Source organism: Lagenorhynchus albirostris, chromosome 5 (assembly GCF_949774975.1).
Source record: "Lagenorhynchus albirostris chromosome 5, mLagAlb1.1, whole genome shotgun sequence".
Taxonomy (NCBI): Eukaryota; Metazoa; Chordata; class Mammalia; order Artiodactyla; family Delphinidae; genus Lagenorhynchus; species Lagenorhynchus albirostris.
The window spans coordinates 99,233,852-99,305,940 of record NC_083099.1 but is presented as its reverse complement, the minus strand read 5'-3'; positions in this window follow the sequence as shown (position 1 = coordinate 99,305,940).

The window sequence follows — 72,089 nt, the reverse complement described above, 5'->3', positions numbered from 1 at the left end:
TCAGCCCCACGTCAGGCTTCCCAACCTGGGGGTCTGGCAATGGGAGGAGGAATTCCTAGAGGATCAGACTTTGAAGGCTAGTGGGATTTGACTGCAGGACTTTGACAAGACTGGGGGAAACAGAGACTCCACTCTTGGAGGGCACACACAAAATAGTGTATGCATTGGGACCCAGGGGGAGGAACAGTGACCCCATAGGAGACTGAACCAGACCTACCTGCTAGTGTTGGAGGGTCGCCTGCAGAGGCAGGGGGTGGCTGTGGCTCACCATGAGGACAAGGACACTGGCAGCAGAAGTTCTGGGAAGTACTCCCTGGCGTGAGCCTTTCCAGAGTCCACCATTAGCCCCACCAAAGAGCGGGGTAGGCTCCAGTGTTGGGTAGCTTCAAGCCAAACAAACAACAGGGAGGAAACTCAGACCCACCCATCAGCAGACAAGTGGACTAAAGTTTCACTGACCTCTGCCCACCAGAGCAACAGCCAGCTTTACCCACCACCAGTCCCTCCCATGAGGAAATTTGCACAAGCCTCATAGATAGCCTCATCCAACAGAGGGCAGACAGCAGAAGCAGGAAGAACTACAATCCTGCAGCCTGTGGAACAAAAACCACATTCACAGAAAGATAGACAAGATGAAAAGGCAGAGGGCTATGTACCAGATGAAGGAACAAGATAAAACCCCAGAAAAACAACTATATGAAGTGGAGACAGGGAACCTTCCAGAAAAAGAATTCAGAATAATGATAGTGAAAATGATCCAGGACCTCGGAAAAAGAATGGAGGCAAAGATAGAGAAGATGCAAGAAATGTGTAACAAAGACCTAGAAGAATTAAAGAAAAACACCTACAAGAACTAAAGAACAAACAGAGATGAACAATACAGTAACTGAGATGAAAAATACACTAGAAGGAATCAACAGCAGAATAACTGAGGCAGAAGAACGGATAAGTGACCTGGAAGACAGAAAGGTGGAATTCACTGCCACGGAACAGAATAAAGAAAAAAGAATGAAAACAAATGAAGACAGCCTAAGAGAACTCTGGGACAACATTAAAAACAACAACATTCGCATTATAGGGGTCCCAGAAGGAGAAGAGAGAAAGAACGTATCCAAGAAAATATTTGAAGAGATTATAGTCAAAAACTTCCCTATTAGTCAAAAACTATTCCCTGGGAAAGGAAATAGTCACCCAAGTCCAGGAAGTGCAGAGAATCCCAGGCAGGATAAACCCGAGGAGAAACACGCCAAGACACATAGTAATCAAATTGACAAAAATTAAAGACAAAGAAAAATTATTGAAAGCAACAAGGAAAAACACCAAATAACATACAAGGCAACTTGCATAAGGTTAACATCTGATTTCTCAGCAGAAACTCTATAAGCCAGAAGGGAGTGGCATGATATATTTAAAGTGATGAAAGGGAAGAACGTACAACAAAGATTACTCTACCCGGCAAGGATCTCATTCAGATTTTATGGAGAAATCAAAAGCTTTATAGACAAGCAAGAGCTAAGAGTATTCAGCACCACCAAACCAGCTCTACAACAAATGCTAAAGAAACTTCTCTAAGTGGGAACACAAGAGAAGAAAAGAACCTACAAAAACAAACCCATAACAATTAAGAAAATGGTAATAGGAACATTACATATCGATAATTACCTTAAACATGAATGGATTAAATGCTCCAACCAAAAGACACAGGCTTGCTGAATGGATACAAAAACATGACCCATATATATACTGCCTACAAGAGACCACCTCAGACCTAGAGACACGTACAGACTGAAAGTGAGGAGATGGGAAAAGATATGCCATGCAAATGGAAATCAAAGTAAAGCTGGAGTAGCAATACTCATATCAGATAAAATAGACTTTAAAATAAAGAAAGTTACAAGAGACAAGGAAGGACACTACATAATGATCAAGGGATCAATCCAAGAATAAGATATAACAATTATAAATATATATGCAGCCAACATAGGAGCACCTCAATACATAATACAACTGCTAACAGCTATAAAGAGGAAATTGACAGTAACACAAAAATAGTGGGGGAGTTTAACACTTCACTTACACCAATGGACAGATCATCCAAACAGAAAATTAGTAAAGAACAACAGGCTTTAAATGACACAATAGACCAGATAGATTTAATTGATATTTATAGAACATTTCATCCCAAAATAGCAGATTTTACTTTCTTTTCAGGTGCACGTGGAATATTCTCCAGGATAGATCACATCTTGGTCACAAATCAAGCCTCAGTAAATTTAAGAAAACTGAAATCATATCCAGCATCTTTTCTGACCAAAAGGCTATGAGATTAGAAATCAATTACAGGGAAAAAAACTTAAAAAACACAAACACATGGAGGCTGTGTGGAACAATACGTTACTAAATAACCAAGAGATCACTGAAGAAACCAAAGGGGAAATCAAAAAATACCTAGAGACAAATGACGATGAAAACACGACAGTCCAAAACTGATGGGATTTAGCAAAAGTAGTTCTAAGAGGGAAGTTTATAGCTATACAAGCCTACCTCAAGAAACAAGAAAAATCTCAAATAAACAATCTAATCTTACACGTAAAGGAACTAGAGAAAGAAGAACAAACAAAACCCAAAGTTAGTAGAGGGAAAGAAATCATAAAGATAAAAGCAGAAATAAATGAAATAGAAACTAAGAAAACAATAGCAAAGAGCAATAAAACTAAAAGCTGGTTCTTTGAGAAGATAAACAAGATTAATAAACCATTAACCAGATTCATCAAGAAAAAGAGGGAGAGGACTAAAATCAATAAAATTAGAAATGAAAAAGGAGAAGTTACAACAGACACTGCAGAAATACAAAGCATACTAACAGACTAGTACAAGCAACTCTATGCCAATAAAATGGACAACCTGGGAGAAATGGACAAATTCTTAGAAAGGTATAACCTTCCAAGACTGAACCAGGAAGAAATAGAAAATATGAACAGGCCAATCACAAGTAATGAAATTGAAACTGTGATTTAAAAACTTCCAACAAACAAAAGTCCAGGACCAGATAGCTTCACAGGTATTCTATCAAATATTTAGAGAAGAGCTAACACCCTCCTTCTCAACTTCGTCCAAAAAATTGCAGAGGAAGGAACACTCCCAAACTCATTCTATGAGGCCACCATCACCGTGATACCAAAACCAGACAAAGATACTACAAAAGAAGAAAATTACAGACCAATATCACTGATGAATATAGATGCAAAAATCCTCAACAAAATAATAGCAAACAGAATCTAACAACACACTAAAGGGATGATACACCATGATCAAGTGGGATTTATCCCAGGGATGCAAGGATTCTTTAATATATGCAAATCAATCAATGTGATACACCATATTAACAAATTGAAGAAGAAAAACCATATGATCATCTCAATAGATGCAGAAAAAGCTTTTAACAAAATTCAACACCCATTTATGATAAAAACTTTCCAGAAAGTGGGCATAGAGGAAACCTCAACATAATAAAGGCCATATATGACAAACCCACAGCAAACATCATTCTCAATGATGAAAAACTGAAAGCATTTCCTCTAAGATCAGGAACAAGACAAGGATGCCCACTCTCACCACTATTATTCAACATAGTTTTGGAAGTCCTAGCCATGGCATTCAGAGAAGAAAAAGAAATAAAAGGAATCCAAATTGGAAAAGAAGATGTAAAGCTGTCACTGTTTGCAGATGACATGATACTATACATAGACAATTCTAAAGATGCCACCAGAAAACTACTAGAGCTAATCAATGAATTTGGTAAAGTTGCAGGATACAAAATTAATGCACAGAAATCTCTTGCATTCCTATACACTAATGATGAAAAATCTGAAAGAGAATTTAAGGAAACACTCCTATTTACGACTGCAACAAAAAGAATAAAATACCTAGGTGACAAAAGACCTGTATGCAGAAAACTATAAGACACTGATGAAAGAAATTAAAGATGATACCAACAGATGGAGAGATATACCATGTTCTTGGATTGGAAGAATCAATATTTTGAAAGTCACCATACTGCCTAAAGCAGTCTACAGATTCCATACAATCCCTATCAAATTACCAATGGAATTTTTTACAGAACTAGAACAAAAAATCGTAAAGTTTGTACGGAGACACAAAAGACCCCAAATAGCCAAAGCAGTCTTGATGGGAAAAAACAGAGCTGAAGGAATCAGACGCCCTGACTTCAGACTATACTTCAAAGCTACAGTAATCATGACAGTATGGTACTGGCACAAAACAGAAATATACATGAATGGAACAGGATAAAAAGCCCAGAGATAAACCCATGCACATATGGTCAACTAATCTGTGACAAAGGAGGCAAGGATATACAAAGGAGAAAAGACAGACTCTTCAATAAGTGGTGCTGGGGGACTTCCCTGGGGGCGCAGTGGTTAAGAATCTGCCTACCAAAGCAGGTGACACGGGTTCGAGCCCTGGTCTGGGAAGATCCCACATGCCATGGAGCAACTAAGCCTGTGGGTCACAGCTACTGAGCCTGCGCACCTAGAGCCTGTGCTCTGCAGCAAGAGAAGCCACAGCAATGAGAGGCCCACACACCTCAACGAAGAGTAGCCCCCACTCGCTGCAGCTAGAGAAAGCCTGCACGCAGCAAATAAGACCCAATGCAGCCAAAAATAAATAAATTAATTAAAAATAAATAAATAAATAAGTGGTGCTGGGAAAATTGGACAGCTACATGTAAAAGAATGAAATTAGAACACTCCCTAATGCCATACACAAAAATAAACTCAAAATAGATTAGAGACCTCAATGTAAGACTGGACACTATAAAACTCTTAGAGGAAAACATAGGAAGAACACCCTTTGACATAAATCACAGCAAGACCTTTTTTGATCCACCTTCTAGAGAAATGGAAATAAAAACAAAAATAAACAAATGGGACCTAATGAAACATCAAAGCTTTTGCAAAGCAAAGGAAACTGCAAACAAGACGAAAAGACAGCCCTCAGAATGGGAGAAAATATTTGCAAATGAATCAATGGACAAAGGATTACTCTCCAAAATATATAAACAGCTCATGCAGCTCAATATTAAAAAAACAAACAACCCAATCCAAAAATGGGCAGAAGACCTAAATAGACATTTCTGCAAAGAAGACATACAGATGGCCAAGAAGCACATGAAAAGCTGCTCAACATCACTAATTATTAGAGAAATGAAAATCAAACCTACAATGAGGTATCACCTCACACCAGTCAGAATGGGCATCATGAGAAAATCTACAGACAACAAATTCTGGAGAGGGTGTGGAGAAAAGGGAACTGTCTTGCACTGTTGGTGGGAATGTAAATTGATACAGCCTCTATGGAGGACAGTATGGAGGTTCCTTACTGGGTCATATGGTAATTCTAAAAATAGAATTACCATGTGACCCAGCAATCCCACTACTGGGCATATCCCCAGAGAAAACCATAATTCAAAAAGATACATGCATCCCAATGTTCCTTGCAGCACTATTTACAATAGCCAGGTCATGGAAGCAACATAAATGCCCATCGACAGATGAATGGATAAAGAAGGTGTGGTACATATATACAATGGAATATTACTCAGCCAGAAAAGGAATGAAATTGGGTCATTTTAGACATGTGGATGGTTCTAGAGACTGTCATACAGAGTGAAGTAAGTCAGAAAGAGAAAAACAAATATCGTATATTAACGCATATATGTGGAACCTAGAAAAATGGTACAGATGAACCAGTTTGCAGGGCAGAAATAGAGACACAGATGTAGAGAACAAATGTATGGACACCAAGGGAGGAAAGTGGCAGGGTGGTGGTGGTGTGATGAATTGGGAGATTGGGATTGACATTTGTACACTAATATGTATAAAATGGAAAAGTAGTAGACCCTGCTGTATGAAATAATAAATAAAATAAAATTCAAAAACAGGACATGAATAAATGAACTTGAATACAGAAAAAGAGAAAAAATCAGTGAAACAAAGAACTGATTCTTTGAAAAGATTAATAAAATTAATAAACCTCTAATAAGATTAACAACAATAAAAAATAAAAAGAAGACACAAGTTACATAAACCAGGAATGAATCAGGAGATATCACTACAGACCCTGCAGACATCAAAAGGATAACAAGGGAATACTGCAAAGAACTCTACACACATAAATTAGATAGCTTAGTTGAAATGGACCAATTCTTCAAAAAGCACAAACTACCACAACTCACCCAATATGAAATAGATCAATTGAATAATCCTATAACTATTAAAGATATCAAATTCATAATTTAGACTATCCTCCCAGCCCCAGGCCCAAATGTTTTCATTGATGAATCCTTCCAAACATTTAAGGAAGAAAGATGATCAGTTCTACACGATCTTTTCCAGAAAATAGAAGGGGAGCATTTTCCAGTTCACTTTATGTGGTCAGCACTAACCTAATAGTAAAACATGGCAAAGGCATTACAAGATTAACAAGAACAATGATAATAACAATACTAGTACCATATGACTTCTATGCTTAGATCAGCTTCAGCTTCCTATGAGAATGCTTTTCATAAGTCGAGGTCATAAGTAGAGGCTTATTTTATGCAATTCTTTGTGAGTCTTTGTTATTGTTGTAGCAATGTATTTTCCCATCAATAAGTAGTAAGAGCAAAAACTGTGCTCTTAAAATCATTATGGTAAAAAAAAATCAGTATGGTATGTGTCCATGTTCATAGCAGCATTATTCACAATAGCCAAAAGGGAGACATAACTCAAGTGCCCACTGATGGATAAAAGGATAAACAAAATGTAGCATATATATACAGTGGAGTATTATTTAGCCTTAAAAAGTAAAGGAAATTCTGATACATGCTACAACATGCATGAACCATGAGTACCTTATGCTGAGTGAAATAAACAGATACAAAAGGACAAATATTGTATCTTTCCACTTACATGAGATACCTAGAGTAGTCAAATTCACAGAGACAGAAAGTAGAATGGTCTGGGAGCAGTAAAGGGACTGGGAGCAGAGTAGAGGGAAAGGGGAAGGAGGGAATGAGTAGTTGTTTAATGGGTATTGAGTTTTAGTTTTGCAAAATGAAAAGCATTCTGGAGATTGGTTGCACAACAGTGTGAAATTAGTTAACCCTAATGAACTGTACACTTAAGAATGATTAAGATAGTAAATTTTATGTCTATTTTACCACAACTAGGAAAAAACACTATTTTAAGTATTATAGTAACATATCCTTTTTAAAATAAATTTAGGATAACTTCTTTAAAGTATTGGGGTCATGTTTGAAAGTGTTTGATGCATATTTCCAAAGTGTTCATAGAAACATGGCACCAATTTATACTCTTATCAGCAATATTTTTTTTAAAAGCCTATTTCCCCACACTTTTGCCAGCACTGGATATTACCACTGGTGACAAGAGTCTCAATAGCCATCTTCCTCAGTTTTTTTTTTCCTTTTAGCTGGACACAAGACGGCTTAGAATAAAGATTTCTTCTTCCAGCATCTCTTGCAGCTAGATGTGGCAATATAACTAAGGTCTAATGATGGGAGCTAAAAATAATGGTATGTATAAATAAAAATAATGGGACCTAAAAGTAATGGTATGTGCAGTTTCTGGAATGTTTTCTTTAAGTAAAGGGCATGTCTTCTTTCCCCTTTGTACCTGCTGCTCAGAATGTAGATATGGCTGATGGATCAGCCACCATTTTGGACACTGATTTCCACATGAAAGCCACACGTGGCACAGCAACATATAGAAAGGGTCTGAGTCTCTGACACCTGGGACTGCACCGTGGGCTCTGGATTACCTGCCTCCAGACTGTTACATTGGAGACAAATACATTTCTAAATTGTTTAATCTATTTGCAGCTGAATTTATCCTTCAGTTTTAGTCTTCTTTATCATATAAGAAAAATGAAAAAATAAGATCTTAGTTTTGTTATACATAGCTCTTTGTCCACTAAGAGATAAAATTCCTGGAGTTATTGCCACTTTTAGCTAAGCAAAGGAGAGAACACAAGGAGAGATTTTTCTTCCTTTCATATCTGTGATGGCATATTGCTAGGGTTCTTCTCAATATTAAAGAGTAAATTCATTATCATCACCTTTCTCTTTAATTCAGAGATTGTCTGGAAGATAAAGTTGGTAAGATCGACAGATGTTTATTGAAATACTCTATTCATTTGATACTTGGAAAGAATGCTTAGGTTTTAATAGTGATGCTTTAGAGGATTTTAATAAGGATAAAAAACCAAGGTGTCAGATCTTTCTGATTCTTTTAGTAAAACTGAACTGAAATTAGAAACTGGATCTAATATCTCTAGTCATTTTAAGCCTTGTTACTCTTATGGGGTGGGTATGGGGAGGAAGCATGGTGAAACTATGAAATCTGTGTTGATGTTTTCAAACTTGAGTGTGTATTACAATCACATGGGGAGCTTTTTTAAAACACAGATTGCTAGGCCCCATGCCTCCAGGATTGGCTGGCCACATTCATTTTGTACAGGAAGAACAGCAAAATGAACAATTCTGGTGTACAGCTGCCTCATTCCAGGCATTTTGCCACCATTTTATGGTACCTCTGCCAACTCAAGGGGCCAGGCAAAATATTTAGAAGGAAACAGGAATGGCAAGAAGCATAGTGCATTGTACTTATTCAAGGTCACTGCTTAGTTTTCTTCAGGACTTTGGACTGATTTTCATCAGACTGATTTCTGTCAGATTTAAACTTCTGCTTATTCCCACAGTAAAAGCATCATGTAAAACCCAATCTCTGCTTCAGTGCATCCAGAGAATGCTCTCCTTCTGGTATTAGAGAGTGGAGCCACATGTCCTCATCTAATCTCTTTATAGATTAAATGATGCAACTGAATTTACGTCACAGTGTCCTGGAGAACATTCAACCACTATAGCAGATATTCTTAGCTACATTTCAGCAACATGAAAATTGCTTTAACTACTATTCCTGACTCCACCAATCTCTTCCTCTTTACCGTCTTTAGCATTAACTCTGAATTAGGATGTATGTTGTTGAAAATAAATTTCCAGCCACAGGATGAATTTATAGATGAGGTCTCTTAACAGTTGTTTCCTTTAAAGAGGGCATTGCACATTATCAATATATAACTTGGTGCTTACACACTCTGAGTATTTTATTTACAATTATCAAGTTATTATACTGGTTGTCATTTCTATCATAAATTTTTATCAAATAAAATACCTCCAAGTGGAAAGTTTTCATTCTCTCACCTCAAACTCTGTAGCCAGAGCAACAGCAGAAGGATAGATGAGACATAACTGAAATTTACTGTTGTGATTTATTTTCTTATATGGGTTGGAGATCTTATCCCATGAAAAAAATAGGGAAATAAATTTAGAAGGCAGTTTAAAAATTGTTCGATTTAGCGATTTTGTTGTACAGATTTAAAAAAAATCTGAGATTCAAAGAGTTTAGGTAATTTCCTCAAGATCAGATGACTAGACTGGTACTGACTCAGTACTAGAAATGGGCCTCCTAGTGCTTTGTAAAATCAATATTACATGAAGTGAACTGAATCCCAACATTTCAAAGGATGTACAAATCATTATAATTCTCTTAGGTCTATTTGATGAGAACTTTTTTTAAAAAACTGATAATTCAGATACACTTTGGAAAAATGCAGTAGAGGATTTAGATACTGATGTCCTTCCAAACAGTTCACTAAAATGTTTGATTTAACACAAGTAAAACCTATCATTAATGATGTATTCCTGCTGACTTATGAGAAACCATAAGTAAGTGATAGAGGGAGAACCTTGGATAAGTAAGTGATAGAGGGAGAACCTTGGAGAAGCGATGAAGATGAAGAGAAGCCATAGGGGAGATAAATGGCCCAGTTGGAATGGTTTGGAGTAAACCTTTTCCTTAATAACTTTCTCAACATTCAACATTCTTATATTTCAGTAACTACATTTATTGTTCAGACTTATTTTCTGTTCACTCCATATTGTTTCTGTGGTTACTTAAGACACATATGGATAAATGTTAGCACTGATGACAATAATACATTTTCATGGCAAATTAGTGTTTGTTTAACTGAATATAGTTAATAAAAATGATTGTGATTTCAAAAACACTTTAAATATTAAATTTTTATTAGTTAAGGAGTTATAAAGAATAATTGGGTTGCTAAGACAAGGGAAATTTTGAATGAAATTTGGCTTTAAATGACCAATTTTCATCTTGACAAGTTCTGTGGGCATACAACGATATGGCTGAATGAACTTAGGACAAAAGCAACCAATCAATCGTGCCAAATTCATTAACTTCAGCTAACCCACATGCCAGTTTAGTTAGATAAAACACAATCAGGTCAGATGACTGGAGTGAGAAATACTGATGTTTTTTTTACTCAAGGCTTTAAGTGTAGGCTTGAACACATCACCGAAAGGGGAGCCTCCAAAAGAATGTCAGAAAACCATTTCTCTGCTTTCACCTTGTCTTTTTGGCCTTGCCCCCTTTTCTCTGCACTCTGAAACCATGTGGATGACGTGAATTCACTTCCTTCCCTTTCTGTGACTGAGGGAAGAATCAGGTTCATTATCATTAGTCTGCTTCAAAGTTGTGAATTAGGTCAGACTATGGAAAATATTGGTAGCAGCTGACTGTTCTAGAAAAAGAATTACATCAAAATCTATATGTTGTCTCCATGTTTGGCTCTTAGCCTACAGAGAAATGATTGATAAAAATAAGATCTAACATGTATTTTGTGTTTACTATAATTATAATATATATAATTACTGCTTAATGCATATGTTATTTAGTCCTTAACACCACCTAATAAGGTAGATCCACTTATTATTAATATTTACATTTTACAGATGAAGAAATAAAGGCAAAATAAGTTTAAGCTACTTGCTTAAGATATGCAACTCATCGTTGGTAGAGTTAGAATTTAAAGCCAGAGATTTAAACCCAAATCTTAATCATTCTACTCTTCTTCTTCTTGATCAGAGCTCAGGTTAGAAGTATTTGAAAGGAAGACAATTTGTGTGAATCAAATTACTCATGGAAATTAAAAACCCATGCAAAATAAGAAATATAGCAGATGCATTGAGATAATAGTCCATCTGGTTATTTGGAAACATGAATTGTAATTATAACTTCCATAAATAAAACCCTGAAAGTCTAGTATCTGAGAAATACAGGGATAGAAAATATTTTATGAGATATTCTAACCCATTATTTGTCTTAACCCAAGGATGACTAGACAAAAATCTTGAAAGTCATTTGAATTTCTGGGTTCTTTTTTCAACAAGTATTTACTTGTTAGTATTATGAACAGTTTAAAGAATTTTAAGATACAGTTCTTATCTTCCTGGAACCTACTGTTAGAAAAACTGGTCATTCACATTACACATTAGATGACCGAATGTAACAACATAGGGCAATTCTATTTAGTTAAGTATCACAATGAATACTACAGACAACATACCCTTGCAATCCCTTTGCTATATGTATTCAAATAGGGGTAGAGGAATGTGGACCAGTTATGAGAAGTTTGTGAAGGAAGTGAGCTTGAGCTAGGACCTGAATGTTGGGTAAGATTAAGAGAGTGGCAAAGTGGGCATACTAAGTGGGAGGTAGGATCAGCTTGGTATGTTCTGGAGAGAGTGAGGAGACAGCTGTGGCTGGAACAAAGGAATATAGAAGGTACTCTTAGGCTTAGGAGTTTGGAGTAGACCTTAAAACAGCATGGAATCATGGAAGGCTTTAAGGAGATATTGAAGTGTTTTAGGATGATAATAGCAAAGATATGGAGAAAAGACTGGAAAGGGACAACCTCAAGTTAGGAGAATGGTTAAGGGGCTAGAGCACGAATTCTGGTATGGTGCAGGAGATGTGAAATAGGATGAATTGTTTCTGCCTCCTAAATGTTTGTCAGTCAAGCCGACTGATGTCAGGGCTATTTCCTGGGAAGAAAAGGTGGAGCCACAACAAACTGGGTCAGGAAAGATAAGATCCATAACTCAAAATTCAAGAGGGCAGATCTATTCTTCAGGTTATAGGGGCAAGCATGGGGCTGAGAACTAGAGATGAATCCAAAAGGAGTTGGGTAAAGGCAAGATCTGACCAGGAGGTGAGGAGATAGTATGGGGCAAAGTGAGAAGGTTGTGAGAAGGTGAGAGTTTTCATGTAGGAAGTTGTCTAAAGCTCTTTGAAGGGGGTGCCAGTACCATGATCGCTAACAGTCATTCTAAGCAGAGAATGAACAGACAACCATTACCATAGCTTATGAAACATTAGTGTATTGCAGTTGACAATAGTCTTGTTGGACATCGATGAGTCACAGTTTTAGGACCTTGTGAAACCTAAATCAGCTCTAGGAGCTTTCTCAGAGTTTTGTTTTTCTCTGAAATGACAGAATATTTTGGATGACCACAGGTTTTGCATGATCCAAGTTCCCAACCTTAGAGAAGGTTGCAAGATGGGAATGAATTCAAGAAACTTGCAAAGCTGACTCAAAAATTTAAAAAATGGACTAAAATCTAAAATTACAATTATATAATTTTAGATCAGAAAGAGACTTTAGAAATTTTTTATTGTTTCCCACCTAAGCTGGAGTCTCAAAAATAACATTCACTATTGTCCTTTAAAAGTGTTTTTATATCATCAAGAATATTTCTGTATACTTTACAGTATTTAAATTTCTGCCTTTTATAACAATAGATTCGATTCACAGACAAATGTTAACATTTGCACTATCAAGCACTTTATTATAAATCCTACTGCTGTGATCACATTCATTGAGATAAATTAAATAGGGAGATTTAGATGTAGATGATGCTTTTTTTAAAAAAAAAATCTAAAATCTATTGCCTAAAAATACAAAAACTTGTTTTAAATGATGTCTTGGAGAATTCCAATGAGAAATTTCTAGCCTAGCTAGTAATACCATCTATAATTGTACTTTACATATAAGTAGGTGTGAAATATTTAAAGTGTAAAATCTCATCTGTTACTGCCAAGGAGAATAGCTGACAGGGCTACATGAAGTCATAAAGAGCCAATGATGTCAGCCCCAGTTGGGAGACATTTTCAGGAGGCTCTGAAAAGAAATTTTTTACTTAGAATCTGAATACTGACCATGCGCATAGAAGGACAGGGATATTCTGCTATTATATTTTCTGTCTAGCATGAGAAAATGAACAACTATAAAAATTAGGATGATGAAAAAGAGTGATCCATGAAGGATCAGGATATATTTTCTACAGCAAAACCCGGCTAAGCTTTTTGTCGGATCTCTAGAGACAAAGTGACAATAACACCAGGTTCAAAGGAACCAACTGAATGAGTTCATATACATGTATTTATGTTTATAAATTAATAGAATTATAATCTTATTATTTTACTGTCACTTTAATTGAGAGAGGTAGCATTTTTTGCAGGTCTTTTTTCTCTGCTTTCTTCTTCTTTTGTTCTCCTCTCGTGATCTGCTGAGTATCTTTAGAGTTATGTGAGAGAGGTTTTATTATAAGCCAAAGACATTGGATTTGTCTTTGTGACAGGTTTTTCTTCACCAAGTTGAGTACCTCCTGGCTCATTTGCCTCATTATTTTTTCTTAGTAGTTTGGGCATGAGGAATATTCTTAAAACCATATTAGAGAAGCAATCATAGAGATATATTCTGAAATAAAATCATATTTTTCTCTTCATAGAAAAAGACCACAGCAATTATCAACACATCCTAAACAATCTGTTTTCTCTGGAGAATAAATTTTCTGCTCACAAAATAGCTGTACATCCCATCTTGTTCTAATTATAGTTTAAGTCATATAATGAACTGTGAAAAGAATGTTCCATGCCAGTGTACCCTGTCCCCATACTAAACAGCTTTGCAGTAAAGGTTAGTTTATAATTCCTTCTTTAAAATGTGATTCCCATGGTTCCTTTGGAGGTAGCCAACTACAACCTCAATGTTACTAAATCATTCTTTGCTTCCTCTTTCAGCTACTGTGGATGTCTTCAGATGTGTGTACCACTTTCCAATATAAGTGGCATTCTTTGATTTTTTATAATAAAAATATGGAAGTAAATTTATGAATTGTCTGCTCAGTGTACAAAACAGCATGATACATTTCAATTATGCTGACATCAGTGACTTGCTAGTAAGGTGCAAAGCTGCTGTAAGAAATTTTCCAAAAAAACCCCCCAAAAAACCTAGAGACAAATGACAATGAAAACAAAACGATCAAAAACCAATAGGATGCAGCAAAAGCAGTTGTAAGAGGGAAGTTTATAGCTATACAAGCCTACCTCAAGAAACAAGAAACATCTCAAGTAAACAATCTAACCTTACACCTAAAGGAACTAGAGAAAGAAGAAGAAACAAAACCCAAAGTTAGCAGAAGGAAAGAAATCATAAAGATCAGAGCAGACATAAATGAAATAGAAACAAAGAAAACAATAGCAAAGATCAATAAAACTAAAAGCTGGTTCTTTGAGAAGATAAACAAAATTGATAAACCATTAGCCAGACTCATCAAGAAAAAGAGGGAGAATACTCAAATCAATATAATTAGAAATGAAAAAGGAGCAGTAACAACTGACACTGCAGAAATACAAAAGATCATGAGAGATTACTACAATCAACTCTATGCCAATAAAATGGACAACCTGGAAGAACAGGACAAATTCTTAGAAATGCACAACCTGCCAAGACTGAATCAGGAAGAAATAGAAAATATGAACAGACCAGGCTTCCCTGGTGGCGCAGTGGTTGAGAGTCCGCCCGCCAATGCAGGGGACACGGGTTCGTGCCCCGCTCCAGGAGGATCCCACATGCCGCAGAGCGACTGGGCCCGTGAGCCATGGCCGCTGAGCCTGCGCATCTGGAGCCTATGCTCCGCAATGGGAGAGGCCACAACAGTGAGGGGCCCACATACTGCAAAAACAAAAACAAAAAAAAATGAACAGACCAGTCACAAGCACTGAAATTGAAACTGTGATTAAAAATCTTCCAACAAACAAAAGCCCAGGACCAGATGGCTTCACAGGAGAATATTATCAAGCATTTAGAGAAGAGATAACACCAATCCTTCTCAAACTCTTCCAAAATATAGCAGAGGGAGGAACACTCCCAAACTCATTGTACGAGGCCACCATCACCTTGATACCAAAACCAGACAAGGATGTCACAAAGAAAGAAAACTATAGGCCAATATCACTGATGAATATAGATGCAAAAATCGTCAACAAAATGCTAGCAAACAGAATCCAACAGCACATTAAAAGGATCATACACCATGATCAAATGGGGTTTATTCCAGGAATGCAAGGATTCTTCAATATACACAAATCAATCAACGTGATACACCATATTAACAAATTAAAGGAGAAAAACCATATGATCATCTCAATAGATGCAGAGAAAGCTTTCGACAAAATTCAACACCCATTTATGATAAAAACCCTGCAGAAAGTAGGCATAGAGGAAACTCTCCTCAACATAATAAAGGCCATATATGACAAACCCACAGCCAACATCGTCCTCAATGGTGAAAAACTGAAAGCATTTCCACTATAATCAGGAACAAGACAAGGTTGCCCACTCTCACCACTCTTATTCAACATAGTTTTGGAAGTTTTAGCCACAGTGTAGCAATTTAGCCAAGTTTTAGCAATCAGAGAAGAAAAGGAAATAAAAGGAATCCAAATCGGAAAAGAAGTAAAGCTGTCACTGTTTGCAGATGACATGATACTATACATAGAGAATCCTAAAGTTGTTACCAGAAAACTACTAGAGTTAATCAGTGAATACACTCTGGCATTCCTATACACTAATGATGAAAAATCTGAAAGTGAAATCAAGAAAACACTCCCATTTACCATTGCAACAAAAGAATAAAATATCTAGGAATAAACCTACCTAAGGAGACAAAAGGCCTGTATGCAGAAAATTATAAGACACTGATGAAAGAAATTAAAGATGATACAAATAGATGGAGAGATATACCATGTTCTTGGATTGGAAGAGTCAAGATTGTGAAAATGACTCTACTACCCAAAGCGATCTACAGATTCAATGCAATCCCTATCAAACTACCACTGGCATTTTTCACAGAACTAGAACAAAAAATTTCACAATTTGTATGGAAACACAGAAGACCCCGAATAGCCAAAGCAATCTTGAGAACGAAAAATGGAGCTGGAGGAATCAGGCTCCCTGACTTCACACTACACTACAAAGCTACAGTAATCAAGACAGTATGGTACTGGCACAAAAACAGAAAGATAGATCAATGGAACAGGATAGAAAGCCCAGAGATAAACCCATGCACATATGGTCACCTTATCTTTGATAAAGCAGGCAGGAATGTACAGTGGAGAAGGGACAGCCTCTTCAATAATTGGTGCTGGGAAAACTGGACAGGTACATGTAAAAGTATGAGATTATATCACTCCTGAACACCATACACAAAAATAAGGTCAAAATGGATTAAAGACCTAAATATAAGGCCAGAAACTATCAAACTCTTAGAGGAAAACATAGGCAGAACACTCTATGACATAAATCACAGCAAGATCCTTTTTGACCCACCTCTTAAAGAAATGGAAATAAAAACAAAAATAAACAAATGGGACCTAAGGAAACTTCAAAGCTTTTACACAGCAAAGGAAACCATAAACAAGACAAAAAGACAACCCTCAGAATGGGAGAAAATATTTGCAAATGAAGCAACTGACAAAGGATTAATCTCCAAGATTTACAAGCAGCTTATGCAGCTCAATAACAAAAAAACAAACAACCCAATCGAAAAATGGGCAGAAGACCTAAATAGACATTTCTCCAAAGAAGATATACAGACTGCCAACAAACACATGAAAGAATGCTCAACATCATTAATCATTAGAGAAATGCAAATCAAAACTACAATGAGATATCATCTCACACCAGTCAGAATGGCCATCATCCAAAAATCTAGAAACAATAAATGCTGGAGAGGGTGTGGAGAAAAGGGAACACTCTTGCACTGCTGGTGGGAATGTGAATCGGTACAGCCACTATGGAGAACAGTATGGAGGTTCCTTAAAAAACTACAAAGAGGACTATCATGTGACCCAGCAATCCCTCTACTGGGCATACACCCTGAGAAAACTATAACCCAAAAAGAGTCATGTACCAAAATGTTCATTGCAGTTCTATTTACAATAGCCCGGAGATGGAAGCAACCTAAGTGTCCATCATCAGATGAATGGATAAAGAAGATGTGGCACATATATACAATGGAATATTACTCAGCCATAAAAAGAAACGAAATTGAGCTATTTGTAATGAGGTGGATAGACCTAGAGTCTGTCATACAGAGTGAAGCAAGTCAGAAAGAGAAAAACAAATACCGTATGCTAACACATATATATGGAATTTAAGAAAAAAAAATGTCATGAAGGACCTAGGGGTAAGACAGGAATAAAGACACAGACCTACTAGAGAATGGACTTGAGGATATGGGATGGGGGAAGGATAAGCTGTGACAAAGCGAGAGAGAGTCATGGACATATATACACTATGAAACATAAGGTAGATAGCTAGTGGGAAGCAGCTGCATAGCACAGGGAGATCAGATCGGTGCTTTGTGACCGCCTGGAGGGGTGTTATAGGGACGGTGGGAGGGAGGGAGACGCAAGAGGCAAGAGGTATGGGAACATATGTATATGTATAACTGATTCACTTTGTTATAAAGCAGAAACTAACACACCATTGTAAAGCAATTATACTCCAAAAGAGATGTTAAAAAAAAAAAGAGGGAGAACACTCAAAGCAACAAAATGAGAAATGAAAAAGAAGTTCCAACAGACACCCCAGAAATACAAAGCATCCTAAGAGACTACTACAAGCAACTCTATGCCAATAACATGGACAACCTGGGAGAAATGGACAAATTCTTAGAAAGGTATAACCTTCCAAGACTGAACCAGGAAGAAATAGAAAATATGAACAGACCAATCATAAGTAATGAAATTGAAACTGTGATTAAAAATCTTCCAACAAACAAAAGTCCAGGATCAGATGGCTTCACAGGTGAATTCTATCAAATATTTAGAGAAGAGCTAACGCCCATCCTTCTCAAACTCCTCGAAAAAATTGCAGAGGAAGGAACACTCCCAAACTCATTCTATGAGGCCACCACCACCCTGATATCAAAACCAGACAAAGGTACTACAGAAAAAGAAAAGTACAGATCAATATCACTGATGAATATAGATGCAAAAATCCTCAACAAAATAATAGCAAACAGAATTCAACAATACATTAGAAAGATCATACACCATGATCAAGGGGGATTTATCCCAGGGATGCAAGGATTCTTCAATATATGCAAATCAATCAATGTGATACACCATATTAACAAATTGAAGAAGAATAACCATATGATCATCTCAGTAGATGCAGAAAAAACTTTTGACAAAATTCAACACCCATGTATGATAAAAACTTTCCAGAAAGTGGGCATAGAGGGAACCTGCCTCAACATAAGAAGGCCACATATGACAAACCCACGGCAAACATCATTCTCAATGGTGAAAAACTGAAAGCATTTCCTCAAGATCAGGAACAAAACAAGGATGCCCACTCTCACCACTATTATTCAACATACTTTTGGAAGTCCTAGCCACGGCAATCAGAGAAGAAAAAGAAATAAAAGGAATCCAAATTGGAAAAGAAGATGTAAAGCTTTCACTGTTTGCAGATGACATGATACTATACACAGAGAAACCTAAAGATGCCACCAGAAAACTACTAGAGCTAATCAATGAATTTGGTAAAGTTGCAGGATACAAAATTAATGCACAGAAATCTCTTGCATTCCTATACACTAATGATGAAAAATCTGAAAGAGAATTTAAGGAAACACTCCTATTTACGACTGCAACAAAAAGAATAAAATACCTAGGAATAAACCTACCTAGGGAGACAAAAGAGCTGTTGCAGGAAACTATAAGACACTGATGAAAGAAATTTAAGATGATACGCACAGATGGAGAGATATACCATGTTCTTGGATTGAAAGAGCCAATATTGTGAAAATGAATATACTACCTAAAGCAATCTACAGATTCAATGCAATCCCTATTAAATTACCAATGGCATTTTTTGCAGAACTAGAACAAAAAATCTTAAAATTTGTATGGAAACACAAAAGACCCCAAATAGCCAAAGCAGTCTTGCGGGAAAAAAATGGAGCCAGAGGAATCAGACTCCCTGACTTCAGACTATACTACAAAGCTATAGTAATCAAGAGAATATGGTACTGTCACAAAAACAGAAACATAGGTCAATGGAACAAGATAGAAAGCCCAGAGATAAACCCACGCATCCATGGTCAACTAATCTATGACAAAGGAGGCAAAGATATACAATGGAGAAAAGACAGTCTTCAGTAAGTGGTGCTGGGAAATCTGTACAGCTACATGTAAAAGAGTGAAATTAGAACACTCCCTAACACCATACACAAAAATAAACTCCAAATGGATTAGAGACCTAAATGTAAGACCAGACACTATAAAACTCTTAGAGGAAAACAAAGGAAGAACACTGTTTGACATAAATCACAGCAAGATCTTTTTAGATCCACCTCCTAGAGTAATGGAAATAAAAACAAAAATAAACAAATGGGACCTAATGAAACATCAAAGCTTTTGCACAGCAAAGGAAACCATGAGCAAGACGAAAAGACAACCCTCAGAATGGGAGAAAATATTTGCAAATGAATCAACAGACAAAGGATTAATCTCCAAAATATATAAACAGCTCATGCAGCTCAATATTAAAAAAACAAACAACCCAATCCAAAAATGGGCAGAAGTGCTAAATAGACATTTCTGCAAAGAAGACATACAAATGGCCAAGAAGCACATGAAAAGCTGCTCAACATCACTAATTATTAGAGAAATGAAAATCAAACCTACAATGAGGTATTACCCACACCAGTCAGAATGGGCATCATGAGAAAATGTACAAACAACAAATTCTGGAGAGGGTGTGGAGAAAAGGGAGACGTCTTGCACTGTTGGTGGGAATGTAAATTGATACAGCCTCTATGGAGGACAGTATGGAGGTTCCTTACTGGGTCACATGGTAATTCTAAAAAATAGAATTACCATGTGACCCAGCAATCCCACTACTGGGCATATACCCAGAGAAAACCATAATTCAAAAAGATACATGCATCCCAATGTTCCTTGCAGCACTATTTACAATAGCCAGGTCATGGAAGCAACCTAAATGCCCATTGACAGAAGAATGGATAAAGAAGGTGTGGTACATATATACAATAGAATATTACTCAGCCAGAAAAAGGAACGAAATTGTGTCATTTGTTGAGACATGGATGGATCTAGAGACTGTCATACAGAGTGAAGTAAGTCAGAAAGAGAAAAACAAATATCGTATGTTAACGCATATATGTGGAACCTAGAAAAATGGTACAGATGAACCGGTTTGCAGGGCAGAAATTGAGATACTGATGTAGAGAACAAACCTATGGACTCCATGGGGGGAAAGCAGCGGGGTGGTGGTGGTGGTGGTGGCGTGATGAATTGAGCGATTGGGATTGACATGTATACACTGATGTGTATAAAACTGATGATGAATAAGAACCTGCTGTGTAAAAAAATAAAATTCAAAAATTGAAAAAAAACAAAATCCTAATCTGGATATGTTGTATTTATGAATCAGCTAATTTAGGGAAATGGCTCCAAGAAAGTCAGGTTAGTAACATGCATGCCCAAGATGACAGAAGTATGTGAATCATTTCTATAAAAGTGGAGCCTGTCCCTCTAGTCTTGCAAATATTCAAGGCTTATTTTGCATGGGATGAAAGACAACATTTGTGCTTCGCTGTTTCAAAGTAAGAGCTGCAGATTGCAATGGCGGGCTTGCTACTACAAGGTTTCCTCATTAGAAATGCTCACTTATTGAAAAATTTAGCTACACACCCAGGCTTGAATTCGACTCCTGGGGGCTGAATCAGAGGCAATAATTACTCAGGATGAACTCTTACAGGAAATGTCTATGGACCTTTCGGATTTGTAGGAATGAGAAAAGATGACCCAGGCTAAAAATTAGTTGTGAATAAGGGCTATGCAAAGGAAGGTGTCTTCTGGTGAATGAGGGGCATGCAGGGGATATTTGGTCTTCTTGCCTCTGTACTTTATTAAAATTGGTCATTCCACCAATATATGTCAAACCTCTATGAAGAAAACATATTAAGCCTGAAAATCAATCATTCCACCTCTCCAGTCTCCAGCAAGGTGGAATGAACTAATTGACATTGATGGTGCTCACACTTGTCCAGTTGTGAACCCTTGAATTTGTGTGTATACATCTATTATAATGACTGAGATGAGAAAAACTGTTGCCTGAAACACAAACACCAGCAAATGCATAGAAAAAGAGGAAAGGGGAATTTGAAATATTTCTGTACAATCAGAATGAATGACACTTTATCCTGTGATTATTTTTTTCTAAAACCTTTTTGGTTACAGATGTGAATGTTCTGAAATCCCGCACTACATTGACCATCTTTCTTTGCTGTCTAGGAATGCAAAAGTTTAGAGTTTATGAGAATTCTGTTTTTGATTTAATGTCATATGGATATTGCTCATAAGAAAATATGATTTTGTATTTTTAAAAAATAAAAAAGTTAATAAATCCTTTGAAAACCAATCAGTGACCAGCAGGTAAATGTAGAAGAGAAGAGTGAGTCATCCTTTGGTGAATCTATACAGCATCATATAAAAAAAAATTATCCTTCAGTGGAAATACCCATTAAAATCCCACATGAAGCTATGGTTCAGTAAAAAAATCCCACATGAAGCTATGGTTTCATTATTGGAATTCCACCCCCCACCTGAAGAAGATGAAGATTAGAAAGCAATGGCCTCCTGGGGAAATTCACGTGTGGTAGATAGTTTTTTATTAACTTAAGATATTTTAATAATAGACATCACTAATGGAGTGTTTTCTATGTGCCAGACACAGTGCTAAACATGCTGTGTACCAGGCTCTGTGCTAAATGCATCTCATTTAATGATCAGAGTAACACTATGGTGTCAGTGCAGTTATTATGATGTCCATTTGTAGGTGAAGAAACTGAGACCATAAATGGTAAATTAACTTGCCTAAGATCACATGGCAATGATTTGTATCTACATTTGCCTAGCTCCAAAGCATATGCATACATCAACATTATAGAAATTAGGTCAATAAAACCCCTTATTTATTAAAAGCAAACAAATTTCTTCAGTAGAATTATTTAAAGGTAGCAAAGTTTGATTCCAGTTCAATACTGCTACATCACTGAACAACATCACTATTCTTGGGAATCACATTCAACCCAGAGTATAGTTACTTATAAATAAGAATTATAAAGTTATTTGTTTTTCCCCCAATTTCTCCTCCTTTCTCTCCTCCTCACACTCATGTCATTATCCTCATCAACATTATACATTCTTGGCTTTAAGAATCATGTAGTTCAACACTTTCCAAAGTTTCAATTCTCCTTTCAACCTCCCCACCTAGTGCTTGAATACCTCCCATAAGTTTTCCTCCCATAAGGAAAACTTGTTTCTACTGGTGCTGTTGATTCTATTTGTGGACTGATCTGACAATGAAAAAGTTTCTCTTAAAGTTAAAATTATCTTTCTGTGAGTCTCACCCACTATCCCCAGTGTAACCCCATGGCATCATAGAATAAGTCATTCTCAAAATGCATTTGCTAAGTAGACCAAGGATCATTCATTTATAGAGTAAGGTGCTTGTTAAATAAATATGGTAAAAATCTCCTAATTTTATACTATTGGCAAATGGGTAGAGGATCAGAGGGGAGGAGAGGAAAGCAAAGGAGAAAGAGTTTAAAAGGTTTTGATATAGACTCTTTTGAAATGAACATAATGCTATTCTTTTATGAAGATTCAGCAAACAGGTGGCTAACAATAGAACCCACAAAATTCCTCAGACACATCAATAAGACCAAAGTCTTCAACTAGTAGTTTTTTGCAAATGATACTACTATGTGCTTGCTTACAGACAACTTTCTCAAGAGGCTGCCGCTTTTCTTGGATTTTTGTTAACATTAATTTGCTTGGCAAACCTTTTTTTTCATAGATGTTACACATAGAATATTGGTCAATTTTAGGATTGAATATTCCCAAATTCCGAGTTAATGGGATCTGATATTTCACAGAAAAGTTAAAAATATTCTCATGCTGTTATTAGTCTTTCTAAGGTATATTAATTGTCTACACAATCTAGCTTCAGTTATACTGTCTCAGTTTTTAAAACATGGTATTAATAACGCTCACATTACAGTAACAGTACCTAAGAGTTAAGTATATATTAAATATTCACTAATAATTGTTGCATGCAATTAAGTTGAATTAAATCAGCTAATAGATTAATTTTTACTTGGATTAGTTGACCTTATAGGGTTGAAGAAAAATGTTTCAAAGTCTGAATTATATTTTAATTTTAGCTAGGCACCACACAAGGATCTAAAAGGAACACAGACGATTAGAATAGTTCAGTGAATACCACCACTTCAGCAAAAAACAAGTCATGTAAAAAGGTAATATGGAAATAGCATTAACTTTTGAACACTGGAAACAATGACAGGAGTTGAGCTGCTAAAAGTCAAACAGGTATTAAGTAACTTAACTTCTCTGAGCCTCCAATATTTTCATCTATAAAATCATGATGAAAATATTTTAACCCAATGATTCATGGGCTACTTAATTATGGAAAATTACCAAACAGTATGTGTACCATCATATTATTTTGTGGAATAAATTAAAATAAAATTAAAAAAAGAACACAGAAACAGTTGTGGAAGGACCCACAAGACTCCAGAGTAGGTAACAGTGGAGGCCTTTGGTCAGGTGTGTACTTAGATTATTCCAACATTAAACAAACACTTATTGCATGTATATAATATGGCTCTTTGGACGCTAGTGTTCCAACTTTCCACTACTAAAATCAGTTTAAAGCAGGAATAATTTTCTGAAAGTCAATTCGAAATTATAAAACAAAAAAGTGAGAACCCCACTGCTTCCCACTCCCGCTGGATTCTGAAAAGCAGACAAAAATGAGTAAAGGAGGGCAAATTCACCATAATTCACAATAAACAAGATGCCAAACACAGAAGATATCCATTCATTTTTTTAAAGTCATTGCTAAGGGTAAATTATAATGTTGACCAACTTGCTTGTACTCAAAATGTTTAAGAAAAAAACCTATTTCTGGCCAAATTATCTAGGGTTCTTTTCAAAAGTTGTCTGGTGTTTATATGTGTAAGACTTCTTGGCCTAAAAGTTTAGAAATCATAAAAACTCTTGGTTAGAGTCTGGAAAAGATGGTCATTGTAATTGCAGGGAATGTAAGAGTCTCCTTTGGGTTGATAACAGACCTTTGAGTCAGAGGCAGCATCGTGCAGAAATAGGCAGAAGCATTTAACACTGCCCACAGGAGATTCTGGGAAATCTCTTTCCCCAGTAAAAATTGTGGCATGCAGAATCTTCTCTTTCCACAGGCAGAAAGATCAGTGCTTAGGTAGATGATACTGTGTAGTGCGATGTAGACCTAGTCCTTTGGGAAACGGCGTGAGGACTGTTTTATGATCTCACATAACAATGATGTCAAATGTGGGGTGTTTTGCAGTCATGTTAGCTTGCTGGTTAATTTTACTTTATTAGAAGTTTATTTTTATTCTTGCTTGAAATTTCCAATTTGATCATTTACATTAACAAGATTAACAGTGCTTATAGAGGGATGGTTTGTTAATGCAGTAGATGTAACAAAGGGGCATTTGATAAACTAGTAGGTATTATTGGGAATAGTCAGATGATATCAAGGAAAAAAAGAGAAAGATTTTGTTGAGAAAAGGCAGTATTTATCAGAAGGATTGACTGACAGCAGGACCCCACAATGAAGGGAGAGAGAGAACATGAAGATGGTAAAGAGAGCAGTGGGGTGTCAGAAATCCTGAGACTGAGGCTAGGCTGTCCCTTACTAGTGCTGTGACCTCAAATGAGTTATTTAACTTCCTTGACCTCAGGTTTTCTTATTTCTTAAATATGATAAATAATAACAGCTGTTTCTCCTACCCATAGTAGGACTGGATCTAATAAGATAGGGTTCTCTCAGGATATAAATGTCACTCATTCTGAGACAGGAAATTAGATTGGTATTGGAACACAAAAGAGGGAATTTCTCCACTTTCAGAGTTAGGTTATTGAGGTGGAGAAAGGTGGTGCTGGGCCTTTATAGTGGAGACCTCTTTGGAGTATAGATTAGCAGTAAGGAAGATATCTGTGAGTATTAGTTAAAAGAGCTTTGGGAACTAAACTGTTGAAACATTGAGAGTCACAACCTATAGTAGCATCAGTTTTTTTCCATAATACTCAAGAGAGACTTCTTTTACACCAAACATGGAGAATCTATTTCTAAATCACCTGTGTTCTGACAGCAATGGTGGAAAACAGCAAAACTCGTCAGTTATCTGATAATAATTTCTGATTTCTCTCCTTTAGATGATAGTAACCAAGTTGCTTGACTTCTTAAATGGCAAAATAATCCATCCCTTGGTGCCATCACAAGAAGGAAGACCCTGAGAAAAGGGACATTCTTGCAAGAAGTGTGATGGGAGCTCAGAATCATTTCATTTGAGTATTAAAGTGAGTGGGCTCCATTTTGAAGTTATGAATCTATATGTGTCTGAGCGTATGTGTGTATTTTGTGTGTGTGCACAGATATATTGTGCTTTGGAAACACTGAAGCACACAAAAACCCTTTACACAGTCCTTTGACTATATTATTCCAACAGGTAAACAACTTGGAAGTTGGGAGTAACATATAGAGGATATAAATGATGAAAATGGTGTTGAAGGGTAGGCCAGGAGGAGCGCCTGAAATAGAGGGATTTCATTTCTTTCAAGAAAGAATATTTGGTACAAGGAAGCTCTTATGAACTGAATTGTGTTCTTCCCCTTTCCAAATTCATATGTTGAAGCCTTAACCCCTCATATGACTATATTTGGAAATAGGGACTCTAAGGAGGTAATTAAGGAAAAATGAGATCATAAGAGTGGGGCCCTAATTCGATAAGACTGGAGCCCTAATCCTACATGAGAAAGAGATATCAGAGCTCTCTTTCTCTCTGTACCTTCACAAAAGAAAGGCCATAGCAAGAAGGCAGCCATCTACAAGCCAGAAAGAGAGCCCTCATCAGAAACCAACCCTAATGGTCCCTTGATCTTGAACTTCTAGCTTCCAGAACTGGGAGAAAATAAATTTCTGTTGTTTAAGCCACTCAGTCTGTGATATTTTGTTAGGGCAGCCCAAATGGACCAATACAGAGGCGTTCTTGTCTGGGTGGCAGTAAGACCAATTTATGATAATCATGGCCAAAGGGGAAGCAGCACACCTGAGGGGAACCAGCACACCTGAGAGTCCTTGATTAAGTACCATTGGAGTGATGTATTGACTTGAAGAAGCAGAGCGTGGTAATTCATGGATACAGTGAATTACAGAGGCAGTCATAGCAGCAGAAAAAGTATCACTAGAGTAAAGAGGCTGTCCAGCAGTGTGGGTAAATGTGTGGTGTCTGATGCTAGGTGGTCTGGTTTTCAAAGCCTACCTCTGACACTTGCTCGTTGTACGACCTTGGGCAAGTTCCCTGAAGAAACTTTGTTTCTTCGTCTATAAGATGGGATAACTATAATGTACCTACTATGAAGGTTTATTGCAAGGATTAACTGTTTTAACATATGTAAAGTGCTTAAATTAATGCCTGAGTATTATCAGCATTTTTATTAATAAGAATGAAATATTATAATGGGCAGCATTTATCACAGCTAGGTGGTTGTCTCTTCTCTTTTAGAGACCGACCATGAGAGTTAGAAAGCACTTAGTCCCTAAATCATGTAATTTTCACTTTTATATAATAAAATGGAAATGCTACAACTAGATTTTTATACACCATAAGACACTTTTCACTTTTTTTTCAAATTAAAACCATTAAAGATATATAAACTCATTGTCCTTTTCATAAGAACACAAAATAGAAGATTTTTTTCCCTACATGATCAACAAAAGAACTCCAGTGAAAAACGATGTAATGATTTTTATGTTCCCTGTAAATTAACATTCAGTCTTACTATTTGCATTCTTAAGGATGGATTATTCCCAATATTGCAATTGCTTTTGTCTTAGTGACATAAAACCTGTGTCCTATCTCCAATATTACAATTCTTTTTGTCTCAGTGACATAAAACCTTGTGGCCTTGCCAAACAATAATTTGGATAAATCAATGTCAGGGAAAGAACATTATACGACAACCCCAAACTGGGGTGGGCATAGAAAGGAAATGGTCAGGAGACATGAATCCCATACCAAGGAATTGATTCATGCCTTTTCTCTGGGACTTATTTAGTTCAGTCTCACTACAATCCTTGGTGCTATAATTCCTGAAAAGAGTAACCTAATGGGTATATGTATATGGAGAATGGTGGAATATGTACACCAATATGTACAGTGTAGGCTTCCAGAAAAATTCAAAGCCAAAGTATTATAATTAGGTTAGAAAGTAGGGCCAAGTGATGGAGAAAGGTTTGCCTCTCTTCATTCAGAAAACTTTTCACGTTAGCACTTGAATTGTTAAGCTTGGTTAGCTTGGTCCCATCTGCTAAACTGTATTCTCCTTTGGGATGGATTTCCTAGTAAAATTGTTCATGTTGATCATTACAGAGTGGAGATGGTTTTTGTACCTTCCTAATATACTTATAAAGAAACCTCTCTCTGACAGCTTGCTGTTGCCAGACTAATGGAACTGCCTAAGTTTATGGTTACAAACGACCCATGGTTAGCCCCCTTGGTTTTTTTTTGTTTTTTTTTGGCGCTACGCGGGCCTCTCACTGTTGTGGCCTCTCCCGCTGCGGAGCACAGGCTCCGGACGCGCAGGCTCAGCGGCCATGGCTCACGGGGCCAGCCGCTCCGCGGCATGTGGGATCTTCCTGGACCGGGGCACGAACCCGTGTCCCCTGCATCGGCAGGCGGACTCTCAACCACTGTGCCACCAGGGAAGCCCGTCCCCTTGGTTTTGACATGTAAAATCCTCCTGTTAAAAACCCTCTAACTGGGCTTCCCTGGTGGCGCAGTGGTTGAGAATCTGCCTGCTAATGCAGGGGACACGGGTTCGAGCCCTGGTCTGGGAAGATCCCACATGCCGCGGAGCAACTAGGCTCGTGAGCCACAACTACTGAGCCTGTGCGTCTGGAGCCTGTGCTCCGCAACAAGAGAGGCCACGACAGTGAGAGGCCTGCACACCGCGATGAAGAGTGGCCCCCGCTTGCCACAACTAGAGAAAGCCCTTGCACAGAAACGAAGACCCAACACAGTCAAAAATAAAAATATATAAATTAAAAAAAAAAAAACCCTCTTACTTTTCCTAAGTCTCACTCAGTGGGTTTGGCAAAGATTTGGTTCATGATTCTATCCTACAACACCTATCCTGTGCCTGGCACTTAGAGGTGTCCAGTGAATAATAATAATAATAATTTAAACAAATAAATAATATTTAAATAAATTATGTATTATTTAAAATATTAGTAATAAAATAAATAATAATAATTTTATTTTAAATAATTTATAGGTTATTTATAATGTAGTCTTACTGTGGGAAAGTGTGATTATTTTTTTTCTTTAGTTGGGTAAAAGACATCTTCCCCAGTTGGGCAGTATACCAGAAACATCATTTTGAATATCAGGAAAGGAAATTAACAACGATTTTCTAGAACTTCATTTACACATTAGAATAATACAAAGTGAAAACTTTGACAAACAACCATCGACTTTACATTTTTTATTTCTTAATCTTTGCTCCCTAATATATTTTCAACTACTTATTGTGTTGTTCCATCTGGTTATTCAATATGTCTAAGCAAAACTCAATGCCCCATGTGCTGAATCTGAATTCTCTGCAGTTTTCAGTGAACTGTCATCCTCCTGGTCAGTCATATTTGAAGACTTAGCAATATCTTTGACCAATTTCTCAAGTTTTGTTCAAATTTTCCAAAAATTCAGTGATATTGACTTATTCATACTTTGAATTAACATGTCTATACGTTACGTCCATTCCTGCCTTTCCTTTGCTATATCACAATCCTGGGCCAAGCTGCTCACACTTCACATCTGTCTAAGCCTCTTCTGCTCCCTGCCACCAATCCCCACTCATCTTAAACTGTCACTTTCAGATGCATTTTCCTTAACTCATTTATTATATTATTTTTTCCTCAGTCACCTTCAGTGATACATCCTCTAGACTGCAAGCAAGCCTCTTGAACTGAGGAATTACTGTATTTCCATGAGCTTAAGGGCTCATTATTTAATAATATTTGTTTAGGGAAAAAAAGATATAGCTGAAAAGTTAAAATAAATTCTAATTTCAGAAATATTAAAATTTTGGGGAAAACATGCATGTAAGGGCCAAGGAAATATGGTACTTCCTTTACCACTGTAACTATAGAAACTAGCTCAGCGCCTATTATATAGTAGATATCACTATTTGTTTCATTATAACTTTTTGATTGTTACTACTATTACAAGTACTAAGTAAATATTAATTGATGAAAAATAAAACATGATTATTTCAAATTGATATGCAAATTTGGTTCTCAGTTTTATTCTACCACATCTTTAAACCCATTATGCTCTTTAGTTTCTTTACTTTCCTGATCATGTAAATTTCCTCCTCCAAGCCTTTTTTTTCCCTCTTTTTTAGGCGATCTCTGCTTTCCAAACTGGAATAATGTCCCACCTATCCTTCTGGCCTCTCAGTTCTGAAATCTCACATTTGATTATCAGTAGTTTGGCACTTGGTTCTGCTTATGAAGATGTAACCAGATAAAAAACAATTATCCTAACAGCTGGTGCCGCAACTTCACTTAGTGAAGGTAGGTAACTGTATGTGTTTAAGAAAATATCCTAATGAATGTGAAAAGAGGGCTCCTGAGAAGAGTCTGGAAGAAAAGACAAAATAAGAAGAAGGTGGGAATGCCTTGCATTTTTTTTTTTTTTTGGCTTTGAGAAAGGAGTAAAAGTAGAGAAACGTAGAGCAAATAAGCAAGAAACTGAAGGGAAGGCAAGAGGTTGGAGACTGAAGCAAAGTTGATAGAAACAGCCAAGGGACTTTAAAAATGCTGGTGTATCTAATATTCAATTATTTTCTTTTAGCACTGCTGTCACCTTAACCCATTAATATATTTGGCAATGTGCACAAAGACATTATGTGTTGGGGTTAATTTTGTGAAAATCACATAGATACGATGTCTGGATTATCTGGTGTGGAATAGAGACAACATATGTAAAACCCCAAGATGGTCCATAAGTTGAAATAGTAGAAAAAGGAGCTTGAAGCAAATGTCACCAGGAGAGCCATCCCACCTGTATGCCCCATGCTACCACGGATATGAGTTACATCTGTCTCCTTTGTGCCCCTGTAAGAGCCTTATTAGCAGACGTCTTGACTTTGTTCATTTTGTACTTCCTGCTTTGCCCATAGAGTATGAAACTCGTAATACATATTCAAAAAAACCATTGATTTAAACAATTTGGCCATTTTCATTGCTGCAGAAAGACAATTCCAATACACAGAGTGTCTGCGGTTCAGTTTGATTTTTCATATCTGTCCTAACCTCTATCACTAGAGCTTTATTTCTCAGGTACCTGATCTCCTAATATGTAATGAAAACTTTGTTCACAATTAATATTTCCTGCCACTTTTCATGGAAATGAATAAGATAGCTGTGAGCAATTTGAATAAGAATATAGTTGAAAGAATAGAGTGAGTAATGATCTTGGTGACTTATGTGGCAGGAAAAAACATTGACCTTGAGAAAAATCCAGATGGGTGTTTTTTGCTTAACACTCATTCATGTCGTGTTTAACATAGCTCAATATCATTTGTCACTAGTTTGATACCATCTAACCTCTAGTTACTTTTTTATTTTTGAAGGGATCATGTGGTGTTGTTTCCCTGAGTTTCTCCAATGAGTGGTTTATAAGAAAAGCTATAAGATTAATGAATATGAACTTCCTCCAGTGATGTGAATAGATAGGAACTGTGGGAAACAGATATATAAAGAATGCAGTGCTGGTTAATTTATGCCCAGACTCTCCCAATGCTTACAGCGAGAATTCAAGTGACACATATAAATCTATTGGAGCAATTTAGGCTAGAGTTCCATAAATTCACTCAATAAATAATATTGATCATCTGCTATATGGAAAGCATGGTATTGAGCACTGAGTAGAAAGCAAATGTGAACAAAACGTGATCCTATATTTAAGGATTTTATAATCTAAAATTAAAATCTAGTTTATAATCTAGGCATTGAATTAACAATATTACAAGGTGGCCTAAGAGCAGCTGAAATAATGAGTTACCAGGGTGCAAAGGAGGACATGTCATTTTGTTTGGTTTGACATGGGGATATGAGTTTTGAGCTGAACCTTGAAGATAGGTTGGATTTAATAGGTGAGCACAGGGAAGAAGAGAAGTTGGAGTGAATGACATCTGTTTATCCCCCAAATTCTCTCTTCAGTTTGTCTCTAAACATCACTACCACTGTGCTCATCAATACTCTCGTTACGTCTCGCTTGCTCTATGGCAATTGCCTCCTTGATGGGTCTTCCTGTCTCTAGTCTCGCCTCTTCCAATTTATCCTTTGAGATACATTACCACATATGTTACTCTACTACTAAAAAACATTAAATGGTTCTCATTGCATACTTAGAAAATAAGTCCACATAGAAGGCCCTTTATAATCTGGCCCAATTCTACCAGTCATGATTTTGCACCCTCTATGGGACATTTAACAATGTGTGGAGACATTTTTGGTTATCACAATTCAAGGGAGGGTGCTCCTGGCATCTGCTGGGAGAGGTCAGGGCTGCTGCTAAATATCCTACAAAGCACAGAATAGTCTTCTACCACAAAGAATTATCTGGCCCCAAATGTCAGTAGTTCGAGGTTGAAAATCCCTGGTTTACATAACACTTAATTCAATTGTGTGATTATAATAACAAGTACAACAGATTTGGGAAAGGGGGCCACTGACTCTTAATAGGTGTTAAACTCAACTAGCAGCTATAGAATTCTATGGGTGAATAGGAGAGTATAATATTAACTTGTAATCATTTAGCCTGTCCTATGCATCAGCCAGTGTTTACACAGGCAAATCAGTGCATTGTTTAATCTCCAGTGTTGTTTTAGTGAACATAAATTAAGGAAGCTTCTACTAAGCTTGTATTTTCTTGAACAAGCTGCCTATCTTCCTATTTGTTAGACCCTTGCATACGTTCTTCTCTATGCCTGGAATTCTCTTTCTTATTCTTCCACCTGGCAAACTTACACTTATCTTTCAAGTCCCAGATTAAGTATCATATTCAAGGGGAAACTTTCCCTAATTCTCCATACAGTTGGTTGGACTAGCAATATCCTCATACCTATGACATGCTTCACAGAGAATTATAATAATTTATAATGTATGTTTCTTCTACAGTTAGAGTCCTTTGAAGGCAGGGTTCATGTTTCATTCATCTTTGCATCCCTGGTACTTATTGCACAGTACCTGGCACATAAGAAAGCAACCAATATATGTTGGTTTCAAAAATGAAAGAGGAAGGATGAAAAAAATTATATGTACACTAGAAACAGGGAATGTAGCCTATTTTGTATGGAAAGAAGGCATGAATAAAAAACTAGTAAAAGGTCAGACTGCAAAGATATTTAGGACTTAGATTATAGAGTGCTTTGAAGGCCTGGAATTTGTGGTTTATATGGGAAGATTTAGAGAGACTAGAATTTTTTTTTTTTTTAATGAGGGGTGACACAAAGTGGCATTGTAGAAACATTAATCTGGTGGAGGTATTAGAAAGTATTTGGTAATTAGAAAGCATTTAATCATTTAATCATAATGTATGTAAGTCTTATGTAAATATTGTGGTTTTTAGTGCTGAAGAGAGCATGTGAACTTAATCTGGGGTCACTCCCAAGCCTGGAAGAGTAATGAGAAGGAGGCAGAACGTCACTATAATCATAGAACTTGTCCCAGGAGATCTGCGTATTCTACTGAAGAGTGGGAGTGAATCACAGTGGGGAAATTGACAGGGAGACTGGGTAACTGCTAGAACTGACCAAAGTCAGACATGCTCTGGATGGAAGTGTCCATGCCTCTCTGTGTAGGTATGCTTTCTCGGTATATACCATGGTGGGCATTGCTATTGGTATCTAAGTTATCTTAGAGGAATCTGGTAGCTCTTGTTTCTGCCCACTCATCTTTTCCATTTTCCTTTTTATAGCTACAGCATTTCCTTTCTTTGGGGGAATTCCTCTCCTCTTTACACGGTCCTGGTACACCGACTGATCATGGCGCTCCTATCCTCTACCTTTGCAGGCATGATTGAGCACATGACTCAGGCTGAGCCAATCATAGTGCCACAGCCACCCGGACAGTTATTTACAAGGGTCTGTATATTATTCAAATCAGGTCAATCAGAATTCTTCACCAGAAACTTATAGTTGGAGGGGAATCACTTTCTTCCACTTAGTAAACTGTACGGATATGAACCTGGATTGTCAGTGGCTATCCTCTCCACTGTGTGGAGAGACCTTGCATGGAGTAAAAAATAAAGAAGCCAACATGCAAAGAGAAGCAGAGCACAACAGAAATAATAACTGGATGGAGACAAACTTTGTGGTGGCCCTGAGGCCCTGATCCAGTCTCTGAGGTTTCTGGGGCTTCTCTTCCAAGTTCATGACCTATCTTGTTATGCTTCCCAGAGGAGTCAACTCACTTCCTTTTCTGCTGAAGTTAATTTTTGTTGGGTTGTGGTCATACGTAATTAGGTCATACCTAATTCGTGCCTGTATGATTACTAGTAGCAGGCTGGGATCCAAAATATCTGCTCTTATGGTTCTACAAAATTTCTCTTATCCTTGATCAGAGAGACAAAATAGGGATAATCCACTTTGGTTCTCTACCATATCTAAATTCAATCTAACAAAATCTTAAAACTCAAAACACAAATGTTTTAAATTCTAGTAGTGTAAGAGCTCAAAACATTTGAAATGAGAAGAAAAACTTGTCTCTTTCTGTGTATCACCTCAGCAGTCATTGAGTGAATGTCATCACAGTGAAGTCTACCGTCAGGTCCAGATGTCGCTCCTCTGGTTTGGAGACCTAAGAACTACAAAGACTGGTTTTCTCCCTCTCTCCCTACTCTCTAATAGATAACAAGGGGAGAAAAAGGACACACTGATTTGGAGAGGGGGAAATGGAGATAGCCAGCAGTCACTGGGCCGTGGAAGTTCTGAAATCCCACTGAGTGGACACTGTGAGTATCTGGGGTGAGAGAGCTTCCTTAATTCATTGGGCTGTGATTCTGGTCTCTAGAGGAATCTCTTTGTCTACAGGTCTTCACAGGATGTGTCCTTTACTTTTTATTCTTCAGTGGCTCTGAAGTGAGCTTTGGGAGTGGATTCCCTCCTTGGGGGCTGAAAAGCTTTCTCAGCACATTCTCATCAAGGAAGTTTGGAGGTTTTAAGGTCAGATGCTTTTTTGGTCAAAGTTCTTGCTTCTTTGGCAATTTATTCCCTTCAGAGGAGGCTTCTGATCTATTTCATGTACCAGTAACCTCACTCTTTTGAAACCTCGTCCTCAGATCTGCTTTATTTCAGTGCTTCTTCATCTGCTTCTTCAGTGCTTCTTCATCCCCACACTCTCCCTCCTTGCGTCAATTTAATTGGAGGAAAATTCTTTCTTCATTATGGTAACAGTACAGTGAATCTTAAAGTGTTCATAGAAAATAGGTGAAGTGACTTGACTGTACTTCTGGGTTTAATTTTAGGTAGACTTATATAATGGGAAAGTCACTAGATTTGGATTCAGAAAATTTGGATTTGAATCCTGTCTCTGCTACTTACTAGCTATAGAGATTTTAGTTTATATCTTCATATAAATTGGAGCTAATATAGGCTGGGCCTTCCACAGTGTTGCTATGAAAATACAAATATTATAATAAAGATATATAATGAGTAAAGGCTCTTTATAAAGGCCAAAGATACTACTATCATAAAACAGTTTTTTTTTCTCTAACTTTTACATATTTGCATTAAATGCTTTTTAAACATGAGGAAACCTATGAGACAGACTTACCTGATTGCAAACTGTTCTGGTTCTCTACACCTGTCTGTGCTGTAAAGCATGTTTGACACAATTAGCCAGGTAGGAATCTTATTAAGGCTTCATTTTTGAGAACAGCCCTTTACCTGCCAAATTGGGGTTGGAAAAAAAAAACCAAAAAACAACTATTGACTGCAATTTAAATATGAAATTTACTCAATTCAGATTTATATACCTGGAGAGGTTTTGACTTTTGAACTTCATACAGCAACAAAAAGATTAAATGGAAAGGATTGAACCTACACAAAGTTATGAGAACTCTATGCAGTTTACCAAACAGATAATTTAAGCAAAATTGTGTCTCCAATTTTTGATATTTTCTTTCAATTCTCTTCACTAGGGAACTGGTAAAACTTGTGGGCAGTTATACTTAAAGGAAATGTGGCTAATAATTCCTTCCTGTTGCTTTCCAGATTCTCGTCTCTTTCAACTGTACTTCTTTGTACAGTGTTGAATCATCTAATGATTTTTGTGATCCTTGCTGTGGATGACCCGCCTAATTATACTGGAATGGTTGTTTTACTTGCAGTTTCAAAGAATTTTCAATCTCTCTTTCTGAAATTGTATCAAAGATTTTAAACAGCACCCTTATTGACAGCTATTTCTACAGAGCTTAAATATTGGTGGTCTTAATTTCATATAATTAAGGTAGGCAGGTCAGATGTCTTCCATTGACCCCCATCAGACTGACCCTCAATTATTCTGTACCTTGTCTTCTGCCCAGACAGGGTGACTCATACAGATCACACCAGTGGGTTCCCAGGGGGTTTCTGGTTGAGTTTTGCCAATTGACAGTGCTGACTATAGATTGGAGGGAGAGAAAGGGGAGTGAGGCTATGGCTCCCTTCCTGCCAGGTCTCCTCTAGCTAGCTGTGTCTCTCCAGCAGTCATGGATTCTCTCAAGGCAGCAGGCATGACTCTTTCTCTGCGTTCCTGTACTATTCCCTCCCCTCTTAATAGCTTAGGCATTAGACTATTACTAAGTCTTCGATGTATGGTTACCTTGGTCCACATCATTGCAAATAAACGCTCATTAAATTACTCTATTTTGACACACCATCTGTTTCCTCTTGGGTCACTAAGTAATTCAGTGGACGTCTCTATTTGAATCTACCCCCCATATTCCTACTTTCTCTTTCATTGCTGTTGTTGTTGGCACTTTACCTGTGTATGATGTCTGCTATGCATGCCCTTTCTGTGTATTTCTATTTAGTATTGTGTGTCTCTGAATTGCCTTTATATTCTCTGCCAAATGAGGGTTATAATTTTCAGATCTGTGGTACATTTCTTTTTTTTTTCCCCTTTCGTTTGAAATAATTAAAAACCTACAAAAAGTAGCAAGAATAATTTGAAGAGATTTTTCATTCTGAACCATTTGAGCAAGTGGTTGATAAGATGCCTTATAATCTTCAAATACTTTAGTGTGTATTTTTTACAAATAAGTACACTCTTCTGCATAACCATAGTAACACCACTGAAGTTAGGAAATTAACGTTGATACATTGCTACCACCTATATCACAGATACCATTCAAGTTTTGCTATTTGTCCCCAAATATCTCCTATAGTAAAAAGAATTTAATCCAGTATCACATGTTGTGCTTATTTTATCTCTGTAGTCCCCTTTTGATCAGGAACAATTCCTCAGTCTTTTTTTTTACTTTCATGACTTTGACCATTTTTCTGAGTTAATTTATAAACTATCTTTAAGTTTAAGTTTATCTAATGTTTCCCTAGGGTTAGATTCAAGTTGTGCTTCCTCTAGGGCTGGACTACCATAGTAATGATTTTGCGTTCTTATTGCATCCAGTTACATGGTACATGTTTTCAATTTATCCGCTTACTGATGACATTAATTTTAATAATTTGTTTAGGTGGTGTCTGCCAAATTTCTCCAGTGAAAACTCATTCTTTTCTCATTGCAATTAATAAGTATTTTGTGGATAGTTGAGACTATGTAAACATTTCATTCTTCATCAACCTTGTACTCACTAATTTTAGCATCTATTGATGTTTCATGGCTGAATTAATTATTACTATGATGGTTGCCAAATAGTTATTTTCTAATTAGACCATTTCTCCTGTATTTATTAGTTGACATTCTACTGTAAGGAATTTATTCTTCCAATTTTTTTTTTCACTTATTTATTTGTATTAGTATGAACTTGTCAGTTCCTTAGAGAGGCCAGTGGGTGCCCTTTCAAGATGGCTTCTATAATTACTTGACCATTTCCTTCCTAATAAAATATTCATACTCACCTTTAATTTTTCCTTGCTTTAGCCCTGAAGTCAGCCATTTCTCCAAGGAGCCCTGGTTTCTTTTAGTGGAGAACTGCATTTAGAAACTGACATCTGGGCATTTGGTACAGCTCATAGGTTTCAAAGTGTCATTGCACCCAGACCTTAGCAATGGATAGAGCTAGGGAATATATGTAAGTATGTGCTCTGTATATGTATATTTTATCTGTTGCTACATAACAAACTTAGTACCTTAAAACAATGGATATTTATTACTTACAGTTTAGTCAGAATTCAGAAGCGTTTTAGCTGCGTGATTTCTGGCTCAGTCCCTCTCATGAGGTTGCAGTCAAGATGCTGGCCAGGACTGTAGTCACCTTAAGGCCTGACTGGGACTGAGGAATATGCTTTCAGGGTGGCTCTCTCACATGTCTGGCAAGCTGAGACTGGTTGTTGGCAGGAGGCCTCTTTTCCTCATGTCACAGATTTCTCCACAGTGCTGTGTGAGTGTCACCACAGTGCATGGCTGGATTCCCCCAGAGTGAGGAAGCTTGATGTCTTTTAGGACTTAACCTCAAAAGTCTCACTCTTTCATTTTTATAACCTCTTACTGTTTACACAAGTGAACCCCATTCAGGATAGGAGGGGACTTCATGAAGGTATGAATACTTGGATTCAAGAAAACCGGAGGCTATTTTAGAGGCTGGCTACCACAACATTATCTATCTACCTACCTACCCACCTACCTGTCTAACATCTATCTACTGGAATCTATGTGTTTATACCAATACTTCCAAGTTCAATCTGACACCTCAGGATTGATCCTAGCTTGTCCTTTCAGTGGCAGTGAGAAAGCGATCCCCACTGTTCTCACACAGTTCCAACATACCTACTTACTTGATCAACACCCATATATGTAACCAATAGCCTGGCCCTATGCCCAGCAACTATAACACCATGTATAGATACCGTCCTCACTGAGCATTGGGGCTCTTCCTCCTTGCCAGGCCACTGTGGCCCCTTGCTCCTACCCACCCCACGGGAGCTACTGGCTCGACAAGACTCCACCTTATGTTTTTTGAACTGAGCTATTCAGGAAGTTATTCCTTGCTATTCAGGAAGGAAGATAAGTAGGTGTGACTATATATATATTGTTTTGTTGTGAATTGTAATGTAACAGTGGAAAGAATGTCTAATACTTAGACTTGGCCTAGAGAAATAAATCTCTGGCTCCCACTTCTCTACAGAGGTCCAAGAACTGTGTCACCTTTCCCATGTATATGGGTCAGGCATTCCCTCCCTCTGTGAACAGTTGCTGGTTTAATCTGTCAAGAACCCTTTTATGTAGGCTACATTTATATAGTCTTTTATCTCCTTTTTTTCCTTTCCCTTTCACTTCTTTTCCTTTCCTTTCATTCTCTTTTCTTCATTTCCCTTCCCTTCTCTTTCTTCTTCACTTCCCACAGGCTTCATCCTTGCCCCTTTTTTTTTTCTTAAATTGCCTTTGCTTCAAGTTTGTCACTGACATCTCAATGGCACAAAGACATTGTTTTTCACATAGCAGCCCTAAAGGTATTAGGGCTTTACCTAATTAACTGTGTGGTACAAAAAAGCAAACCTCTACTGATACTTTATTTTTTTTTAAATGAATATATTAGAATGACTTTTTACATTTTAACCTTCCATTTCATATAAGAATGCTTATTTTGAGATCACGGCAATAGAATTTTCAAAGTCACCATTATTCCTATGCTCCTGCTAAAGAGCTTACTAGTGGCCTGAGGACTTCCATTTCTGAATAAGAAATACGAAGAGGCAAGGCAGGATTTCCAACATGCAGTTAATGGTTATTCTAACGATCTACTTTCTCCAAATTACATGCTGAAGAATCACACAGAACATCATTCCGATTCTGGTCTTTTCATCTCCCCAGAAATTTAGGATTTACTAGATGAGACGTTTCCTGAGGGTTATAAGACAGAGGTTCCAGACACATGGAAGGGAAGAAATTGAGGCTGAGCAAGCTGTTAAACTATTATGTTCTTTAACAAAAAAAAGGGCTAATGGACCTTTTCTTCCCCCCCAAGATCTGGAATTGGAGGTTGGGCTCGGTTAAATCACCCACAGAATTGCATGAGGTTTGGGGAATTTGGATGTGAGTTTTTTACTCTATTCATAGAAACATATCAGCATATTTGTTCTGCCCTGCCTGTGGAAAGATGCCTGGTAGGGGAGATAACACACACAACAGAGCCAGGGGACTGACACCTCTGAGCTCAACAATTCTTACACCTCACTTGAAAATAAGATGTGTACATGCAGGAATGCAGGCTCATTAGGGAGCCAGGGAAATGCAAGCAGTTTAGTACATTTCATGGGCTCCAATGTTATCACTACACAAAGCTAATATGTCATGTCGGTTTCGTGTTGGGACGAATTCACTATGGCTTGTAAAATGTCCTACATTTAAAAAAAATAAGGTCAATGCCAAATTTAATCTAAAGTAACTCTTTAGAAATATCATTCCAGTGACTTAGAAAAGGATGAGGTAAACAACTGTAGAAGATAAACATTCTAAAATGTGACGATTGACACTTCAGAGGAGCACAGAAGAATTCCTAGATAAGACAGTATGACAACATTAACCACATTATAGAATATAGGGAGTTTCCAAATACCACTTTTATCTTCTGCTTCTGTTTAACTATACTAAGATTTCATGGAAAGAAAGTAAAACTGGCTTTTGAGCACTGTTCCTTTTGATTTTAAGAAGATAAAATGGCAACATTTCTCTTACACGAATTTTGACACTAAAGTTTCTTTGTCTATTCATCCTAATTCCAGTTTTTCTGGATGTATTTAATGTGTTCATCTGAGTAGAAAGAGGGCATTAATGTAAAGAAAATGTATGGGACAGAATGAGCTGTGATCTCACTCTGGGGCGGGAAGGTTGGAAAGGAATATAAATCTCAGTGATTCTTTTCTAGGAGTCATCACGGTAAAATTAAAAAACAAAACAAAACAAAAAACGTATTGCACTTTCAACAGGTTAGTTGGACTTTTCATGCTTTGCTTGAGTTTATCTTTAGTCTTTATAAGAGAACTAAAAGGAACAAGGTTAATGGAGTTTCCAAATAAGACTTGCAAATGGTTAACAAAATTAAAAAGTGAAAACAAATATTAAAAAGTTTCTGTTTATGAAAGGCATCTTTCTTCTCAGCAGGGGGAGAATGCCATAGGAACAAAATCTTTCAAGTTTCTTAACCTCGGCATAAGAATTTGTCATTATTTAAAAATACGTAAATAATGGGAATTCCCTAGCGGTCCAGTGGTTGGGACTTCGCACTTTCACTGCCAGGACCTGGATTCCATCCCTGGTCAGGGAACTAAGATCCTGCAAGCTGCACAGCACAGCCAAAAAATACTTAAAACAAGTTTTTTATTTCCCAACGCAACTTTTGTGGCACAAAAATATTATTGGTTATTATGGTAGAGATTTATTGTCTTGTCTCTCTAGCGTTGGTTACCCCTTCTTCTCATAAACACACCTTCATTTTCTTTAAGATATACGCCTTCTCCCACCCTCCATTCACATGGTATGGGTGAGGCCAATCAGCACATTCAGTCCATTGGCTACAATGCACAGTGATTGGTTCTAAGATCATCAGGTGACCCAATTCAGGCCAATGAGAGTCAGTTCTGGACTTGGTTGAACATACTGGTAATAAGAATCTTTTTCACTGGGATTTTGAGCCTCAGGATGATAAGGGAGACCCGTGGGTACTGGGAACAACCACACAGACAGAACCAACCTGAGAATAGAGGCAAACAGAGAAGAAAGTGCTGGTGAGAGAAGGAAAAGGACTGAGTGCTGATGACCATATTTAAGTTCCTTTACAGAGGTTTTTTTTAAAGATGAAGTTGGCATTTTAAATCAAATTTCTGGTTAAAAAATTAGCAGAGGGCAATAGGGGCTATAAAAAGTATCGATTGCTAAGCTGTTGCTTAACGGAGCTAATTATAGCCAATTCATACTAAAGTTTAAACACTTTTTGCCTTAACCTATTCAGATTTTAAAAATCTATTTAACTAAGACACTTTAGTGCTTATTATGTGCTAGTCCCTGTCTTGACCGTTTTACCAATAACAACTCATTTAATTCTCATAACAAACCCATGGTGTAGGAATTACTGACATCCTCATTTTACCATGGAGGAAGAAGAGGCACAGAGAGGTCACATAACTTGCCTAAAGTCACACAGAGAGCAAGGGGCCAACCAGACCTGGGAACTGAACCCCTTCAGTCTGATTTCAGATCAACTCTAACCACTACGCTACTCTGCCTTTTTAGAATAGTGCTCTACCTTGTCCAAGTTCATAAACAAACACAAATAATGTATTACTGTGCACTTTATGAAAAAAATTGAGGCAGATGGATACTGTCATACAGCTTGTCAGTAAAAAAAAAAAAGTGAGACTAAGAGGCAATATGGTGTTTTGATTAAAAGTGTAGGCTCTGCATTCAAACAGTCTGGGTTTGAATTCCAGCTAATTACCAGCTGTCCTGGTAAATTACTTTACCTCTGCATGTCTTTATTTCCTCATTTATAAAATGGAGCCAATATCTATCTCTCCAGGTTGTCGTGAGGGTTAAAAGTGATAATGCTTGTATAGCATTTAGCAGAGTTCACTAATTAACTATTGCTATTGCTAATAAATCTCACCCTTTTTTGTTATACCATTCTTATGCACAATGTTTTTTTTCTCCTTTCCATTTATATTCTTCCATACACATGGCGATTCTACTCTCATTGGACCAGTGCTTCTATTATTTTCTCACAAGTCCATTCTTTTAATTAATTTCAGTCTTTTAATCATCTCTGAACTTGTCCTAATTATTTTTTCCAGTTCTAACAGGATTTTCTTTTGGAACAATGAGGGAAAGGGTGGGATACAGAAAAAGTCAAGTCCCTGACCCTACCTTTTTGCCTCTGTCTTTAGAGAACCGACAAGGTGCTCAGTCATTTCCTGTTGCTGTATACATTGAGAGATTTGGTGTTATTTGTTCAGCCCTTCAAATCATTTTCTTTGGAGAGGAACTATCAACTACTTGTTAGGGAGTTGCCTCGGATCCCCATGATTCCATACAGGAAGCCAGGGTGCATGTTTTCAAGGGTGAAGGCCAAGGATGAATCAGTAGGTGAATTTCAAAATTTTGCTACTCTGAATGACCAGTATGAAAGTATTTAAAGATATATGATAATACTATTGGAAAATCTGTACAAAGCATCATCAGTTGTGGTTTCATTCCTGTGCTTTGTGTGTCATGGGTAGCCACAGTTAAGTGCTTCATAATATTCCCTCAACCCAGCCCAGTGACGAACACTTTGCACTCTCAGAAAAAGGGCAAAGGAGGCTATTTCCTCTTCCACATCTGAGAAAAAGGTATGACCTACTACACATGGAAGCATTATGGCAATTAAAGCAATCAAATGACTGTTGCACTACCTCCATCTTTCACCTCATGACTTTCTATATTAATCAGCCATGGAGATAAATTTAAATGTAATTATCATATTTTACCATAATTGCATGAGAACTCAATACCAGTTTACTTCCCCTGGACTTTAAATCAAGGTAATGGCAAATCTGACCTAACTTAAATGACCCAGTTCTAACGCTTTGTGACCCAGTTAGATCTGGAAGTTGAAGGTAAGGAGAAAATTGCTCTAACATCATTTTATCCTTAAATGTTAAATTTAATCTCCTTTATTTACTCATGTGGTGAAGCAATGTTAGAAGAAAATATTTTCGCTTGAGTGTTTCATCGTACTCTTCACAAAAAATGTTGTGTCCTTTCCTCTGAGGACTTCTGTACTTGGCCATTGCTGGCCTCAGGATGTGGCATGAGATGGACAAACATGACCTTGTGATCCTTCTGGTAATGTAGACCTTTGAAGAAGATTAAGCAGATTTTCCAAACAACTGGTTTAGGTTTAAGAGCATTGAGGTAGACAAAGTGGAAGCATTGCTCTGCCTCAACCTTGGCACCAACTTGTCTTTGAAACCATGAGTCATCTTCCTCTTAGCAAGTGAAAGTGCTCTTAAAACAATTCATTCCTCAATGACTCAGACAGAATTTTGAAAAACTGATGATAATGTTGTCCATTATTTTGTGAAGGTAACAAATTTCTCTGATTTTCCTCAAGTTCTAGGGGACTTTTCTAATTATTCACCGTAGTGTTTGTAGGCAGTGAGCGGGCAGAGGTTGTTTTTTCGGTTGGGATGTTTTCTTAGAGGTAAGTTTCTAGTATCAAGGCCAAGACACTTGAGTCTACAGATTCCTCAATGAATTGAGCCAGGAACTCAGGAACTTCAGGAACTCCCTGAACTCTGATTTGTTTTAGTCCATTAGGTTGTTTGACTTTATGAAAAAGAGGAGGAAGCAAGAGCTTAAGATTGAAACTGTCAATATGAGGAAATGTGTTGACTGACCTGTTATTTAAACTGGAAAGAAATACAAAGTGTAGAGACAGTTCAACTCACTCAAACAAAACCACACACACACACACACACACACACACACACACACACAGGCACACACAAACAAGTTTAGTAAGGAAAACGAGGAGCTTTGAGGTGACTTAATCGTTCTGTTTGGATAAATAAGATTTATTTTGCCTATCTCTTTTTTGCATTTGACAGATTATTTCATGGAACCCTGATATAGTTCAGATAGTCATAGGTTTTAGAGGCAAATGGAATGGGCTGTGGTAAAATGTAAATCATTTTATTTTTATAAAAGAAGGTGATTTTGCTTATCAATTATTGTGTGAAATTGATAAGCAAAAGACATCTGGCAGTACACATTATACTCGTCAAAGCCATAGCCTGGGCAAAGATACCCCTCAGGAGATTCTATGCAGGCCGATGCAGTCTCCTGGCAAGTCACAAAGTCAGAGTGATGGTGGAGTCAGGGAGAGATGACATTTGGCGATCCAAGAAGCTAATCAAACTGTAACACTGCCAAATATTTGCAGTAGGATGCTCAAAGGTAGGAATTAAGGTCTGTGTGTGAATTTCCAGGAGTGAGAAAGGGAGGGCCCTGAGTCCTAGAAGAGCTGCAGTACTAGAAAGGTAACCAACAGGGATCAGAACAGAGACTGAGTCCCCAAACTGGTGGTGACTGGGTTTCACCAACAAGGCAGAAACTCAGTCCAATTAATCAGTCAGTCAGTAAGCAAACACTGAATGACTATTGTGTGCCATAAGTATACTAGGTTCTGAGGGTACAAAGGAAAACAAGACTCAGTTGCTGTCCTCTAATTCCTCACAATTAGAGACTGGAATGCAAGTTTATGACCTAACTAGGGGCAAGTATCACAGGATGAATGCCAGAATAGAGAGCTGGCATTATTTATGTCTTTTCTGCCAACTGTCAGGATTGGTCTCTTAGATTGGGGGTAAGGAGTCTTCAGGTGGGGATCAAGTAATTCTATCTATGCAGAAAAGAAGGCTATAGAGGTCAGGATGAGTCAGGGCCTGCCTCTGATGAAACACTGTATGCAGGAGCAGAAAGATGGCATTTTTAAAGTCTTGCTCTAGATACTGTCACAGCTCAAAAAGAGCAGACGAAGCGCTGTGAATGGAGTTAGAGTTCTCCTTTACTCTCAGCAAATAGTGGGCTTCACGCATTTTAGTTAATCTGAATATCAAAGAGTTTCAAGGAGGAAAATATGTAGGAAGTAAAATAGTTCGTTTAAGGTTGAGGGGACGCCATCCAAAGAAAGACAGGCATGGTAACTCATGTTTTCCCTCTGTTTGCTCATTTCTCTAGAAAGGGAAATCTTGATGATTTATTTCATCACCTAAGTCAGGGGTCCTCAGGCTCCAGGCTGTGGACTGGTACCGGTCATCAGCCTGTTAGGAACCGGTCCACACAGCAGGAGGTGAGCTGTGGGCGGGTGGGCGCGCGAGCGAGCGAAGCTTCATCTGCCGCCCGCTATCGCCCCCCATCGTTCGCATTACTGCCTGAAACACCCCTCCCCCACCGCACCCCCCCACACACCCCCACCCCCACCCCCGTCTGTGGCAAAATTGTCTTCCATGGACCGGTCCCTGGTGCCAAAAAGGTTGGGGAGCGCTGACCTAAGTGATTCTTTAATAATTATATCCACGTGTGATTTCTTTGTATATTTCTTCATAATGTCTGTTGACATCTATTGTTTATACTAACCCTAAAGATGCAACCAAAACAAATTTGTCATTTCACATGCTACAGGACTGTAACACAAAACAGTGTAACAAATATAGGCAAATTTCTCTATTCCAGTCTGCCAAATATTGAGCTTATTAGTCCATTGGCAAGACATCTGTTAGGCCACATGGGAGGGTGGGAATCAACCCTGGCCTAGGAGTCAGGAAATTGAGTGTCTACCCTGCCTTCCCCTTTCTTGCAAGGTGGCCTTACCTACGTCTCTAAAATGCTTAGGTCATACGTATGTTACAAGTTTTAAATGAAATGATAATGGCATAAATACAAGTACTTCAGCTTGCGATCTACAGCCTCCTCCAAGCCACATTCCTGCAACATCCCTCTGTGTACCCTCACCTTCAGCAAAATGAAGGTTTAACCTGGAATTTATCTCTTATATTTCAGAAAGCATCCCTTCTCTTTTCATTCAGAATCACTTAGGTTGTCCCCTACTATCTAGAAAACAATGGTTGAGGATACAGAGCGACTCTTCTTGTTTCCTTGATGAGTGTGGTTTAAGCTAGTCGAGCTGGTTACCTATTTCTGGCATGTTTAGCTTTAGCCAAAATTCAACAGTGAGATTTTTGTGTTGGGTTGTTTTTTTCTTAGTAGTTTGGACTGATCAGAGAGAGGTGTTTCTCTCGTAGGGTACCTTACTTTAGAGTCAGTTACGTATTTGGGGGACTTCTATGCTGAAATTAGTGCTTCTGTCAGATACAACTAAAAACAAATTTTAAAAGTCTACAATGATTTCAGTTTATTACAGGAATCTGAGGGACTAATGGGCTATTCTCTATCAATGTTCCTCAGGGGCACACTGCTCTGATCAGATAAATTGATTATTCTCTTTTTCTGTGTGCTTTTGAAGTAGCAGTGATTTTTGTTGGAATATGACTTTATTATTATGTTTAGTTGTTAATAAATATATGTTGCTAACAGCAAAGGCAAATAACATGTACTGAGAATTGCAATGATCTGCCAGGGATTTTAAATGTCATCAATCTTATTAGCTCCACTGTACATAAGTAATCAAAGCTCAGAAAGGTTATGTAAATTAACCAGGGCAAACCATTAATATTTTTTTCTGTCAGGATTCAAGCCCAGATCTGCCTGACTCTGAAATGCAATCTCTGATGAGAAGATTAAATATTGAAAATAAAAGAAAGAACAAAAACTAACTAAAAAAACCATAATAAAATAAAATGCAACCTCCTTCTATCATGCCTTGAGGCAAACTCCAGGTTATAACTTCAAGATACTACTTGCCAGAGTGAGTCGAATTTTGCTTGTTTTAAACTTTCATGTTTAAACGTGGAGGCATTTTTGTCTCCTAGGTTTAGCACATACTTGGCGCTTGATAAATATGGAATAAATGAAGGAATGGGTCACAGTTGTACTAGGAAAGAGCTTTGTGTGTACATTTCAGGAAGACACTGGAGAGCCCTTTGGGAGCATGTGTGCAGCCGTGGCAGCGCCAGAGCTGACCTCATGACTCCTCTGTGGGAGAGGGAGGTGGCTTCCTGTAGGAAGAGGGTTGGGTAATAAAGCCACAGAGGTTTGCTGATACATTGGCTAGGCATGTCTTAAGCTCATTTAGGAAGTTATTTTGTGGCTCTATTACTAAGGTGTTTCCCAGTGTGTCACAGCTGCCCACCGTCACCTCCTGCAGCGGGGTCAATGGCTTCCTGGTCTGTGGCAAGAGCGATTATTCCCTCACCGCCAACCCTGCGTCTGCATCACTTGACCCCAGTAATAAACAGAGGAAATAAGCAATACCTGGAAATCAGTTTTTGCAAGGTGTGGGATTCTGAAATGTTGGGGATGTGTAAGTTTATGGAGCATTCTCAGGAATAACTGTCACTACTGTTTGCAGGATTAACAGATGGATGAAAGCTTAAGTATTCTCTTTGCATAGGAGTCGTATATTTTCTTTTTTCTTTTCTTTTTTTTTTTTTTGTGGTACGTGGGCCTCTCACTGTTGTGGCCTCTCCCGTTGCGGAGCACAGGCTCCGGACGCGCAGGCTCAGCGGCCATGGCTCACGGGCGCAGCTGCTCCGCGGCATGTGGGATCTTCCCAGACCGGGGCACGAACCCGTGTCCCCTGCATCGGCAGGCGGACTCTCAACCACTGCGCCACCAGGGAAGCCTTTCTTTTTTCTTTTATGAATAGTTTGTTATTTTCTAATTATAAGATAATATATGGGTATTAGTGAATATTATATTGTAAAGAAAAGTTGAAAGAAGAGAAAAACGTCATTTACAATTCCACCATAATAAATAAGACAACTATTGCTAACATTTTGTTGGATTTCCTTCTAGTCTTGGCCTTTTTAGTCTTGGAAGCTGAGATTATACTAAACATACAATTAGTACCCCTTTTCTTGCCTCTTCACTTAATATTATTTGAACACTTTCCTAAGTTATTAAAAATGCAAAAAAACTTCTAAAGGATTTTTAACTTAATATTATAATTATTTTCAATGTTATTATAAAGCCTCTTAAATGTATGAAATAACTGTTATATAATATTTTCTCCTATAATTCAGCCATAATTTTCTGAGGTCACATACCTGGTTATTCATAGAACTAGGACTAGAAACAATTTTCTCTTATTCATCTAAGAACATAATCCAAGTTTTTTTTTTTCTCTCAACATTCTCAAAGGATAATATTAAAAGTAGAATTGGGATTTTGATTAAAATTAAACTTGATTCACTCTTAAAAAAAATGTTTCACATCCTGTATATTCAGTCATTTTTTTCATGCTTCCCAGAAAAACATTTGTTTTGAAGGAGTTAAAAGAGTGCAGGGAAAGAGCAATGCTAGTAGTGCAGTCTAATAGGATTTACTCTGCTGGTTAAATAATACGTCACCTTTGTGTCTGTACCAGATGGAATATAAGCAGATTTTAAGTGACAAATGATATAATATAATGGCATCTACTATAGGTTTGTGGGATTGGGTTATGCTGTGGGTTTAATTATAACAATTTGATCTATAGTTTGAGGATGACCATTGAGATTCTTCCCCCCCCCCCACCAAACTTTCCTTGACATTTTTTATAGATGAAGAAACAGGAATGTGGAAGTATAATCATTTGTCTGAGGTCACAGAGGGAGATGATTGCACAGCTGGAATGTAAGCCTTGTATTTGACTAAAACCTTGGCTTTGTCCATGGGCCCAGCGAGACACATAAAGCTTTTCTCTTCCCCAGCAGTGACTTCGAGTACCAGCTTTCAGAGACTGACATTGAATCTAAGCTTTGTGATCAGTATTTAGCAGGAGAAGAAGGGGAGGAATTACTTATCTTTTTGCATACATTAGCTTGCAAATAAATCCTTTCTCTGCATCATGGAAGAGTCTGAAATTATCATATGTACAATATATCTTTTATCAGTGGCCCTGAATACAAATGTTGCTTTGAAGAATCCACATTTAGAGACCTTCTCCAAACATTTACAGTGCTTCTTAGGATTAGAACTTCTATCCACTGTCATTTTCAACAAAAGGAGAATTATGAATTAGTTAATTTATTCATTATTTACACCCCTCCAGTCTCCCCCAAATGTTTTATATATATGTATACAATAAAGTTTTAGATTTAAATAGAAAATTATAATTCCTAAAAGAGAATATCTGCATCTATTTGATAGACCTGGAACAATTACTGTCTGCTGCTAAGGTTTCTACTACAGATGCAAGGAAAAAGTGTTCTAGCACTTTCTGTTTGATTGTGGCAGCCAAGATTAAATGGAGGAATAAAGGGAGAAAAACACGGTAATATAGGGAAAACATGAAGAGAGTTTTTGTAACTCAGAAATGGCCTTACAAACAGTGACGAGCCTATTTTACTCTAAAGAAGAGCCCCAGGTTTGGTTTTAAAAAACAAACCAACAAAGAACCCACAAAAATAATATTATAACCCTCACACATACTATTCACACGGGTATATGATTGATCTTTTCTTTTAGTCTGGGTTTTTTGCAGTCCAGGCTAAATCAGGAAGGACCATTTGAATCTCATTTGATTAATGGAAACATAAGATCATTTCAAGTGTGATAATTTTTCTGTGTTGACATTTAGGAGAAATTTATTCCAAGTGATGTTACATAAGGGGCATTAGGATTGTCTAAAGACTATGGCTACTGTTGTTTGAAGTCTAGGGAAAGATTTGAAGCTATCAGATGTTTGTTGGCTGAGAAATTATCCGCTAATACCCCTGGCTGATATGCTGTATACTGTAGGCAATAAGATTTGAGAATGTTTGCTAACACGTTAAACAGTGAAGAGGACCACTGATTATAAATTTCAAAACTCCTTACCAGTGGTAAGCTGACTTGGAATTCTTAAAATTATTATTGGTTTTATGTTTCCCTCTCTAGCTGTACACTTTTAACTGATTTGCAAAAAGCTCTTTGTATGTTAAGGGTATCAACCTCCTCTGTTATTAAGCAAATAATTTTTCTAAATTCATTGTTTGCTTATATATAATTTCTGAATTTGTATCAAACATGACAGCAAATCTAATGTAGTGGTTCTCAGTCAGAGGTGGTCCTGTACCCCAGAGGACGTTTGGCAGTCTCTGGAGAGACTTTTGGTTGTCACAACTGGGGAAAGGGTGCAACAGGCATTTAGTGGTTAGAGGACAGGAATGCCGTTAAACACCTTATAATGCACAGGGTTCCCCACAACAAAGAAATGTCCAACCCCACATGTCAATAATGCTAAAGTTGAGGAATCCTGGTCTAAACAATCATCCTAGTACATTGTTTTTTCCAGTAGTTTCCCTATGTTTAAAAGAGAACGTGAATACGTCCCCAGACATATTTCCGGGATCGTGGTATCTGTTTACCTCCTGATCCTTTAAGACTTACTTGCTACATAACCATACATTGGTTGAGGAAAGCCACATGAAATCATCCATATTTATTTTACTCTGATGAACTAAGATCACTGTTAGGATTTTAGAGGCATCGCATAGAAAACGTGTCAAAACTTAAGACTGGCCCTCACATTAAATTCCCTGTGCTGGGAATTCTTCCTTAGAAGACTTCCCTATTGAACTATCCTTGACCTGTGTGCTCATCCACAGGCAACCTCCCCAGGCAAGGTGTCCCCTCCCACTGGCAAGCCTATCATTTGGCTGAGTTATCCTTTTGCTCTTTGCGGGTTTTAGTGTCAGAGAGCTGATTGCAAGTCCTTGTTCCTTCATGACCTAGCCCTTGTCTTTTTCATGCCTAATTTCATTTAAAAAATTTTGCAACTTTATTGAGTCATAATTAACATGCAGTAAACTGCACGTCCTTAAAGTATACTACTTGGTAAGTTTTGACATGTGTATAAACGCGTGAAGCCTTAGACACAATCGAGATAATGAGCATACTCTGCGCCCCCAGGAGTTTCTTTTGCTCTTTTGTAACTCCTCCCTTGCCTCCCTCCTCCCATCATCCTCAGGCAACCTCTGATCTGCTTTGTGTCCCTACAGATTAGTTTGCATTTTCTAAGAATTTCATATAACTGGCAGAGTCATATAGAATGTATTACATTTTTTGCTCTGGTTTCTTTTTTTTTTTAATTTAATCTTATTTATCTTTTCATACAGCAGGTTCTTATTAGTTATCTATTTTATACATATTAGTGTATATATGTCAATCCCAATCTCCCAGTTCATCCCACCACCACCACCTCCCCTACCACTTTCCCCCTGGTCTGGTTTCTTTTACTCAGCATAATTTTTCTGAGATATATTCATGTTGTTGAGTGTATCAATAGTTTAGCCCTTTTTATGCTGAGTAGTATTCTAGCGTATGGATAAACCACAATTTATATCCATTCACTTCATCCAGTTATAAATCCAATAAACTTTACAGAGTGGAAAAAAGAGACAATAAGGTACAATACCTTTTTGAACTTCTCTTTCTGTAATAAGTTTTACACTATCTCTGTGTGTTTACTTCTGTATTTAAAAATGAATTCATAATATGCAAATTAAAAGTGTCTATTGGACCCAGATGGTAAATTGTAGTGACTATTTTTTTTGTGGTGTACTGAAGGATAACCAAGGAAAACTCTCTGAAATTCGAATCTCTACTTACCAAACATATTGCTGGAATATAAGAACTTTTTTGAAATTTGACATCTCACTTTCAACAGGATTTTAGCAAATAGAAATATATCAGACAAGCATTAAAATGACCCCTGTTAGCACCACAAAAAAATAAGAATGAAGGGAATAATTACACACTAACCACTTAAATGATCAGATGTTTTTGACTTGAGAAATTCTGGTCTAAACAATCATCCTGCTGTATTGTTTTTCCCATTAGTTTCCCTCTTCTTAAAAGAGAACGTGAGGATTTCCCCAGAATTTTCACCTATATCATCAGGTGTTTTTCTCACATCTTTTAAAGCAATTGTTCTTCTCATTCTCAGCTTGAGGGCATGAGTTTCATTTCACTTGGAGAGTGGGAAGCAGTAGGTAAGATAAAAATCACTCAGGAAACTTAAAGGACTTGGCCTGTTGGTTAGGTAACTGCCCAGCTTAAAATTAGGATAGTGAACTGCCTTATTTACCTGGATGAAATATTTCTCATATTTCAGATTTCAGCACTCTTTTGATAGGCTTCCATCTCTGCAATTAGGTACAAGTGAAACACAAAGTCTGCTTCCTACAGGCTGTTTGATTTAGAAGATATTGATTAACAATCATCCAGGAGATAGGAACAATCTTTTCTGATCTTACAAGTTCACCCTTCTTTTAAACTGACTTTCAGAGTTCCCAGTCATGGTGCAGATGAGTGCTACATTGAAGGATACATGTCAAAAGTCCTAAAATATTAAACAATTTATGGTTATTAAGGAGTTTTTGAATAGAAGGAAATCGGTAACATTGGAGGCTTTTCTGTCTGTGAGTTGTTCAGTGGAATTAGGCAGGACAGGGAAAGAATAGACAACTTCCCTCAGTGAACTTCCACATATTACTGGACATATGTGTCTAACCTAAGCCCTTATTATGGAATCTTCACTATCACGGCAACAGTTTAAAAATTTAGCTGAAGAGCATGTCTCACAATTTTTTAAAAACTAGGCAGTTAACCTATCCATTGATAGACCAAATTGGTTTGATTAGGTCTAAGATATTCTCATGGAAGCTGATTACAATAAGGATTTAAATTCTACCATCTCTTTGTGTAAAATTCATACAAGCACAATTTTTTAAAAGGCTCATTTCTTATCTTTTACCTTTGGAAAATGAAAAATATATTTTTCTAATATTTCCAAGAAACGCCAAAGGACCCACCCAACTCCCAGGCTACTCACTGTTTTTTCTCTTAATTGCTTTTACATCATGTCCAAGTCTGACTGTTTGCACTTAACACTTGCCTGATAAACTCTGCCAGGCTGAAGGATGCTTGCCTGTTTTACATTCCTTGGCCTGTGAAGCATTTTTTTTCTGCTTCACATGCCTAAGGGGGCAAAGGTCAAACCTCCTCAGCTGCAGATGAGGTCATACTTGCTGATGGTCTGCAGCTGATCACAATAAAAACAGGGTCTCCCCTGTGACCAGTTCTCCCCATTTAGGAGCAGTGATGTCATCTCTGGTGAGACAGGATGAGACATACAACTTGGTTTAAATTGAACGACATAAATTTTTCTTCTACTTTACTGCAATCTTTTATTTAATTTAGCAGAAGGACTAGTTTAATCATGATTTCAAACTAAAAAAAAAATAAATGAACTAAAGGAAGCTTGTATTTTACAAGTAGTCCTTCACATCTATTAGGTAGAGCCAGATGAAAATGCTGTTTTTCTACATCAAAATGAATGAATATTGGCGATCTCACATGGCTCATCCTAATACTTCCAAAGCATCTGTCTCCGAGAGTAGTAAATGTTCTTTCATTGGTTCCAGGGTCAGACAGACCTTAGTTTGAATACCACCTCTGCCATTTACTATCTGGATGACTTTAAAAACTTTAGGGTAGATTTCTAAGTCTTACTTTACTCAGTTGTTTAAAATGAAGAAAGTTGTTTAAAATGAATATGTACCTCACAAGGTTATATTTAACATGAGAAAGCGCTTAGAAGATCACCTGCCTATAGGAGGCATTCAATCCATATTGTTAGGAATAATAGCAGTAACACTGGTGGCATAGCAGCTCAGGTCCCTTAGGGTCAGATGTGTTTTGTAATTCATAATTTTTCAGATTTCAGAAAGATGCTTCAGTGCTTATACTCAGGGCCAGCTACATAATTTGCAGGGCCCTGTGCAAAATGAAAACTGCAAGACCTCTTGTTCGAAAATTATTAAAGATTTCAAGATAGTGAGAGCAGAGCTTTAAGCCAAGTGCAGGCCTTTTCTAAGCGTGGGACCTCATGTGACGGCTCTGCTTACGCAGTATATCAATATACACCCACAGCAAGGGGATGAGAACAGTAATGAAACGCATTAGTATTTCTCTGGTGCAACGTATGAGTATTCACACCAAGTGGGAAAAATAAAGGCAGTAGATATCCTCATGTCAGTTCAGGTCAGATTTCCTACCAAATGAATTTACTGTAGACTTCAAAAAACTGGTGGTTTTCAGAGGTTTTGGATTTGGAATTCCAGATGAGGGACTGAGGTGCTATTTGCATTGTATTCTCCAGGCCAGCTACACCCTGGGCATTTCTGTGATGAGCTGAAAGGTCAGTCAGAGAACACTGAAGCCAAGGGGAACTGAGTTTGGATCTTGTTTTGACACATATTAGCTGTGAGACTTTAGGCAGACACATTGGAGGCAGAGGTAAACGTAGGGTGCTTCTCACTTCTGGGGAAGGATCCTGGACTGCGGGAAAGAAGGGATGAGAGGGAAACCGAAGCCTTGGTAGCTGGATGGGCAGCAAGCTTCTAAAATCAACAGCAAAACAACAATGACAACAAAAGCACCACAACTGGACTTCCTCTTCTACTTAGCTGGAGTCCTGCTTTCACACATTTTCCTCTAATGCCTTTTTATCATGGTGTCAACAACTGTTAGACTAATGTATTTTCTTTACAAATGTGCTCAGATAGAGTAGCTGCATCTCCTGTCCGAGCACCCACCCCAGCCCTGTCTTTGGCTAGAGATTGAGTCTATGGAATAATAATGGATACCATTTACTGAAATTTACCATTTTGGTAAACAAAGGGCAGTTGAATCCATGAATAGTAGGGTCTTGGATTTGGGCTTCCTATTAGTGTCTGTGCTTTATTTATCAGGGCTATATATACATGTAATATTCACTAATTACACCAAAGAATGACCCCTGAGGTAAGCAGTTTTAATGAAACAATATTAAATATATTTTTATACTTTCCTCACAATGCGGTAAGAAATCAGATTATTTTAACACGTATAATGTACATTAGTTTATTAATATATAATCTCATTAGGATATAAAATAAATGGGCAGAATTTTAAAAAACTTAAGAGGCTGGAATTTTAGTAGAAAATTGAAAAATAAAAATGAGCAAAAATAGATGCACCACATGCACCAGAAAAAAATAATACTGGTTTTTAATATCCTCACGGAATAAGGAATAAGACAGTTGATGGAATTGTCCTAGTGGAACACAGGACTATGCAATCATTTCAAGCATGTTGGATTGAGAAAATTAAGGGCAAGACCTATATTCCACTCATTTGCTTCCTAGAAAATGAGGCTGTCTAAGAAAGAAAGCATGACCAGCTCCAATTATTTTTCACGAGCATCGTGTGTAATTGTGTTATCATTCAATAGAAGTTCAAAGTAGAAAAGTATCTTATTATAGTTGGGGACATACCAAGAAATTTCCAATTGAAACAAGTGGATTGTTAGAGTGAATAGAAATATTTAGAAATGAGTATGTTTACCTTAAAATATCTAAATGCTAGATGCAAAATGTTTGGACATAAGTCCCTCATTTAATAAGCAGAAATGAGAACACAAATAATCTGGTCATTGGCATCAAGAAAGAGGTGGATTTATTTGGTAAGGACTGCAGATGACTATTTTTCCTGTGTGAGAGAAGTTCAGATGAATGGCAAATTCTAAACCCAAAATATAACCCCCAGTAAGAAGCCTCATAACTCGTATTAACAATAAAAGGTGGGCTTTAAAAACATACCTAAGAGGTCTGACAAAATAATAACATTTTATCACAAAATGCCCACAATCCAGGACCACAGGAGACTTTGCCTCTACTAGATGCCTATTAAATTTCACCCTTTACGCCTCAGGCTGGAGAAGTTCAGGTTGGCCATTTCCTATGACTGTCCCCTCCTGGCCTCAGGCTGCACACAGTCACCTATTCTGACAGCTTTCTTTCATTTATCCTTAGTAAGGTTAGAGGTTTTCGAAAGCCGTTAGGAGCCAAGAAAGTAAAATCAACCAGCCAACCAACTCCCACTCGTATAAAGAATCTGCATTGTAAAGTTTCTTATCCAAACTTGACTGCATCCCATTCCATTCTAGCGGGTGCCTTCTCCAGTAGGTACCCACTAGCCATGTCTGCTCTGACCCCTCTGAGAGAATAACAGACTCCTCCTATCTGCTGATGTGCTCTCTTAATTTGTTGGGAGCTGCGGTATAATATGACTTCCATCAAAATTCTGTACTAACCTTTTATGGGAGGAGCCTCATGCTTCATGATGTCTAAGAGATATGCAATCTCTAAATCAGTTTTCATTTTTGTGACAGTCTTCCTCTTTCCAGCTTAATCCTCTGAGAGAATAACAGACTCCTCCTATCTGCTGATGTGCTCTCTTAATTTGTTGGGAGCTGCGGTAAAATATGACTTCCATCAAAATTCTGTACTAACCTTTTATGGGAGGAGCCTCATGCTTCATGATGTCTAAGAGATATGCAATCTCTAAATCAGTTTTCATTTTTGTGACAGTCTTCCTCTTTCCAGCTTAAGACGGTTTTGGTTTCACCCTTCAAAATCCTTCTCGAGTTTGCCTACTACTTCTGCCGTACAAAGTTAATCCTAAGAACAGCCCCACTTGCATAACACAGACCCTGATTTCAACCCCAGCAGTCTGTTTCCAGAAACAGCATCTTCACCATTCCCACAGTGCTCTCACCTTACCAGACTTTCCCTCTATTGATTATTTTCCTTTAGTGCCTTTAGTCCTGGATCATTTTATCCCCTCATGTTTAGAAAGACTTCAATTTTTATAAGAAACAGAAATAAACGCTAAAAATATTTTGAAGCCCTTTTAACTTTCCTAGATATTTTCTATCCCTATCACGATGGACTTAGCTTTCCCTGAACCCCACTAGCCTCTCTTATGTGCAATATAGGGATTTTAATAACTGCATCACAGGGTTTTTATGACATTAGATATTATGAAAGCACGATAGAGCTCCCTCATCTAGATGGCTGTGGTGGGAGTTCTTACTTGACACTCTAGACTCCAGAACCTTAATTCTAATGATCAGTTAGGATTCATCCAGTCCCAGAATCTACTTAATCAATACCTGGAGGGGTTCTTGAGTTGAGAACTTTAGAAATACAAATTTTTTTTTTTTTGCAAACCATTACACCCATATTTGGTATTTGATCACATACAACTTCTTATTCACATGTACCACTTATCAATTTATTGCCTCTCAGCTCCAACTTTACTCTCCAATATCTGCTCTGTGTTAAAAGATGGAACTCCAAGGAACATCTCTCCTTTACAGCAAGGAGGATGTTGGGCTTTCTCAGCAGAGGGCGCTAGAAGGACATAGCAGGCTGAAGGGGATCTCCTGTTATCAGAGATTGCAAACTCAGTCACGGGTGTGTGTGTGAAAACAGAGGGTTGTGCTCTGCCCCAGCTAAGAACCCAGCATGTATGACCCCTCCACACCCTTGCAGCTCCAGCCCACCTAGGTGATCGCTTTCCTGCATCCTTCTCAACATAGATGCTGTGCACTCCAGGTCTCCTGCCTGCATAGGCACCTTTACTCCCTCAGCACACTGGTGACCCTGGCCACTAGCTGAAGCTCACCTGTACTCTGCCTGTGCCTGGAGGGCTATCTCTGCATGTCAGTGTGCCGACCGGGGCAAGCCTGCACCCCCCGAAGGTTGCTTCCTTGTTGGCCCAGTGACAGCAGACCAGATCCGGTCCAGGCACACCAGTAAACTTCTCTGCTATGCTGTGGGCTGCAACCTCACCTTCTCCAGTGAGGTCTGAACTCAGCCTTGGGGAGGAGGTCTTCCTTCCAAACTTGGCCTTCCTTTGGAACTCTCTGTCCCAGCCCTAGGGTAACATATATAGCTTTTTAAAATACTGTGAGCTACTCTTTGGCCATAGTTTCATAATCCTTTAATGTTAAACTTTCCTTGTTTAAATCACTGTGTGTAAATCTACACCATACACAAAAATAAACTCAAAACGGCTTAAAGACTTAAATATAAGACACAACACCATAAAGCTCCTAGAAGAGAAATAGGAAAAACATTCCCTGACATAAATCGTAGCAATGTATTCTTAGGTCCATCTCCCAGGGCAATAGAAATAAAGGCAAAAATAAACAAATGGGACATAATCAAATTTATAAGCTTTTGCACAGCAAAGGAAACCATAAACAAAACAAAAAGACAACTTACGGAATGGGAGAAAATATTCGCAAATGATGTGACTGACAAGGGGTTAATTTCCAAAATATACAAATAGCTCATACAGCTCAATATCAAAAAAAATCCAATCCAATCAGAAAATGGGCAGAAGACCTACACAGATATTTCTCCAAGAAAGATATACAGAGGGCCAACAGGCACATGAAAAAATACTCAACATCACTAATTATTAGAGAAATGCAAATCAAAACTACAATGAGGTATCACCTCACACTGGTCAGAATGGCCATCATCATGAAGTCTACAAATAATAAACACTGGACAGGGTGTGGAGAAAAGGGAACCCTCCTACACTGTTGGTGGGAATGTAGATTGATACAGCTGTTATGTAGAATAGTATGGATGTTCCTTAAAAAACTAAAAATAGAGTTACCATATGATCCAACAATCTCACTCCTGGGCATATAACCGGAAAAGCTGAAAGCTCTAATTTGAAAAGATACATGTACCCCAATGTTCATAACGGCACTATTTACAATAGCCAAGACATGGAAGCAACCTAAGTGTCCATTGACAGATGAATGGGGGATAAAGAAGATGTAGTATATATACAATGGAATATTACTCAGCCATAAAAGAGAATGAAATAATGCCTTTTGCAGCAACATGGATGGACCTAGAGATTGTCATACTAAGTGAAGTAAATCAGACAGAGAAAGACAAATATCATATATCACTTAGATGTGGAATCTAAAAAAATGATAAAAATGAACTTATTTACAAAACAGAAACTGACTCACAGACATAGAAAACAAACTTATGGAAACATGGTTACCAAAGGGGAAGGCGGGGAGGGATAAATTAGGAGTTTGGGATTAACAGATACACACTACTATATACAAAACAGATAAATAACAAGGACCTACTGTATAGCACAGGGAACTATATTCAATACCTTGTAATAACCTATAATGGAAAATAATCTGGAAAAGAATATATATATTCTGAATCACTTTGCTGTACACCTGAAACTAACACAACATTGTAAATCAACTATATTTCAATTAAAAAAAAATCACTGTGTGGTTTCTGTCTCTTAATTGGACCTGAACTGCTACATGATATTTATTTGCAACAACACGTAAAGAATATGCAATGGGTTCTGGTGTCAGACCACTTCCTCCTCTCTAAGAGTTTCCAACCTGATAGCTTTCTGTTTTTTTTTTTCTCTTCCATTTCTTTCTTTCCCTCCCTTCCTCCTTCCCACCCTCTCTTTTTCTCTCTATCTTTCAGCTTGGAAGATGGCTGGATAACGTGAGACTTCAGCACCTCTCTCTAACTTGAGGGTGCCATCCTAGTGTTCTGCTGAAGAGACTCCACTTTCTTTTCCCAAGACTAACATGGCCTCTGCTGGCTCTGACTATGGGAGGGGCTTTAAAGCTGGTTTGGCAGGGAGCTTTTTCAGTCCTAGTGTCTCACAAGGAAATGTACCCTCCCATTCATTCAGCACTGTGACATTTCCTATATAATTCCACTGCAGGATACAGCTTCCCTTCATGAAATCAATTTCTTAATGCTTTGCAGTGTTAGAAATGCTGGAAAAGAAAGCCTTATGTAAGGCGTCGTGATATTAAGTGGAGAACAGCAAGACATTTAAAAGTCCATAGCTCCTGAAGGATAAATTATAAATGCCCATCCCTTTGAGGCTGCTATTGGTTGACAATGGCTAATAGTCTCCCATAGGGAAGAGCCAATGAGGAACCATGGAGATTCTAGAATAAGCTTTGCACTGGGGCATTTGAGGAAGGAGTACCTATGTAAGGCAAGCTCCTTATTCCTTCGGACTTGGAGCTGTTCTATAACTCAGCCTCACAGGTCTCCTAACCCTGGCAGCTTCCAGGATGACTCTTCTCTCGTCTCACAGCTTCTCCTTTCTGCTCCCACAAAACAATTATGCTCTAGGCATAGGAGAACAAAATCCCTGTGGTTAAACATTTTATAAATGAGAAAAACAAGGTAGAAACTTTCGTCTCTTGCTTATACCATGGAAGAATTATGGTGAAAAAAAAAATGAGCCTGGAGAGACTCTGTGTTTTTTCCTAGGACAGTATTCCCCTCTACTGGTGAAAGCCTGTAACTTTTCTCCCCCCACCAAGGCAGCTTTAAAAAAAAAAAGTAATCAACTAGGGTTGTTGTTTCTGTATTCTAGGGGAACATTTGGTGTTTTCTTGCACATATCACATTATTTTCAGAGCCTGAAGAAATCTCCAAGGAAATCATCTTTTATTTTCTCACATATTCAATTCTGAAATTTTCTTCCCCAAACAGTGCCCTGGTGTCTGGGGAGTGACTGCATTTATTTACCAAATGAGCATTTCTCTCCCAGCGTGTGTTTTATTTTCCACAGAGCCCAACTAATTATACTTTAGAATCCTTCTAAAGTATAATTTTGTTTGTTTGTTTGTTTAAAAGTATTTATTTAGATAGGGAACAGAAAGGGGCTTAAGCTTCATCATCTTCCAGTTAATCTACCTCTAGCAGAACCATAGTAAGGCCTGACCACCTCTCCTGGGCCAGGCCCTCATCAGTCCCGCCCCCCACCCCGCCCCCATTACCGCCACTCTAGGGACCCATGCACAGCTGGCTGAGGGGAGGTGTGGGATACAGGAGGCTCCAAGGCTACGAATCTGATGAGAGGCAATCCATAAACGTTTTTAAAGCAGAGTGATCATTTGAGAGAGCCCCCGACTCCTGTCCCTGAGCTCCAGCTTTGTGTCAGCGGCCTTGAGCCCCCTCCCCCAAAATGGAAGAGTCTGGTCCTCGGGCCACCTAGCCTCTTTCCCCAAGGTGGGATATAAAGTATAACATACTCTTTCAGTGTTTATCCCTGGAGACCCTCCTCCTCTTAGTTTCCCCAGAGAATGAATGGTGCAGATTATTGCAGAGTTGAGAAATAATAGGTATCTGGTATCAAATTCAGCTGACTTAATAAGGTCCTTGTGACCTAAACTTGAGGCTATCCCATTGACTTCTGTTTTCTGAGGAATGTTAAGTCAGAAAGTCCTGGAGGAAGTGGGCTGTTCTAATGACTCACCTGGGAAAGCCAAGAGGAGGTGCCTTATTAGACTCTAAGAGGATAACAGTCCTATAACATCTACACATATTAACACTGGTGTGATTTTTGCATTGATATTTAACATGAGGAGGAAGTAGGAAACACATGTAAATAGGGGAGAAAAAAGAAATTGATGTTTGGATTAGATTCCTCTCCTTATTCATCTGGACATTTTGATGGAGGCAGTGAGGTAAATAATTAAAACAATGTATTTACAGGCAGTTTTCAGAGTATTACTTGAATACCATTGCTATCCTAGTGGGCTTGCTTCACGTATTACGTGCATAAATGTTTAAACGCATCCTTACAGCACAATAATAATTATTCCAAACTCAACTCCCAATTAATTTTGAAAGCTTGGTGTCCTTTTTCCACTGTTTTTTCCCCCCTCCACTGTTTTGAATTGTATATTCACTTTCTCCTAAAACTAATACTATTGTGGAGAGTGTTAAAACCTAATTTTCAAAAAAGGTTAAAATCATGACTCTCAAAGAGAGAAAAATGAATAGGTGTTAAAGATTTTATTCTCCTCATTAACCAATGATGTTACCCAAAAGCTGGATTTGCCTGTTGGTCGGTGTCGAGCCAATAGACACCACTAAGCTGAAGATTGGGAGAAGGAAGGATTTATTATTACTTGCAGCAAGTAAGGAGAACACCAGGGATCATTCCCAAAGAAGTGTCTCTCTGAACAGCAAAAGGGGGAAAGTTTTAAGCTAAGGGTACGTGCATAATAATGGAGGGGTTTGAGCAGAGGAGAATTCAGTGTAGAATTGGGGCAAAGGTCTACAGTGTCCAAGCTTTAGTTGATTGAAGTCGGCAGGGTCAACATCAGGGGGCCTTAGTTCCTGCAGAACTCAAAGACCTGCATTGGATTGTTATGTATATCCCTTGAGGAGGAAGCAGGACTCTGTTTTTGTTTTTTTTGCTGAACTGTTGTTTCTTGACTGCTTTCCCTGGGTTCCTGCATTCCTTTACTTCCCCTAAGAACACATTACTGAGACTTGTTCAAGGGCAAGCACTGTGGCCAGACTTAGATCACAAAACAGCTTAGGCCAAAATGGCTTCTCTTATGTCATGAAAGCCATTCCTGGTTCTCTTTCTCCAGGGGCCTCCTACCCTATCTGCTTACAATGATGGTACCAGGCAGATGTTACAACTGGTTCAAGAAAATTGGTTTTCCCGCAGGAGGGGAAGGGAAATCAATTGCACCTCTACTGGACAGGATATTTGTATGTCAATAGACGAGAATTAATTTTGCATTGTTACTACTTATCTTCAATTTACAGAGTTGCAAAAGAGCTCAAGGACAATAACAGACTAGAATCAGATAATCCTGAGAGTGTTCCCTAGAGCCCAGACAATGCATAGTTTTCCAGGGAAGCACAAAATTTTTCTATAAGAGAAAATAATTTTATGCTTGATGCTCTTTCCTTTATTAGTTTTCTTAGAAAACAGGCAGATCCAAGGCTCACTCTGCAAACTCTGGGTTTCCATATCAGATGCTTCTTGTTATTTCTCCGACACAGGATACAGTGAACCTGGGTAAGAATTTGCATAGTACACATGTGAGGCAGTGTATGGTTAGTTTTTCCCCAAAGAAGTTTTTTTTTTTTAAGGAGATGTTGGGGGTAGGAGTTTATTAATTTATTTTTGCTGTGTTGGGTCTTCGTTTTTGTGCGAGGGCTTTCTCCAGTTGTGGCAAGCGGGGGCCACTCTTCATCGTGGTGCGCGGGGCTCTCACTATCACGGCCTCTCTTGTTGCGGAGCACAGGCTCCAGACACGCAGGCTCAGTAGTTGTGGCTCAGGGGCCTAGTTGCCCTGCGGCATGTGGGATCCTCCCAGACCAGGGCTCGAACCCGTGTCCCCTGCATTAGCAGGCAGATTCTCAACCGCTGCGCCACCAGGGAAGTTTTATTTAACTATGTGAAATACCCAGTTTTCTCTTGTTCCTTAGCATTCATTCTATCCATTTAGCAAATATTTACCAGTCACCTATTTATCTGGTATTAGGTCTAAGAAAACAGAAGTAGATCAGACAAGGTCTCTGTTCTCAAGGATCTTGAATACAGAGATAGGAATTTTATTTCAGACACTCAGAGGCATAAGAAATATCAACATAATTTATTTTCTTTAAATCAAAGGTATTCTGAAACTGAAACCCAGACACTTGTTTGGCAAATCATTTGATCTTACTCATCATCCAGCTTCCGTGGGGTCATCTGAAGGTCCCAACGGTAATAAATAAAGCAAAATATTTGTGGGGCTTGTCTGTGGTCTTTGGTCCCAAAGGAGAAAACTGTGCAAAGCTTAGTAATGTAAGTAGGCATTCCGGCAAGCTCATTCATGTGGGTTGTCTCTGCTTTTGGTTATCTTTGACTAGGTTATCTTACAACTCCATTGAGGTAGAAGTTAACTTGTAGCACTAATAATAATGCAAATGTTTCCTGTGCACAGCTAAGCAAATGATTCCTGTTCATGGCAGTGAAGGTGAGTTTTGTCAGATAGAGACTATAAATCTCTGGAAGTCCAATTTCCACTTGAACTGGTTTTTATATAGCTTACTGGTTCTCTCATTAATTATTGAGTTAAATAAAATCCTTGATGTGTTCATTTTGCATTGTGTGAGAGTCATGATTTTATCCTCTTTTAAAATGTATACAGTCTGTTAGCCAAAAAAATTATACAGGAGGCTGCCAATAAGAGTCTATTTGGGGTCTTAAGAATTCCAATTCAGGAGACACAGATTTAGGTAAACCCGAAAGAGTGCTCTGAGGAAGAGAAGAAGTCAGGGGCTTATAAAGACAAAAAGCCAGGACGTTGTTTATTAAAAGTTGCCTGGTGAGAACTGCAATTGACTCTGACGCCAGCCGGAAAATATTTGTCCATATGGAATCACAAGTTGTTTTAGGGTAGGGGTCCAATAAGTAGAGTGGGATGAGTTACTTTAGGTAAGGGTCTGGTAGATATCTTGAGTTTCTGGCAGGTGTTCTGGATGACTTCATCGGGTAAAAAGGTCAGATTCCATCCAGGCTGAGAGGTGCGTAAGTCACACTTCCTCAATGGCCTCCCAGCTCCAGTTTAGAGAGCTCTTAGCAATACCGACTCCATTTTGATTTTCCTTTCACAAGTCTCATGAATATGATCCTACCGAAGCTCACATGTCATTTGAAGTGGTTTCCAGCCTCGGTAGGGTTGATATACTTGCCAGGGATCTGTAGTTTTAGGGCTGCTGCCTGGTTGTGCAGGTTTTATACTCAGCTCTAGGAGGTACCATTCACACAGACCAGCGGTAAAATTTTTCAGATAGCAAATATGCCCTAGGCCATAGGTCTCTGTCATAACTACTCAATTCTGTAGTTGCAACTGTAATTGCAGTTATAGGTAATACTTTAATGCACAGACATGGATGTATCCCCCACAAATTTTATTTACAAAAACAGGCACCAGCCCATGGGCTGTAGTTTGCCAGCTCCTGACATATACCATGGTAGGTTATCAGTAGCCCCCTTGGAAAGCTCTAAGAGGATGAGAAGTAGGACCTATCATGCATCTCTTTCTTTCCCCTGTTCTCCTACTCACTCCTCAAAAGGCACTTGGTTTTTTTCCTCATTATGCTCTAGCATAATTTTCTCAAAAAGGCTGGTCTTTTGAAAATGAAAGACAGGAGGCAAATTGTCAGGAAATTTCACTTTGGTCCCATAATGTCCCTAAATCGAAGGACCAGAAGACTGGGGCTACCTTGATGGAAACAAAGAGGAGAAAAATACAAGATCGAAACACAAATTGAGGTCTCAGTAAGCTATCCTGTCACAGAGATAAGACCTATTTTTTTCTATAATCATTTTAAAATTTTTCTTACTTTTGTGCAATACTTTATGGTTTTTCAAAACACTTTTCACATGTACACAGACATAGAAAGCAAAGCAGGAAGAGCTAAATCAGTGGTGTCCTAGTCAATGTCTGACAACCGGCAAAAGACTTAAACTAGGTCAGTAAAAGCCATACGGCTTTTGTCTACTGTTTCTGGGATGCTTGCTCGGGAAGCAACCAGTTATCTGATAGGAAATCTGACTCCCTTGAGTCTACCTTGCTGGAGAGGACACATGTAGGTGCTTCGAAGATGGCCACCATCAACGGCCAGCTATGTGAGTGAGCCATCTTGAATGTGCAGGCCAGCTAACCCTTCAGACAGCTATGGCATCGGCTGAGGTCTGATTGTAACTATATAAGGAACCTCAAGTGAGAACCACCTAGCTAAGCTATTCATGCATTTCTGACCCCTGTAATTGTGAGCAAAATAAAATGGTTGTTGTTTTATACCACCAATTTTAGATTAGTTTGTTATACAGCAGAAAGAGCTGCAATAGGAAGAAGACAACAGTGTTTAAAGAGTCACTATATCCAGAGAGTGAAGGAGAGAGAGGAATCAAAGAAGATTCTAGAGATTGAATCTTGCAGAAAATAATGTCATCATCTTGATGAACAGGACAATGAATTGAAGAATTGAAATGAAGGAGAGAAGATGATGCTGATAATCTCGAGTATATTAAATTTGGAATGTGTCTTAGTTCAGGCTGCTATCACAGAATACCATAGACTGGGTGGCTTAAACAACAAATATGTATTTCTCATAAGTTCTGGAGGCTGGACAATTTAAGATGAAGACTCTGGCAGATCCAGTGTCTGGTGAGGGGCCACTTCCTGTTTGCAGTTGGCCATTTTCTCTTGGTATCCTCACATGTCAGAGAGCAGAGAGCCAGCTGTGTCTCTTCTTTTAAGAGCACTGTGATATACGAGTTATAATAAGATGTGAATTGGTACAGCCATTATGGAAAACAGTATGGAGGGTCCTTAAAAAACTAAAAATAGAACTACCATATGACCCAGTAATCCTACTACTGGGCATATACCCAGAGAAAACCATAATTCAAAAAGACACATGCACCCCAATGTTCATAGCAGCACTATTTACAGTAGCCAGGACATGGAAGCAACTTAAATGTCCATCGACAGGAATGGATAAAGAAGATACGGTACATATATACAATGGACTATTACTCAGCCATAAAAGGAATGAAACTGGGTCATTTGTGGAAATGTAGATGGACCTAGAGAGTGTCATACAGAGTAAAGTAAGTCAGAAAGAAAAGCATATATCGTACAATAATGCATACATGTGAAGTCTAGAAAAATGGTATAGGTGATCTTATTTGCAAAGCAGAAATAGAGACACAGACATAGAGAACAGATGTATGGATACCAAGGGGGAAAGGGGTGGGGTGGGAGGAACTGGGAGATTGGGATTGACACGTATACATTATTGATACTATGTATAAAATAGACAACTGATGGGAACATACTGTATGGCACAGGGAACTCTACCTAATGCACTGTGGTAACCTAAATGGGAAGGAAGTCCAAAAGGGAGGGGATATCTGTATGTGTATAGCTGATTCATTTTGTTGTGCAGTAGGGGCTAACACAACATTGTAAAGCAAGCATACTTCAATAAAAATTAATAAAAAAATAAAATACAAATTAAAAAAAATATCTTTGGTCTTCTTCCCTGTTCCTGGCAAAGAGCTCCCACAGTCCTTGTAACGTCCTAAGTGACAGAGCAATGAAGGTGTCTTTTGTCAGTCAAAACAAGCCCCTTTCAACCACACCTGAAGTTTTGTTAAGGAGGTGGGTTTTGGAAAGCCCCTAAGTTTGGGGGCTGGTTCGCAGGGAAGCCAATCATGTGATTAGAAGGTTGAAACTTTCAGCCCCACCCCATAACCTCCTGGGAAGGGAGAAGGGCTAGAGGTTGAATTACTCCCCAACGGCCAATGATTTAATCAACCATGCCTACATAATGAAGCCTCCATAAACATCCCTGAAGTACAGAGTTCGGAGAGCATCCTGGTTGGTGAACACGTGGAGGTTCTGGAAAGGTGGGTTCCCAGGGAGGGCTTGGAAGCTTTGCTCCCCTTCCCACGTACCTTGCCCTATGCGTCTCTTCCATTTGGCTGTTCCTGCACTATATCCTTCTATAATAAACCAGTAATCTAGTACGTAAAATGTTTTCCTGAGTTCTCTGAGCCATTCTAGTAAGTTAATTGCACCTGAGGAGGGGGTCATGGGAACCTCTGATTTATAGCTGGTCAGTCAGAAGCACAGCTGACAACCTGGGATTTGTGTTTGCATCTGAAGTGGGGCCACTCTCCTGGGACTGAGCCCTTAACCTGTGAGATCTGATGCTATTCCCAGGTAGTTGTGTCAGATGTAGTTAAATTGTAGGATGCCCAGTGGATATCCTTCAGAGAATTGGAGAATTGCTTGGTGTGGGAAAAACTGCACGCATCTGGTCACAGAAGTGTTCAGTGTGAGTAGTAGAAAGAGAAGAAATTAAGAGTGTTTTTCCTCTTTCAGGCAATAATCCCATTCATGAGGGCTCTACCCTTATGACCTAATCAACTCCCAAAGGCCTTGGCCTCCTAATACCATCACTTGGAGGTTAGAATTTTAACATATGAATTGTAGGGAAACAGAAACATTCAGTTTATAACAGGATATGCCAAAAATACTGCATACATTCACAAAAGGATTTGTATAATAATATTCATAGTACTTTAATTGGGCTATTCCCAAACTAAATGCTTCTTAATAGGAACCTAAATATCCATATTATTGCAGGAAATAATTTTCTTTGATAATAAAATGAACACTGTTGATGTAATATCCTTTCCTTGTTTAATATTAATTTTCTTTTTTTAGAAAAGAGAATACACGAATAAAAAAATAGAACAATTGGAAGTCAACAGGCTTTTTAAAAAAATTAAAAGTCACAACGTATATGTATTGCACTGCTTTTCAAAAAGAAGAGATTGTCCATGAGGAACACAGAGCTTGGAAGATGAGGAAATGACCTGCAAGAGATGATCTTTCACTTAAATGGGTAGATTGCTGATTGGCACCCAGTGGACCAGGTTTTATTTTAAAACCTTTGATTATTTGAATGTATATTCTGACCTACTGTTTTATTTGAGACATGGATACTCTAGTCACATGTAACCATTACAAAATCACTAGATTTCTCACATTTTCTTTTAAAAATTTCAACAAAGGCATTTTTTTAAATTTAAGAAGTACTACATATAAATGATTAAAAAAATTCAAATAGTTCAAAAGAGTATATTATGACAAAAGTAAGTTGTCCTCATAGCTCAGACCCTTTTTCTCCCTTACCGTAAGCATCCACTGTGAAGTTTCCTGTGGCTTTTTCCATAAATATTCTAGGTTAATGCAAGCATATATAGGTGTATGTATAGACATAAATACATCCAATTTTTACCCAAATATATTCTTTATCTTGATGTACCTGAGAGAGACTGCTCCTTTTAGATCTACTCTGGTCCTTTCATGGTGGCATAGCTTTCTAACATATGACTGTGCCAATATGTTATACTGTATCTCAAATATGTATTACACTATATATATGAATATATATTTAACATGTTTCTTATTAATGAGCATTTAGTTTGCTTCCAAAAATTTTAAAAACTACAACTGCAATTAGCATATGTGTGCATATGTGTTTTTCATATATACATAAAATCATATATGTCAATGTATGTATATGAGAGTTTATAGCATAAACTTCTGAAAATGGAAGGGCTAGGTCAATGGACATATTAATTTTATATTTTAAAAGATAATACCAAATACCAAATCTCTTTGCCCCCCAAGGAGATTTTACCAGCTTCACTCCCACTGCCTATTTTCTCACATCTTTACCAATGTGTGTTATCACTGAATACTTTTTTTCTGCATTATTATTGGTGAAATAAATACTATATGATTGCTTTAATTTGCATTTTTAAAATTACTAGTTTTAGTGCTTTTAATATATTTTTGGCCAGTTATATTTCCCTTTCCCTGAATTTACCAGTTTTCTTGTTTTTAATAGACTTTCAAGGCTCTTTGTATATTAGGTACTATTAACTACGAGCTATTCAGTTGTAAATAAGTGTATTGCCCAGGAGAGGAGTGCCAGCCTCTGGAAGGCACATTCTGGCCATCTCACCACATGCGACAAATTAATGAAGCAGGGTGACCATAAAGTCAGAGGTCTTTTCCCAATACATTCTGAAAGGATCAGGACATCTGTTTTATGGGCTTTCTCGTTCTGAAATGAGCTTATCTTGGAATATAATTATTAAAAACATACCCTGCTGCATGAATAATAATTAAATGGCATAACTTCATTTAAAGGACAGTGGAACAATGACACAGCATTCTTAAATTTACAATAAAACATTAAACATGGCTCCTAAAGTGGTGAGTTAGCTGGGCTCTGTGGCATAAGACTCATCTAAGCCTTAGGGATTTTCTTCTTTCACTCCATTTCTAAAACAGATTAGCAGAGATAGAATGTTTAAAGATTTAGGCACATTTTGGAGCTTAAAATCAAATTGTATATTTATTTCTGTTACAGCCTTTGCTCCATCAGGGAGACTATCTCCCCAGGTTGGGATCATCATATCCAGGTCTGCAGAGAACCCCAGAGACCAAAGATTTGATTTTCTCCTAATAGGGGTGTTAAAAGTGGAGTTTGGTGTTTTTTGCCCAAATAAAGACAAAGGGCTGAGAAGTTGAGCAACTAACAACCCTTACGGAAGTCAGCAAGTATACATGTGCTGCCCAAGTAACACAATGAAGTTACGAATTGAATTCGCCTCTCGTCACAAGTGGCCAGGGCCCAGCAGGCCCTGTGTTCCAGTAAGGAAAGACATATTTCTTTTCTCTGTGATGGCAGCTGCCACCGTCATTTTGCAATGACCTCAGTGGCTGAGTTTCCTACAAAGCCTCTGTGCAGGACCAAGCATGACCAAGATGCAGGTTATGCTCTCAGTTTTCAAGTGTTATCTAATCTCTCCTTACTTCAGAGGCTTAGAAGAAATTATAATTTATAGGCCTCTTGAGTTCAGAGACTGAAATGTCAGCCAGTAACTGAGTCACAGGCCATTGGGTGCCAGATGCTTATAATCCACCATCCAATGGAGGCTTTGTACTTAACAGAGCCCTGATAGTTTAAAAGATATGAGATTAGTGTCCACGTAAAATCGTCCACTGATATGCATGTTGCTATCTGTTTTTATCCAAATATTGAAGAAGTGGGAAGTGCTCTAATTAAAAATTGTGCAGCATATCTAAAACTGTAAAAGTGATCAGCAAATAGATTGTATGAGGTGATGGGTCAGAGAGGTCCTTATGACAGGAAGGGGTGAGTGATACAAGGAGAAGAATTATCCAGTGCTATGTACTGAGTATAGGGTATCTGCTGACGTAGGAGGAAACGCCTGAGATTTTTGCTGCATTTCGCTATCAGCAAAAATTCAAGTTGACATGACACATATGGTAGCACCTCTAGGAATAGATCCAGCAGGTTATGCATCTTTAGCAGGAATATCACAGACGATGTAGTCTTCTCATAAACCCTATTACATAGCACACATTTTCAACTTATTGCGTTAGTGATGATGTTTACTTTGATCACTTGACTAAAGTTGTATCTGCCATGCTTCTCTACTGTAACATTACACTCTTCCCCCTTTGTAATTAAAAAAATATTTTTTTTATTTTTTAAGGGAAGGTACTTTAAATCTATATAAATATCTCTTTCCTCATCACTTTCAATGTACTCAACTAAACAGGAAAACTAAATAGGATATAAATAAATACATATCGTATTTAGTTTTCCTGTTTAGTTTAATGGTAATAACCTGTTATTATTATTATGTATTTTGGTACCCAAATTCTCCCAGAGTTGCCTAGTGGGAGTCTCTTTAAGCTAGCTTCTTCATCTTTTTGACAAGACCCATTGTTCTTTGAATACTTCTTGAGTTTCTATCACAAGATATTCTAGGTTCATTTTGTATTTTCCCTTCCTTCTCCAACCTGAGGTCAGACATTTTGCCAGGGTGCCTTTTAATGAAGTACAGATAAAACCAACTTACCATGATAGAAATCAAATCAATGTCTGCCTGTGGTAGGGTTAGGGGTAATTGACTGCAAAGGAGCACAGAGGACCTTTCTGGGGTAATGAAAATGTACCATATCTTGATTGGAGAGGTCATTACAAGGTTAGGTACATTTGGCAAAACTTACTTTACTCAGTTATGAGTTCTTTTACATTGTGGATACAAGTTCTTTGTCAGATATACGTACTTAAAATTTCTCTAGTCTCAAGTGCCTTATCTTTTAATTTCCTTTTTATTTTTTAATTAATTAAATTTTTATTCTTTTATTTATTTATTTTTTGTGGTACGCAGGCGTCTCACTGTTGTGGCCTCTCCCGTTGTGGAGCACAGGCTCCTGACGTGCAGGCTCAGCAGCCATGGCTCACAGGCCTAGCCGCTCCACGGCACGTGGGATCTTCCCGGACTGGGGCACAAACTCGTGTCCCCTGAATCGGCAGGTGGACTCTCAACCACTGAGCCACCAGGGAAGCCCTATTTTTAAAAATTTTATTATTTTTTAACATCTTTACTGGAGTATAATTGCTTTACAATGGTGTGTTAATTGCTGCTGTATAACAAAGTGATCAGCT